This window comes from Neoarius graeffei, chromosome 1 (genome assembly GCF_027579695.1).
Source record: "Neoarius graeffei isolate fNeoGra1 chromosome 1, fNeoGra1.pri, whole genome shotgun sequence".
NCBI lineage: Eukaryota > Metazoa > Chordata > Actinopteri > Siluriformes > Ariidae > Neoarius > Neoarius graeffei.
This window is the reverse complement of record NC_083569.1, coordinates 128,946,113-129,018,201: the sequence shown is the minus strand read 5'-3', so window position 1 is coordinate 129,018,201 and position 72,089 is coordinate 128,946,113. Positions and strand designations below refer to the sequence as shown.

Below are 72,089 nucleotides of genomic sequence, written 5' to 3'. Positions count from 1 at the left end.
TGTTAGAGTGCAACACACAACATCAACGACATGTTCAAACCATCTTGGAGTACCACAAGGGTCCATACTAGGCCCACTATTGTTCAGCCTGTATATTAATGACCTGTCAAGTTGCTGTTCTGCATCAGTAACCTGCCAGTTATATGCAGATGACGCAGTGTTGTACGTCCATGCAAAAGACAAAATTGTAGCAGCACAACAGTTAACCTCAGTCATGAACAATGCGTGTACATGGTTGCAAAACTCACACCTTCATCTTAATGTGTCAAGGACCGTCTGTATGTATTTCTCAAAAAGAGTTAGCACTGACCTTGATCCCAGCGTCATGGCGCATGGTGAGAAACTGGACGTTCTTCAAGAATTTAAGTACCTTGGAGTAATAATTGACTCATAACTTGGGTTTAGGCAACATGTGAAGAAAACTATTGCCAAAATAAAATTTAATTGATCTAATTTTAGGTACATTAGGAACAATTTAACAATTGAGTCAGCTAAATTGTATTTTAATGCAATGATTATGTCACATATGTCTTACTGTTTAACCAGTTGGGCATCAGCTAATGTCACAACTTTAAAAGCCATTACAACATTACACAAACAAGCACCGAAAATTTTAGACAGAAAACCCAAAACATACCATCACTGTCATATACTGAAAAAAAAACAAACTATTGGACTGGAATAACTATGTTAAATACAATGACACTGTTTTAATTTACAAAATCCTTCATGGTTTGGCCCCTCCTCCCCTACAGACATTTATCACGAAAAGCACAAACAGGGCAACCAGAGCCAGTTCCAGGGGTGATTGCTCTGTTCCACTTAGGAAGAGCGCCTTTAGTCAGGCTGTATTCTCATACAGAGCTTCTCACACCTGGAACACCATTCCCAGCACAATCGGAGAACTACATACGTTCAACTCATTTAGTAAACAGGTAAAATTATGGCTATTGGATAATCAACACTGTCAACATAACTCTGCATAGTCTGTATTTGCGTTTTCTTTTTGTTTGTTTTTAACTAATTTTACATTATTTACTTAATGTGTGTAATATTTTTTTTTTTTAATTATTTTATTTTAACAATCTGTGCAATACTTGCTTTTACTTTCTTAGGGACCATCAACCTGTCTAGGGACAAAAGATGGAAATTCGCCTTTTGGCTACAATCTTGTATATTTTTTGCATTTTTTTTTTTAATGTTATTAATATATGCTGTCCCTTTTGTTAAATAAACTTTCAAACTTCACAATTCTGTGCTACTCTGTGTTGGTCTATCACATAAAATTTCAATAAAAAACTTTTAACTTCGTGGTTGTAAGGTAGAAAAATGTGAAATGTTCAAGGGGTATGAATACTTTTGCAAGGCACTGTATAATACTAATAATAAAACTACTACTAATAACATTTATATAGCGCCTTCTCAAACTCAAGGTCACTTTACATAGGTCAAAGAAAACACACACAAAAACAACCACCACGTGTTACGCATTTCGCCCCTCAGCACATGAGATTCCCCCCCCATGATAAGAGCTTGTTAAAATCAAGTACATTACATTTCTTGTCTTGTATCTTAAAAAAAAAACAAGCATTTTTCAATTCTTATTTTTAACATTTTAAAACATATATAGAAAATGAGCAAAGGAGAAAGAAAACAGTACAGAACAAACAAACATAAATACAGCAAATTAAATGGAATCAGTCCATGGTCACAGTTCGTCTGTATGTGTTATGTAAACATGTCAAACCCATTACATGTAATATGGTAGTGTCAGAGGTCCATAAGCGGTTCCCAAATCCTCCGAAAGGCATCCCCCTTATTCTTTAGGGCATATGTGCATTGTTCCAGTCTTAACGTTTCATTTAAGATTTGTTTAAACAAATTAAATGATGGGAGTCTCTGTTGATTCCAGTTGAGCAAGATGCATTTCTTAGCTATATAGGATATTATGGTAATCCTCTTCTTGCGCGTGGTGTCCAGGGTCTTGTCCAATTCCGTACCAAAAAGGTACCGTGTTGGTGTAATGCCCAGCGGAGTTTCCACAACCTTAACAGTTAGGTCATGTACTGCCTTCCAGAAATATTTTAGTTTCCTGCACTCCCAAAAAACATGCATAATTGACCCTTTACATGTTTTACAACGATGACATCTGGAGGATGAGTTAGGGAACATTTTACTTAGGCTGAGTGGAGTAAGATATGTTCTATGTATAAATGTATAATTTTGTTCGATTATTTTATTACAGGACAGTGAGGAAAAAACATTGACATATAGTATCCCACTGATCATCGTCAAAGGCACATCCCAAATCCTTCTGCCATATGCTCCTAAGAGGGGTTGAGGAAGAGCTACAGTGGTCCAACAAAGCATTATAGATTACAGAGATTTTTCCTTTTAATGTTGTAGATTTCACCAAAATTTCCTCGATCTGTCAGTCCCATAGTCAAGCGTTTTTCCCTTTTCAGCGTGTCTATTAGATGGCGAATTTGTAAGTATTTTATAAAAGTCCTGTTTTGGAATTTTATATTCTGACATTAATTCTGCAAAGGATTTAAGTGTATCCTTGACAAACAGATGTTGGAACTGATGTATCCCATGCTCTCTCCACTTTGCAAACAAAGAGCTACCGATTGATGGTGGCAGATCAGGGTTTAAGGATAGAGAGGAAAGCCTGGAGATCTTACCAAAGTTCCCACAAAACCTATTTATATCCTGCCAAGCCCGAAGAGTGTTATAAACTACGTATGTTTTTATTTGATGTAGAGCATTTATATTGTTAATGAATGGTAGTAAAGTTGTAGAAATAGGAGTACAAAGTTCTTCTGTGTCTATCCAATGTGCATTGTTGCGTCTTTACACCCAGCCAGTCAGGCCCTTTGTCTGGGCGGCCCAATAGTACATCTGGAAATCTGGTAATGCCAGTCCCCCCATCTTTCTAGATTTTGTTAAAGTTTTAAAAGCTATTCTTGGTAAGGAATTTTTCCAGATAAAAGAGGTTAACATTTTGTTTATAGATTTAAAGAATGTTTTATCCAAGTGACAGGGCAGTGACTGAAATGAGTAACTAAAACGGGGCAAAACATTCATTTTGATGACATTAATTCATCCGAGAAATGAGATGGGAAGCATTTTCCAGTGCTCCAATTCTTCCTTAACCTTTTTAAACAGTGGAATGTACGGTAGTTTATGAGGTAAAGATCTTTAAGTTTTGGAGCCACATTCACCCCAAGATATTTAAAGCTGTTCTGAGCCCAGGTAAACAGTGAGATGGCCCCGAGTCTAGAGACTGATGAATTTATTGATGAGGTCTAATACTAATGGGATTGATCGCTCAGGGCTGGTAAAATATAGGATTATGTCGTCAGCATAGAGTGAAATTTTATTCTTTGTTTTCCCAATATTGATACCAGCAATCTCTTCATTAGCCCGTATGGCTTCTGCAAGTGGTTCAATTGACAGGTTAAATAAAAATGGAGATAGTGGGCACCCCTGCCGGCAGCCTCTGAACAAACTAAATGTTTCAGTGAGGGTACCATTTATACATATTTGAGCTTTTGGATTGCTATACATAGTTCTGACCCACCCAATACATTTTTCACCAAAATTAAATTTCTTCAGAACGGCAGACAAATATGACCATTCGACCCTATCGAACGCTTTTTCAGCGTCAAGCGAAAGTAGTAGAGCTGTTCTGTTATATATGGTCAAGTGGTCGATTATATTTAATAGCCTCCGAATATCATCAGACGCATACCGTGCCTTCACAAAGCCGGACTGGTCGGGATTAATAATCTGGGGCAGCAGGTCTTCCAGCCTGCGTGCAATTAATTTTGATAATATCTTAAAATCAACTGGGAGTAGTGAAATTGGGCGAAATGATGCGCACTCAGCAGCATCTTTGTCCTTCTTGTGTATTAATGATATTATTGCTGTCTTTATAGTGTCGGGAAGAACTCCATTTTCAAAAAACATCTGCAACCATAGGCATAAAAATTGGTTCAATTTGCTCCCAGAAAGTCTTCTAAAATTCTACAGAGTATCCATTTAAACCGAGTTTTTCCGGAGGGCATTGACTTGATTGCTTGCAGCACCACATCTGGGGTGAATGGAGCACTCAATTGCTCTTTTTCATCCTCTGAGGCCCTATCCACACGGCAACGGATTCAGGTGAATCTGATAAAATTATTTATCGTTTCGGCCTGGCGTCCACACGGCACCGGCGTTTTGGGTGCCCCAAAACGAAATCTTTTGAGAACGGGTTCCAGAGTGGAAAGATCTGGCAACGGCGCCGTTGCAAAGTCGCCTGGATGAGTAGAACGGATTTGTTTACGATGACATCACAACCACATGACTGAGTGCTTCACGCCAGGCATAGACATATAAACATAGACGCCGCCTTCCGCGTAGAATCATACGTCATCCTCGCTGCCATATTGGATGGGTCAAAGCGGAGAATAAAGATGCCTCATTCATGTGCTGCGTTTAACTGTACCAACAGGTTTACCGTCCAAACGAGATCACATGGGATTACCTTTCACAGGCGAGTCTGGAAATATACTTTTCATTGTATTTGGTCATTATAACGTAATTTTACGAATAGATTTTTCTGACGGGGGCGGCACGGTGGTGTAGTGGTTAGCGCTGTCGCCTCACAGCAAGAAGGTCCTGGGTTCAAACCCCGGGGCCGGCGAGGGCCTTTCTGTGTGGAGTTTGCATGTTCTCCCCGTGTCCGCGTGGGTTTCCTCCGGGTGCTCCGGTTTCCCCCACAGTCCAAAGACATGCAGGTTAGGTTAACTGGTGACTCTAAATTGACCGTAGGTGTGAATGGTTGTCTGTGTCTGTGTCAGCCCTGTGATGACCTGGCGACTTGTCCAGGGTGAAGCCCGCCTTTCGCCCGTAGTCAGCTGGGATGGGCTCCGGCTTGCCTGCGACCCTGTAGAAGGATAAAGCAGCTAGAGATAATGAGATGAGATGAGATTTTTCTGACTTTGTGGCTAATATGAAGTCTCGCGCATAATAGCCGCTCGGTGAAACCTGTCTCCAAACAATTTATAATTTATAAATAAATTTATAATTTATTTCATAGCCCACCCAACCAATTTCACCACCAGCTGTCAGATGGTGATGGCACTCTCAAAAATAGAAGAGATTGGAAGCATGTCAGACTGTGAAGCAATCACATGGAGCAATCCCATTGTAATATGGTTTAATTGAATTTTTTTCCATATAGCACTGTATATTGCAAAAATTGTTTTTGGAGACATTTTATAGCCTATCTGCACGGCGTTTAATGAAAGTGATGCGGAGACGGCATGGCACGACTTCAGCAGCGTAAGCACAGCACATTATTCTACACGATCCCCGCTGAGCTCCAAAACATGCCTTGATGTGTAGATATCGTTAGTAGCCTACGAGAGTAGCAGCGGAATAAAAAAAAAAGTAAGTTTCCGATAGCTTGATTCCGGTATAGGCCTGCTGCATGTTAACCATCACATTAAAAGTTATATATGTTGTTTTGATGCCTGTTTGTTTCCCAAATATATACGTGTGTGTCTTAATGGGTGAATAAAAGGCATCGAGTTAAATATTATTGTAGAAAGGGGCTTTATGAAGTTCAGTCCATTTACTTGCATTGGTTTACGGGGAAGATTTGCCACATCCAATATGGCGGACACTCTGACGTATCCCAGCAACGGGCCACCAGCTCAATGCAGCGTCTATGTTTATATGTCTATGGCGCCGGGTAGAAGAAGGGGTTTATGCGCATGCGTCCTTACTACTTCTATTGTTCTGGTGTCTCTGATGGGACCGTCTTACAGCGCACGTACAGGTGTGGCATGTGTATTGCATCGTTTTCAGCAAGCGTTGCATTGCCATATGTACCTGATATTTTAATATCAGTGGCTGGCTGCTTTATGTCCCGGGGCTCCCTCATGCCTGTGTTACCTTCTGGCTCTCTCCTTTTAGTTATGCTGTCATAGTTAGTTGCCGGAGTCCCTGCTTGTACTCGGTGCAATATGTATACTGTTCCTACTTATTCAGGTGACATTGGGCATACCTAACCACCTGTGTTTTCTTTCTCTTCCCCCCCCCCCCACCCCAAATCTGTCCCTCTGAGTTACATGGAGTCAACAGGAAATCTTTTGGTGGAGACGGTGGGGACCTCAACTGGCTATCGTAGCCTGCAGGGAATCGGCCGTCAGACGTTCTGTCGCATGTCCCAGACCCGGTGAAATGTAACTGAATTGTCTTGGCCAGGCCTAAGGGTCCCATCTGCATCTCATCATTGCTGAGGAGTGTGCTCCCATCACCCAATCAAGCATCCAGCCAGAGCAGTCCTGGGATTGAGATGCTGGCCTCTTCTGCCCCTCGGACCTGCTTGATCCATCCTGGTGCCCTGTGTCTGGTCGGAGTTTTATCGCCCCACTCCTGTGAAGGATGGCCCCATGAGGACAGTTGAGGGTTATACCTGTTAAAACTGTTAATATTATAGTCAGGCTGTCTGTTGTTGCCCAAATGAGGATGGGTTCCCTTTTGAGTCTGGTTCCTCTCAAGGTTTCTTCCTCATGTCGTCTGAGGGAGTTTTTCCTTGCCACCGTCGCCACAGGCTTGCTCATTGGGGATAGATTAGGGATAAAATTAGCTCATGTTTTAAGTCGTTCAAATTCTGTAAAGCTGCTTTGCGACAATGTTTATTGTTAAAAGCGCTGTACAAATAAACTTGATTTGATTTGATTTTACTGATCCGTTGCCCATGTGGACGCGATATATATATATATTTTTTTAATCTCGTTGCCGTTGTGTGGATGTAGCCTGAGATAGATGGTAAGGGTACTATCAATGTCCATTTTGAAGGGGTTTTCTGATGCGTAAAGCTGTGTATAAAAATCAAGAAATGAGGACTGAGTTGATTGTGTATCGTATTTCAACTGGCCTGCCGCATTACGTGTACATTTTATTGTAACACAGGCATGAGGGAGCCCCGGGACATAAAGCAGCCAGCCACTACACCGTCAACAAACTCGAGTGAGCAAGCGAGTGGGGACTGACAGCATCCATACATCCCAGTTTACCAAAACACTCTGTCTGAGGATCCTCCAGATCTACACCTTTACCTCATAAACACCATTAACACAAGGCTTGACTAAACAGATATGTTTTCAGCCGAGACTTAAATGCTGAGACTGTGTCTGATTCCCGAACATTACTTGGAAGGCTGTTCCATAACTGTGGGGCTTTGTAAGAAAAGGCTCTGCCCCCTGATGTAGCCTTCACTATACGAGGTACCAGCAGATAGCCTGCACCTTTTGATCTAAGTAGGCGTGGTGGGTCATAGAGGAGCAGAAGTTCACTCAGGTACTGTGGTGCAAGACCATTTAGTGCTTTAAAGGTCAATAGTAGTATTTTATAATCAATACGAAATTTGATTGGGAGCCAATGCAGTGTGGATAAGACAGGCGTGATGTGGTCATATTTTCTAGTTCTAGTAAGGACTCTTGCTGCTGCATTTTGAACTAACTGGAGCTTGTTTATGCACTTATTGGAACATCCAGACAGTAAGGCATTACAATAATCCAACCTGGAGGTAACGAAAGCATGGAGTAGTTTTTCTGCATCATGCAATGACATTAAATTTCTTATCTTTGCAATATTTCTGAGATGAAAGAAAGCTATCCGGGTGATGTTATCAATGTGAGTTTCGAATGAAAGACTGGGGTCAATAATCACTCCGAGGTCTTTTACTGCTGCACGTGAAGAAACAGAAAGGCCATCCAGAGTTACTGTGGAATCAGAACACTTCTAGCTGTATGTGGTCCTAGCACAAGTACTTCAGTCTTGTCAGAGTTAAGCAGAAGGAAATTAATAAGCATCCAGTGTCTAATGTCCTTAACACATTCCTCAATTTTATTAAGCTGGTGTCTCTCATCAGGTTTTGCAGAGACATACAACTGTGTGTCATCAGCATAACAGTGGAAACTAATACAATGTTTACGAATAATATCACCCAGAGGTAACATATATAGAGAAAAAAGCAGTGGACCCAAGACAAAACCTTGTGGAACACCAAACTTTACCTCGGTACGTCTAGAAATATCACCATTTATATCAACATACTGATAACGATCAGTTAAATAAGAGCTGAGCCAGGAGAGGGCCATTCCCTTAACTCCCACAACATTTTCTAGTCTATCCAGAAGAATGGAATGATCAATGGTATCAAATGCTGCACTAAGGTCAAGCAACACAAGTAGCGAGACACAGCCCTGATCAGACGCCAACAGTAGGTCGTTTACTACTTTAACCAGTGCTGTCTCTGTGCTATGATGGGGTCTAAATCCTGACTGATACATTTCATGGATGTTATTCCTATGTAAATATGAGCATAACTGCTGTGCCACAGCTTTTTCAAGGATCTTGGAGATAAAGGGGAGGTTTGATATTGGCCGATAATTGGACAGCTGACAGGGATCAAGGTCAGGTTTTTTAATCAGGGGTTTGATAACTGCTAGTTTAAAGGATTTGGGTACATAGCCAATCATAAGAGAATAATTTATTATTTTTAGAAGCGGTTCAATTACTCCAGGCATTATCTGTTTGAATAGATGTGTCGGTAAGGGATCTAGTACACAAGTTGAGGCTTTTGATGTAGAGATTAATGAAAATAATTCAGTTTCTTTTAGGGGAGTAAAACATTCTAACTGATGATCTGATACAGTTATATTGTTAACTACAAGGTCACTTTCATTGCCTAACCTTAAATTAGTAGTTTGAATTTTTTGTCGGATATTCTCAATTTTGTCATTAAAAAAATTCATGAAGTCGTTGCTACTCCATACTGCAGGTGTGCATGTGTCGATAGTGGACTTATTCCTGGTTAATTTTGCTACAGTATTAAATAGGAATCTAGGATTATTTTTGTTATCTTCTATTAGGGAGGAGAAATATGTTGATCTCGAAGCACTAAGAGCTTTTCTATACTTCAGGAAGCTCTCCTTCCAAGCTAATTTGAACACTACCAATTTTGTTTGACGCCATTTACGTTCCAATTTTCGAGTGGTCTGTTTTAATGTGCGAGTGTCATCATTATACCAGGGTGCTAATTTTTTATCTCTGACCATTTTCCTTTTTAGAGGAGCTACATTATTTAAAGTATAGCGGAATGTTGACTCTAAGCATTCAGTTGCCTGATCAAGTTCTGCAGGGGCTGACAGTGACCCAATCAAAGTTGATAACTCTGGGAGATCATTTATAAAGCTCTGTGCAGTAGTTGACGTGAAAGTACGTTTAATACAGTAACGTGGTGAGGTGCATATATTATTACTCGGACATAGTTTGAATGAGATGAGATAATGATCTGAGAACTTCAGACTGTGGAAGTGTGACTATATTGTCTACGTTTAATCTGAATGTTAGTATTAGATCGAGGGTGTGACCACCATTATGGGTCGGTCCTATGACATTCTGCTTAATCCCGACTGAATCTAAAATGGACACAAACGCTGTTTTTAAAGGGTCTTCTGGGTTATCGAAGTGAATATTAAAATCTCCGACAACTAAAGCTTTGTCTAAGGAAATAACCAGATCTGAGATAAAATCTGCAAATTCAGAAAGAAACTCAGAATATGGCCCCGGGGGCCTGTAAATAATAAGCAATGGAATTAACTGGGTAGACTTATTTTTCGAGGCTACATACATTATATGAGTATGAAGAACTTCAAATGTATTAAATTTATAACCAGGTTTTTGTGTTACACCTAGATAATCGTTATAAATAACCGCGACGCCTCCTCCTCTGCCAGTTAGACGAGGCTGGTGTATATAACTGTATCCAGGAGGACTCGCTTCATTTAATGCTATATATTCATTTGGCTTAATCCATGTTTCTGTTAAACACAGTACATTAAACTCCTGATCAGTAATGAGTTCATTAACCATTAGCGCTTTAGACGTAAGAGATCTAATATTTAATAGCCCCACCTTTAGATCAAAGGTGCTGGCAGCAGCTGTACAGTCAGTCTGATCTAATTTTATATTGATTAGGTTACTGGAACAAACTCTCTGAAAATTTCTACCTTTTGTTGAGCTCGGGGAACAGACACAGTCTCGATGTAGTGGGCCCTGAGTGACGACTCTGTGCAGCTAGCAGACAGTCGGTTTAGCCTGTTCGTCTGCTCCCTGGCCTTGGCTCTGGATTGTCAGAAATTAACTAGGCCTGTTCTGAGACTATGTCCTATGCTGCAGGAAATGAGAGCAGCACCTTCCCGAGTGGGATGGATACCGTCCCGCCCTAACAGGCCAGCAGTGCCCTCAAAATTAGCCCAATTATCTATAAAGCCCACACTGTTTTCAGAGCACCACCTGGACAGCCAGCAGTTCAGCGACCATAACCTGCTGTAAGCTACATCGCCACGCCGCATTGGGATGGGGCCAGAGCATACTACAGCATCGGACGTCGCCTTCGCTAATTTAAACACCTCTACAAAGTTACTCTTAGTAACCTCAGACTGACGAAGGCGTACATCATTAGCTCCTGCATGGATAACTATCTTTGAGAACCTGTGCTTGCCTAGGACCCTAAGATTATCTGCTGTGTCCGGCGCCCTGGCTCACGGTATACACCTGACTGAAGCTGCTGGTGCCCCTAAAGGCTGAGCTAATTTTACGTGCCGTATGATAGAGTCCCCTATAACCAGAGCTCTTTCAGGTTTCTCAGTGGGTGCATCACTAAGGAGAGCAAACCTGTTCGGCACGTGACGCGGAGAGGAGTGGTGCTCCCGTGGGCGAGCCTCAGCGGAAGCTTTGGCTCTACGCTTATGCCGCCGAGCCGTCACCCATTCGCCCCGCTGTAAGGGCTCTAATGCCGGAGTTGGGGGATTGCTAACTCCACCTAGGGCGTCCAGACTTTCCCTAACAGAAACTACACTGTTCTCACGCTCACTAACCTGCTCTAAAGCCTGGACACGCGCTTCTAGCACTGTAATCTTCTCCGTCAGAGAGCTAACTAATCTGCACTTATCACAAGTAAAGCTAATAGAGCTATCGCTAGTGACGGAGGAAGAATGACTAAACATCCTGCACTCAGCACACTGAACAGGCTGAAGGTGTGCCATGATGAAAAGATTCACGTACGTTAAATGAAGATCTGATGATATTAAAGCAGATCAGATGGCCTCTGCTTGTGGGCTTTACACAGGAGGAGAGAAAAAGAAAGCTTCCGGTCTTGGCGTTCTTCCGAAAAAAGAGAGAAAAAAAAGAGAAAAAACCGGGAAAAAAAACGGAAAAAGGAAAGTGAAAGTGAAAAGTACAAAAATGAAAGCGACAGTACAATAAAAATGAAGAGGATACTGGAAATTTATTTGTAGAAAAAAAAGTTAAAAAAGGATTAGTAATTAACGCCGGCACTCGCGGGAAAAAGGACTCGGCGCGAACAACTCAGGAAGCAGGAAGTGCGTAAACCCCTACCTTCAACACTGACTGCGTAAATATGAAGGTCTTCCTTCTCCTCCGGATCTCGGACGATGTAAACTCCCCCATCAGTCGACTGGACTCCTCTCAGTGTGAGAACCGTGTTAGTGAGTGATGTTCTCGAGGTGTATTCAGCTGGACAGTGGAGTGAGCTTCTGTCCACACTGCAGATCTGTTTATCTGAATCTCTGTGGTAATAGATCACCTCCACTCGCTCTGATACGTGCAAATCCAGCAGCAGATCTTCACCAGGCTTCAGCTGAACTGATGAGCTCCGTGCTAAGAAGAATAAATTAATTGTATGTAAATGTGATCATTTCCATCAGCAGCAGTTGGTCTGTAGAGCAGGTAAAGACACTTACTGTCGATGCTGAGTCGCACATCATTAACGGCTTTTCCATCACACCGACACGTGTACAGTTTCCTCTGACTGAAATCAGCTGCAGGGATGGTGAGGGTGAGATTTCCCTTCAGGTACTCATCATGGGACATTTTAAATCCCTCCTCTGACCAGCAGGATGTCTGATCGCACTGAGCCACTACCTGATCGTTACTGAACAGAGTCCATGTGGCCTCACGAGAACAGGTCCGTTCACATGGCAGAGCAGCAGACTGATTAAACTTCACCCGTACTGTAGTAACAGCTGATACAGGTGCTGAAACAGAGAAAATACTTCACACTTAGTGTTTTTAACCCCCCAACACGTACAGGTGAGAGACAACAGTGTAATACAGGAAGCTCACATCCAAATATTACTGTGATACACCGGAGTAAAGTCACTTACTAGTGATGGACGTGATCGTGATGACGAAGAGGACACCGCAAAGGACACAGGAGGACGTCATGTCTGAGACGGCACCACCAGCACTTCTTAAGGTTTAGTCAGCAGGGCAGTACTCTGCATATATCACACTGTACGGGTCAGAAACCAACCAGACATTCAGACTCAGCTTCTGCCCAGTCCACACTGGCATTTTTAGCCGTATGGCTAACAAAAATCAGAATAATTGCGTTATAAGGGCATGTATGTCACTAGAGGCACTCTCAGGCTATCACAGTTTCACTGATTAATCAGTTTTACAATTTACTAAATATCAGCTGATTTACAGTGGTGCTTGAAAGTTTGTGAACCCTTTAGAATTTTCTATATTTCTGCATAAATATGACCGAAAACATCATCAGATTTTCACACAAGTCCTAAAAGTAGATAAAGAGAACCCAGTTAAACAAATGAGACAAAAATATTATACTTGGTCATTTATTTATTGAGGAAAATTATCCAATATTACATATCTGTGAGTGGCAAAAGTATGTGAACCTTTGCTTTCAGTATCTGGTGTGACCCCCTTGTGCAGCAATAACTGCAACTAAACGTTTGCGGTAACTGTTGATCAGTCCTGCACACCGGCTTGGAGGAATTTTAGCCCGTTCCTCCGTACAGAACAGCTTCAACTCTGGGATGTTGGTGGGTTTCCTCACATGAACTGCTCGCTTCAGGTCCTTCCACAACATTTCCATTGGATTAAGGTCAGGACTTTGACTTGGCCATTCCAAAACATTCACTTTATTCTTCTTTAACCATTCTTTGACAGAATGGTCATTTCTTTTTCAGCTAGCGATCTTTTTAAAGTTTTTTTTTCACATGACACAACCGTACCACAGTGGGTAAAAACATTGGATGATAACTCCGACTGGTTTTATTAAAGCGTTTTAGTAAGCAACAGCTTCACATGAGCTAATATCAACAGGCTAATCCAGCGGTCTAGCATCTTAGAATCTTAACATGTAGCTCTGCGCTTACCGGAGTCCAACAGAGGGCTTACGCGGTCGTAGCGGCTCCTCTCTCTTTTCCTCAACGTTCACAAACTCCCTCCTAATAAACGAAAGGTTTATCAACACACTATGTGAAGATTAATTGTGAATTTATGAGTTTTACGTCACGTTTCATACCCAAGGTCCGTCAGCTCACTCAACAGGTGTGCTGCTCTCAGATCGGTGTATCGGCAGTGAGTGTCGCTCGGTGTGTGGGCGTGAGCAGGACGTGCTCAGCGACAGTTAAAAGGAATACAGGGCCGATTCGCCACCAACTGGTGGGGCACGGGAACTACACTCAAATAACATATGGGTTTAGTAACCATATGGGTTACATTTATACTGAACGATGTTCATTATAAAAATCAGTCTGTGGTACTTTTTGGTGGAAAACGCAGCAGTATCTCGCTGGTATGATTATGTCCTCCATCAGTCTGTTTCCTGCTCTGTTCGGATGGAACTGATGAGGACTTGTACAGACAAACTCCTGCTGGAATCCTTTGTGTTGATGGAGAAAATCCTCGGCTGAACCCGTCCAGAGCTGGGATCATCTCGGAAGGCAGGGTGGTGATGGATGAACTGACCGACCTGCCGCAGGCCTTCCGTCTCCTTTATGGACTGATTTATTCCCTGCACCACCCCAAGGGTATGAAAAACACTTTGACCTTTGTTCAGCAGGTAATGCTCGACCTCGGTAAAGTGAGCTGGCACCCAAAAATTTACTTTTTTGGGGGAGGGGACCCCACAATCAGCTTGCAATGTAAAATGGGGTTCCAAAGTGTCACACAACTGCTCCAGATATCAAGTGCTTTTGTTTTATGTTGACAGGGCTCGACATTAACGGTTGTCTGCTTGTCCGGGACAAGTGATCCTTTATGTCGGACAAGTTCATCGTCTCAGTTACTTGTCCAATCGGACAAGTACAAAATCCATCGCTCTTTGGAAAGAGCGATGTGCGCATGCGCAATATTCCACTTGCGAAACCAGCCAATACCGCTTCGTGTATTTGAGCTGAAAAGTAAACGGTCGTTTACCAGACCCTCCAGGATGTCGCGATGTTGCGATTTGCAACTTCAATGCAAATTCAACCAATCCCCGCGAATTCAGGGCAGTGTTGCAATTATATCCAATCACCACAACTTTCCCGCAAATTTGACCAATCGTTGGCGCCGTCTTGAGGTGATGTCGACAAACTACCTTCCGCCTTACTTCTGTGTCTACGTTCAAGAGAAGCAGCATGTGCGCAGTGTTGCCAGATTGGGCGGTTTCAAGTGCATTTTGGCAGGTTTTGAACATATTTTGGGCTGGAAAACGTCAGCAGTATCTGGCAACACTGCATGTGTGAGTCAGTGTTTATATAGGCTTAAATTCTGTTACTGAAAGTGTGTTATGTTTACAGTGAAGGACTGTGTGCACTTTACATTATTTTTTACTTAATACAAGAAATTAATGGATGCCAACATTTTTGCCAAAATGGTATTTTATTTTCCATTGTTTAGGCAGCTTCAGCATCATACTGTGAGATTCTGTTCAAATTTTTTTTTTCTTCTATGAAGCCTGAGCCATTTATTTTATTAGTTTATAATTATTGTTTAATTTAGTCTTCAGGAGAGACTGCCTGCACACAGTACTAGTATTAATAGTTTTTTTTTTTCTTACATGAAAGCTGAGGCATTTATATTATATTTTAAGGTAACTTCATGTTGTGCTGTGAGGTTCTCTGCACTTTAACTTTTGAACCAACAGGTGCATTTGGATAAGTAAAGCCTATTTTTCTGCATTTTTGTAGTCCTGGTAATCTTTTATATTGGTAAAGTTGTTTATAGGACCATTTCTCAGTGTCTTTGCTCTTTTAATCAATAGTTTTTCAGTAATAACTTAATATTTAACATATCACTCAATTTTAATCGCAACCATTTCTCGCAACTTTCACTTCCTCCCACAATGTAATCGCAACAAAAACCTAAAAAACACTGCGACTTTCATCGCAACCATTAAATACCATACAGGAGCCACAATGAATAATTAAACAACATGTAATCAGTGGAGGATATATATTCAAAGTTCATAATTTAAAAATGAAAATGTACTGTATAATTTAAATTTTCTGGTTTTCAATTTCTCATAAATAAATTGATTGATGGAGTCCAATTTTTTTCTGCAGTGAATAGATTGTGTTAAAGTAATTCTGGTGAAATTAGTTTATTACAAATAGTTTTTGTGGGTTTTTTTCTCAAATTTTTCTTCGGACAAGTCAACTTCACATTCGGACAAGTAAATTTTGTTTCAACTTGCCCGACAGGACAAGTTGTGAGCCCTGATATATAAAAACACATACATTTTATATATAAACAAACTGGACTCGAACCCAGAACCTTCTTGCTGTAGGGGACAGTGTTGACCACTACACCTATTTTCTTGTCTTCACAGTAGAGCCCTGCACTCCTGCGGGAACCGACGCAAAGCGGTGCGGGACAAATTTTGAAAGCTCATTGAGGGCACAGGCGGGAGGGGGAGTGCACAACGCGGGCGTGGGCGGGAGAGGTGATAAGCTGCAGTCCCGCTAACTAAAAACGTGTTTAAAATAAAATTTATAAATTATTAATTTATGTCTATCATATATAATTTGTGCTGGATGTTTTATTTGGCATTAATAAAAACATTTTAAGATGCCTAAATTTGCGGATGTGGTCTAATCTCGCGTACGTTTCCGATTCCTTTCCGCTCTTCCATGTTTGAGATCTCCGATCATGGCAGAAGAGCAGAGCTCCTCTAGTGAAGCTCACAGTGCTTCAGAAGTAAGTGCTGCTTTAAAAAGAGGTACATTTACCATTAAAAAGTCAAGAGTATTAGTCCCAAGTATTAAAAAGTATTTAAAAAAGTATTAAAAAGGACTGTATTGCACAGATTGTTCAATTTAAAGCGAGAAATAGACAGTGTATAATCTGAGGAGCTGGTTTTGGTTGCGCAGCACTTCATATGAGAGGAGAATGAAATCGCGGTTGGAATCATAACTCCACAGACTCGGAAGTGGGAGTGCGAGTGCGCAAAGCGAGAGCTGTCAATCATGAGCGCATGCAGCGCTCAACTTGTAATGTGTCAGCAGAATGTCAGAGTCTAAACAAACTTACAATAAATGAAGGATCGGTCAGTGGAGAGCTCAGCTAAGCTCAGCATGTTTAATTCCCCAAGCCAATGACAGGAACTTTCGTGAGAAATAACGCGAACGTCTGCATCATGCGGGATTTGCGGGCGGGAGCGGGACTGAAAATCAATTCTTTGCGGGAGCGGGACTGAAAATTCTGTCCCGCGCAGACCTCTACTTCACAGTTAAAACTCTTCGAGCGACTCTCTACCCTTTTCCACCAAATCAGTTCCAGGGCTGGTTCGGGGCCAGTGCTGGTGCTGGTTCACAACTCGTTCAACTTGCGAGCCAGCTGAGAACCAGTTTGCTTTTCCATACCTCGCGGTGCTAAGGGAAGCCACGTCATTACATCGCTGTATACGTCAGTTATGTCGCTACGTTTGCATAAACCTTGGCGCGAATATCGAAGCAAAAACAACACGGAAGAAGCAGCAGCAGCAACAACAATAATAATAAATGACTTAGCGTTTGTACAGCTGCTGCTTCTCCTCGCTTAAAAATGGCGATCTTTCGCAGTCTTGTTATTGTTGTTGGTCTTAACAACTCCGCCCCCCCGCTGACGTAAGCGGTTCTTTCCTCTGGCCCAGCAGAGAGTTGGTGCTAGCCTGGAACCGGTTTTTTTGGCCCCAGAGCCAGTTCCTTGTCAGTGTAAACAGAAAACCCGGTTCCAAACTAAGCACTGGCCCCGAACCAGTCCTGGAACTGCTTTGGTGGAAAAGGGGCAAGAGTAACACTGGAAGCTCACAAACAAATATTACTGTGATACACTCGTACCTGAATAAAAATCACTGCCTAGTTATGGAGATGATCATGAAGATGACACCACGAAGAACACAGGAGAAGGTCATGTCAAACACCACCATCAGCCCTGTACAGGTGAGAAATCAACCAGACATTCAGACTCAGATTCTCACCGTGTTTTCATCACTGACTTCTAGAAGAGGAAGTAAAGCTGAAGCTAAAGAAAGCGGCCGCCATTTTGTTTTCAGTCCCGAGTCCACAGGATCACAACACAAACAACCAAACCCCACCTGAGTAAAAAGTATTCTTGATATTTAACAGTAATTAACACCCGGGTGTGGTGTTTCTGCACCGCTTTCAGGCTTCAGGTGATTGTTCTTCTGGAGTTTGTGTAGAAAGTTCTGCTGAAGTTAGTTTCCGGTTCAGCTCTGTTTCAACACAAAGCCGAAAATCTCAATCTAAAACCGACTTAAAACCCACCATCAGTTCCTGCTTAAAACCAATAACATTACGGTATTACTAAAATAATAAGATAATGTTTTAAAATAACTCTTCACACAGCTTCCTAAGGCAGAGATTCATCTCCACAGGACCATTTAGGGTGACCAGACGTCCCGGTTTGACCGGGACAGTCCCGGTTTGGGGTTGTGTGTCCCGAGTCCCGACAAAAGTCTGTCAGGACACGGATATGTCCCGGTTTTCGCCACTCGTGACGTTAGCGACTGAGCAGCGTGGGAATCATTAGCGGAGAAATGTCTGCATTTACTATTTTGATGAATTGACAGGAATCGCAAACTTTCCTGGTTACTGCCCCCTGGCCCTGTGGCATGGGTGTTTATTTAGCCACATTATTCCAGACAACAGAACGTGTTGCCATGCAACAATAAAATAAACATTAACTGGCGCGAATGTTCTTTGTGTAGCAGCTAGCAGCAGTAATGCCGCAGCAATTAGGCCGAAAAGAAAATGTACTTTTTCCAAAGATTTACAGGGCACCTACCCCTTCCTCCGAGAGGCGCAGAACAATGCGCACGAAGCCGACTGCACACACTGTAAGTGTTTTGTTCTTGTACGGAGTTGGGTAGCCTATGCTGCAAATGCTGTGCGCTCCTGTGGGGGCTTTCCTCGGGCCGTCGCCCCTCTCCTCCCTTCATATGATTTTTTTATTCATCTTGTTATCCCGAGATAACGACATAATTAATTCAGGATCTCGAGAAAACAACACGACTAATTCGAGATCTCGAGAAAACAAAGCCGTTATTTCATGATCTCCGCTGGATCACTGTATCTCCGTCGGTAGAGACGAAGCCGGGCCAGTCTTCTGCGGAGGTGCCGCGGACTTATTTTGAAATTATCCCTTATTAAAAGACTTAATGCAATCTCTCCCTGTGTCAACCCCTGATCAGAATATTGCCTTATTAGGTGATCGATTATTCCAGACATTCTAATGACCAAAGTTGCGTCTCATAGGGTTGCCAACTGTCCCGTATTGGGCGGGACATCCCGTATTGGGCGGGACATCCCGTTTTTCGGGTAATTTTAATTTGTCCTGTCAGGGACAGATCCTGCCCCTCACTCCAATGCTGTGGTGTAAATCACGTTATTGCCGTGAGAAGCGCTATTACAGCGAGTCGCGGTCATCTGCGATTTAAAATCATTCACTGTCAAATAGGCTTGGCACGGTTATGGGAAAAAAACCGAACCGTACGATACGCCTGTTGCGGTGCAATACGCGTATAAACCGCGGTACCCCTATTTAAGACGTTCGCCAAAAAAAAAAGCCGAATGCCCGTATGAAACCACGTGGTTCTCTTTCGCGCGAACAGGGGTGATAGCGTTCCGGAGCCGCGCCGGATTTCCGGCGTACCGCGGCGCCGGAAAAAAAAAAAATCTAGTTCGCCCATTATCCTGTGTCATTCTGAGATGCGCAGATAGACAGTAAAGGGAATTCGGAATTCCCTTTACTGTCTATCTGCGCATCTCAGAATGACACAGGATAATGGGCGAACTAGATTTTTTTTTTTTCCGGCGAGGGGAGGGGAGGTTTGTTTTAAACAGTGCAGTGATTGGTTTTATTGCAATATTTTATATTGGCTGTGTGTATTTTGTTATAAATCGTTCTAAGAATACAGTGGCACTTTAAGATTAGATAAGAAATCCAGCCATACGTTTCAAAACACTGCACTTTAATTTCAAGTGAAAAAATCCATCCTCACTCTCAGGGATTAGAAGAGTTTTTGATTCGGTTTTTGTATATAGGTGGTTGGTTGGTCGCCACATAAAAGTTTAAGTTTTAACACACACATCTGTTCAAAAGTAAGCTTTAAGAACTCATTTTTATTTCTTCCAATTATGAAAACTCTGTATGTGACAAAAGACACCTGGTTCCTCTAGATGCCACAACATGGCAGCAAACACTCCTGACACTTTGTATAAATACTGTAGTAAATAAAAAAGCTGTTGAAATCATCCATGTCTTCCCTCTTGCTGTTTCAAAATACTACCTGGCTTTTCATCAGAGATTGTTCATAAAATGTGCTTATGTCAACTCAAACTCAGTTTGTGCATGATTATTTCATTGTAACTATAATTTTAACCTCTCTTAAATGCTGTATCCTAAACTATGTTTACTTAAGGTAAATAGTAGGCTATATGCCCAAATACAGAGTACTTAAGATTTAAAAAAAAAAAAAACCGCAATACTTACCGAACCGCAGACCTCAAACCGCAATACGTACCGAACCGCGACTTTTGTGAACCGTGCCACCCCTACTGTCAAAGGCTGCCATATCCTGAATTTTTAAGCTATACTGACAAAATAGGCATCAAATTAAACTAGAGCAGATGGTGCAGCCAGTGGCTACAGCCTAACTGTTCGATAAGGATAGCAGATAGCTTAAAAAAACCTTCCGAAACAGGATAGACCTCAGCCTATAGTAGGGGAGCTTTTCTGCCTCACTCCTGCCTTTGTGATGTCTCTCTCTCTTCTTCTTCTGCTATGAAGCATTGCAGAAGGTTCTTAGGGTTTTCAATGGACAATTAAGCAAATATCAGGGTTTTACAGCTACAGCAAATACTTTTTCAGGTTATGACATTGCCTTCATAAATATGGCCTTCATAAATATTTGGCCAAAGTTTAAAAGAGAAAATGAGACAATAATATTAGAATTGTTTGTTATTTTACATTAAGTTACTTAAAAATATCCATTAATTGGTCTGTTAATTTTTAAAAGCTCTATTTTAGAAATGAATTTGTAGTGGCCTACATTTGAAACCCTCACCTAAAGGCGATTCGGTAACTATTTCGGGGCGCTGGGGTGTATGTACAGGGCCTGTACCGGTACTTGTCCACACCCGGAACAAAGTGTCCCTCATTTGGATATGAGAAAGTTGGCAACCCTAATACAGAATGAGAAATAGCCCCAAAGTCAGCATATCACAAGTCTCTTGGCGTTCCTGAATGAACCATTTCTCAGCTGTTTACTCGAGATCATGAAATAATTTTGTTTTCTCAAGATCACAGAATAATTTTGTTTTCTCAAGATCACAGAATAATTGTTTTGTTTTCTCGAGATCTCGGAATAACGGTTTTGTTTTCTTGAGATCTCGAATTAGTTGTGTTGTTTTCTCGAGATCCTGAATTAATTATGCCGTTGTCGTGCGCCTCAATAACACTCGTGACGACTTGATGCATTTCAGATCTTTTACTGAACTCAACTCAACTCCGCGCATCTCATACATACACAATATATGTGTAGGGCCTAGAGTGCCCCTAGTGACATGGACAGGTACTGCACATTATGCATGTTATCTGGTCTTACTATTATAACCATATTACATTACACCACAGCCGTTATCTCGGGATAACAAGGTGAATAAAAAAAGGATTATATGAAGGGCCTCTCTCGGCTTCCGTAGGTATTTATTCTCAAATCACTTGTCTCTTTTTTTGTTTCTGTTTAACATACCATTCTGACAGTTTGGCCATATTGCTGTGTTGAACAGCTTGTTGCAGCTTCCATTAAAGTGTTCACTTTTGTCCACATCATCTTGCTTTATTCATTCAGTTGTGGGGAATGGTTAGTCAGGTTGATTCTGACCTAGGCTATGTTGAGGTCACATATCTACTTTTTAAGTTCATGCTATAGTGCATACAATTTTAGAGATATAGCCTGCATGTGCATATGCATTCTTCTTGGTGTCTCACAAACAGGTGGAATAAATCAGTGTAAATGTGGCCTATGGACATAGCCTGGCCTATTCTCAGCCATTACAACATCTGCTGTCTGACCATAATTTAACTGATCTGTACACCACTATGCTACTAGATAACAACATGCCTGTTTGTTTTATTTCATGTGAGATGTTGATAAATGTGAGCTTCAACACAATGATAAGAGCCCCTCTCTGAGTGTCACGTTTACGTAAAAAAAAAAAGGTGTGCGTGCACGAGCATGGTCGCGCGCAAAAGTGTCCCGGTTTCAGACTCGGGAAATCTGGTCACCCTAATTTTACACAAACTCTTCCTGAGGAGTTTATTAAAAGTGCAGCTCTGTATTAACACAAACTCACCTCAGTCCTTTAATCTGCGCTGGAACATCTGTACAACATCTGCCTTATTATTATAATCACACTCAGCGGGGGAAGAAGTTTAATCTGCGCCGCCACTCGCTGCTGCAAAAACTTCCCAACATTCAGTTTCCTCCCTGAACAGGGCGGGGCTTCAGCGCACTTCAGTCTCCCAGCTCGCTACCTGTAATGGCGTCACAGGTGTTTAAGGTTGGGTTTTTCCCCCAGTCAGTTTAACTCTTGTTCCTCTCAGCTGTTCATATTTTATTCAGCTAAACACAAACTACATGAATTACAAATAGAGCGAACACATTTATTCACTTCCTGTTGTGCATAAATATTGGCACCCTTTAGAAATGCTGCTGCTGAGACATGATAAGCAATCTGTAATATGAAACAGAGGCGGCCAGTAAAACAGGGCAGTTTAACATTTTAAGCTTTTGACCCAAAGGAGATTGTCAGTATTTCAGCATGAAGAGAGTTTGAGTTCCTGTTGGAGTTCATGATCTTATTTGTGTTGTTGTGGCTTCTGGAGGCTGCAGGACTCATGGTCTGGCTTAAATAGAAAAGGGGTCAAGATTAAAGTTATAAAACAGGAGTTACTATTAGAACTGCAAACAACAAAGAATAAAAGGTATCACTCATAATAATAATAATAATAATAATAATGCTATTCTTTTGTCATGCATTCACAAACCAAATTCTAAAACTGTGTTCTGGATGCTTTTCTGCTCACTACAGTTGTAAACATTATTTTATTAGAGATATTACACAATGGCGGCACGGTGGTGTAGTGGTTAGCGCTGTCGCCTCACAGCAAGAAGGTCCTGGGTTCGAGCCCCGGGGCCGGCGAGGGCCTTTCTGTGTGGAGTTTGCATGTTCTCCCCGTGTCCGTGTGGGTTTCCTCCGGGTGCTCCGGTTTCCCCCACAGTCCAAAGACATGCAGGTTAGGTTAACTGGTGACTCTAAATTGACCGTAGGTGTGAATGTGAGTGAATGTGATTGTCTGTGTCTATGTGTCAGCCCTGTGATGACCTGGCGACTTGTCCAGGGTGTACCCCGCCTTTCGCCCGTAGTCAGCTGGGATAGGCTCCAGCTTGCCTGCGACCCTGTAGAAGGATAAAGCGGCAAGAGATAATGAGATGAGATGAGATATTACACAATTCTTATTGCCATAATTTTACTACTTCTGTGCAACAGTTGTACAGCATCTTGTGGTGTGTTCCCAGTATGCAGTGGGTAGTACCTACCAGAAGTGGACCAAGGAAGGACAGCCAGTGAACTGGTGACAGGGTCATGGGTGTCGAAGGCTCACTGACTGACACAGGGCACGAAGGCTAGCCCATATGGTCCAATCCCACAGAAGAACTACTGAAGCACAAACTGCTGAAAAAGTTAATGTTGGCTACAACCCCGATTCCAAAAAAGTTGGGACAACGTCCAAATTGTAAATAAAAACGGAATGCAATGATGTGGAAGTTTCAAAATTCCATATTTTATTCAGAATAGAACATAGATGACATACCAAATGTTTAAACTGAGAAAATGTATCATTTAAAGAGAAAAATTAGGTGATTTTAAATTTCATGACAACAACACATCTCAAAAAAGTTGGGACAAGGCCATGTTTCCCACTGTGAGACATCCCCTTTTCTCTTTACAACAGTCTGTAAACGTCTGGGGACTGAGGAGACAAGTTGCTCAAGTTTAGGGATAGGAATGTTAACCCAGACGGCACGGTGGTGTAGTGGTTAGCGCTGTCGCCTCACAGCAAGAAGGTCCGGGTTCGAGCCCCGTGGCCGGCGAGGGCCTTTCTGTGTGGAGTTTGCATGTTCTCCCCGTATCTGCGTGGGTTTCCTCCGGGTGCTCCGGTTTCCCCCACAGTCCAAAGACATGCAGGTTAGGTTAACTGGTGACTCTAAATTGACCGTAGGTGTGAATGTGAGTGTGAATGGTTGTCTGTGTCTATGTGTCAGCCCTGTGATGACCTGGCGACTTGTCCAGGGTGTACCCTGCCTTTCGCCCGTAGTCAGCTGGGATAGGCTCCAGCTTGCCTGCGACCCTGTAGAACAGGATAAAGCGGCTAGAGATAATGAGATGAGATGTTAACCCATTCTTGTCTAATGTAGGATTCTAGTTGCTCAACTGTCTTAGGTCTTTTTTGTCGTATCTTCCGTTTTATGATGCACGAAATGTTTTCTATGGGTGAAAGATCTGGACTGCAGGCTGGCCAGTTCAGTACCCGGACCCTTCTTCTATGCAGCCATGATGCTGTAATTGATGCAGTATGTGGTTTGGCATTGTCTCATTATCTCTAGCCGTTTTATCCTTCTACAGGGTCACAGGCAAGCTGGAGCCTATCCCAGCTGACTACGGGCGAAAGGCAGGGTACACCCTGGACAAGTCGCCAGGTCATCACAGGGCTGACACATAGATACAGACAACCATTCACACTCACATTCATACCTACGGTCAATTTAGAGTCACCAGTTAACCTAACCTGCATGTCTTTGGACTGTGGGGGAAACCGGAGCACCCGGAGGAAACCCACGCGGACACGGGGAGAACATGCAAACTCCCCACAGAAAGGCCCTCGCCAGCCCCGGGGCTCGAACCCAGGACCTTCTTGCTGTGAGGCGACAGCGCTAACCACTACACCACCATGCCGCCCGGTTTGGCATTGTCATGTTGGAAAATGCAAGGTCTTCCCTGAAAGAGACGTTGTCTGGATGGGAGTATATATTGCTCTAGAACCTGGATATACCTTTCAGCATTGATGGTGTCTTTCCAGATGTGTAAGCTGCCCATGCCACACGCACTAATGCAACCCCATACCATCAGAGATGCAGGCTTCTGAACCAAGCGCTGATAGCAACTTGGGTCGTCCGTCTCCTCTTTAGTCCGAATGACACGGCATCCCTGATTTCCATAACAAACTTCAAATTTTGATTCGTCTGACCACAGAACAGTTTTCCACTTTGCCACAGTCCATTTTAAATGAGCCTTGGCCCAGAGAAGACGTCTGTGCTTCTGGATCATGTTTAGATACGGCTTCTTCTTTGAACTATAGAGGTTTAGCTGGCAACGGCGGATGGCACAGTGAATTGTGTTCACAGATAATGTTCTCTGGAAATATTCCTGAGCCCATTTTGTGATTTCCAATACAGAAGCATGCCTGTATGTGATGCAGTGCCGTCTAAGGGCCCGAAGATCACGGGCACCCAGTATGGTTTTCCGGCCTTGACCCTTACGCACAGAGATTCTTCCAGATTCTCTGAATCTTTTGATGATATTATGCACTGTAGATGGTGATATGTTCAAACTCTTTGCAATTTTACACTGTCGAACTCCTTTCTGATATTGCTCCACTATTTGTCGGCGCAGAATTAGGGGGATTGGTGATCCTCTTCCCATCTTTACTTCTGAGAGCCGCTGCCACTCCAAGATGCTCTTTTTATACCCAGTCATGTTAATGACCTATTGCCAATTGACCTAATGAGTTGCAATTTGGTCCTCCAGCTGTTCCTTTTTTGTACCTTTAACTTTTCCAGCCTCTTATTGCCCCTGTCCCAACTTTTTTGAGATGTGTTGCTATCATGAAATTTGTTTTTGTGGATCTGGAGAAGGCATTGTGAAAAATGTGTTTTGTGGATCTGGAGAAGGCATTCGACCATGTCCCTCATAGTATTCTGTGGGGGGTGCTTCGGGAGTATGGAGTTCAGGGCTCTTTGCTAAGGGCTGTCCGGTCCCTGTACGAACGGAGTCTGGTTTGCATTGCCGGCAGTAAGTCAGACCTGTTCCCAGTGCATGTTGGACTCTGGCAGGGCTGCCCTTTGTCACTGGTTCTGTTCATAATTTTTATGGACAGAATTTCTAGGCTCAGCCAGGGCCCGGAGAGAATCCTGTTTGGGAACCACAGGATTTCATCTCTGCTTTTTGCGGATGATCTTGTCCTGTTGGCTTCTTCAAACCAGGATCTTCAGCATGCACTGGGGCGGTTTGCAGTCGAGTGTGAAGCGGCTGGGATGAGAATCAGCACCTCCAAGTCCGAGGCCATGGTTCTCGACCGGAAAAGGGTGGCTTGCCCTCTCCAGGTTGGTGGAGAAGTCCTGCCTCAAGTGGAGGAGTTTTAAGTATCTCGGGATCTTGTTCACGAGTGAGGGAAGGATGGAGCATGAGATCGACAGGCGGATCGGTGCAGCCTCCGCAGTGATGCGGTCGCTTTACTGATCTGTCGTGGTGAAGAAGGAGCTGAGCCAAAAGGCGAAGCTCTCGATTTACCGGTCGATCTACGTTCCGACTCTCACCTACGGTCATGAGCTTTGGGTAATGACCAAAAGAACAAGATCGCGGATACAAGCGGCCGAAAAGTCACTCGGGAGGAGCTCGGAGTAGAGCCGCTGCTCCTCCACATCGAGAGGAATCAGCTGAGGTGGCTCGGGCATCTTTTTCGGATGCCTCCTGGATGCCTCCCTGGGGAGGTGTTCCAGGCATGTCCCCCGGGAGGAGGCCCCGGGGAAGAACCAGGATACGCTGGAGGGACTATGTCTCTCGGCTGGCCTGGGAACGCCTCGGTGTTCTTCCCGAGGAGCTGGCCGAGGTGTCTGGGGAGAGGGAAGTTTGGGCTTCCGTGCTCAGACTGCTGCCTCCGCGACCCGGCCCCGGATAAGTGGATGAAGACGAGACGAGCCGGGTATTTAATTTATTTGTTGCAACCTCCATGATGTAGCGGTAACGTGGTGGACTTCAAAGCAGAAGGTCCTGTGTTTGATTCCCAGCAAGGGCAGTAAAAAGAGGAGGAAGAAAAAAAAGCAAATTAAATTAGAAAGACAGGTGTAATGCTGGGTAGAGAGTTATAAGAGGATAGAAGATATAAAAGGGGGTGAGTGAGAAATGAGGGGGGGAAGGTGAATAGAGTAGTTGTCAAAGTGTTCTCATTCTTTTATGAACCCCCTAAAAAATCCAAGCGCACCCCCAGGAAAAAAAAATCCCTTTTTAGAATGTCGACCCAGATCTCATCTCATTATCTCTAGCCGCTTTATCCTGTTCTACAGGGTCGCAGGCAAGCTAGAGCCTATCCCAGCTGACTACGGGTGAGAGGCGGGGTACACCCTGGACAAGTCACCAGGTGGGGGAAACCGGAGCACCCGGAGGAAACCATGCAAACTCTGCACTGAAAGGCCCTCGCCGGCCACAGGGCTCGAACCCGGATCTTCTTGCTGTGAGGTGACAGTGCTAACCACTATACACCACCGTGCTGCCCTCGACCCAGATCACCTAGGTAAATCTAGAATCACCTGATTTTGAAAATCACCTGTAACATATTTCTTCTTTTCATAAGATTATGATCCTCACAGGTGATGTAATGGTACATAATGTCTCTTGTCTTTCATATAGTATTGTAGTGTAAACCAGTGATGTAATGCTTCATCACCCATTTAAGGTACCCTGTCATACATAGATAACTTCATCAATTAAGTCGTTGTCATCATCCAATCACAGAGCTACAACACACTGTTGAATGTGAATATATACTCATGTTTGTCCTACAACAAACTGAGAAGCATCCCTGAGCAGCTGTGTCAGTGACCGTTTGCTACTGGATTGATCCATGAGGTGGAATCTCCTAGGCAGCAGAGGGTCTACATTCCTAGATCATACTTTGTCAATTCACCCTTCTTTGCTACAGACGGATCAAAACCTAACAGTCACCCTCCTAAATAGCACATTAAGCATCATTGGAAAGCACCCTACCAGATTATGTCAGGAGCGTTAATTACCAAAACAGTCCAGCATGAGCTTCATGGGAGTAGCCATGGGCCCAAAGGTCGCCAGTACGGTTCTTGGGTCCAGCAGGAAAAAAGTGAGGGGAGCTGAGTGAATGAACAGCACTTTCCCCTCCCTCTGTATCATGGCTGAAGTGCCCTTGAGCAAGGCTCGTAACCCCCAACTGCTCCCCGGGTGCTGTAGCATAGCTGCCCACTGCTGTGGGTGTTCACTGCTTCAGATATGTTAAAAGCAGAGGAGGAATTTTGCTGTGCTTGAGTGTGCATGTGACAAATAAAGGGTTCTTCTATCATGCAGGAGGTATGTGCAAGAAAGTAGAGCGATGGATTCAGAAATAAAGGAGATTGGTGTGACAGAAGTATCAGTTAAATCTCATCTCATCATCTCTAGCCGCTTTATCCTTCTACAGGGTCACAGGCAAGCTGGATCCTATCCCAGCTGACTATGGGCGAAAGGTGGGGTACACCCTGGACAAGTCGCCAGGTCATCACAGGGCTGACACATAGACACAGACAACCATTCACACTCACACCTACGGTCAATTTAGAGTCACCAGTTAACCTAACCTGCATGTCTTTGGACTGTGGGGGAAACCGGAGTACCCGGAGGAAACCCACGGGGAGAACATGCAAACTCCGCACAGAAAGGCCTTCGCCGGCTACGGGGCTTGAACCCAGATCTTCTTGCTGAGGCAACAGCGCTAACCACTACACCACCGTGCTGCCTGGAGGGAAATTTTGTTTATTTTATTTTTGAAAAACAGAATAAAATAGAATATACTACAGGGTGTTTAAAAAAATTGATATGATTTCACAATCTAATAACTTTGCCAATTCTCATTCAATTGATCTCAAATTTTAACAGCATATGTGGAAATAGGTCAAAAGTTTGTTTAATGTTTTAATTTTTTTTAGGTATAGAACTGGAGGACGGCACGGTGGTGTAGTGGTGAGCACTGTCGCCTCACAGCAAGAAGGTTCTGGGTTCGAGCCCCGTGGCTGGCGAGGGCCTTCCTGTGTGGAGTTTGCATGTTCTCCCCATGTTGATCCAGAAGGTGGCAGTAATGCCGTTAAACAGAGAAGAAGGTTTCCACCCACACACAGGTAGATACAGGTGCACACCTAACTCATCAAGCGGAAGAAGAGAGTGAAAATGTGAACTTCACACGGTGAGTTTATTATTATAAATAACTTAATACACCCTCGAGAGTGCGGTATAAATAACCGGAAATGTGTTTTTGTGTTCAAACAGAGAAGAGTTTGTGTGAAATGGTCCTGTGGTAAAAACACTGAGAGGAAATAGTTGTGTAAAATGGCCCTGTGGAGATGAATCTCTGCCTGAGGAAGCTGTGTGAAGAGTTATTTTAAAACATTATTATTTTAGTAATACCGTAATGTTATTGGTTTTAAGCAGGAACTGATGGTGGGTTTTAAGTCGGTTTTAGATTGAGATTTTCGGCTTTGTGTTGAAACAGAGCTGAACCGGAAACTAACTTCAGCAGAACTTTCTACACAAACTCCAGAAGAACAATCACCTGAAGCCTGAAAGCGGTGCAGAAACACCACACCCGGGTGTTAATTACTGTTAAATATCAAGAATACTTTTTACTCGGGTGGATTTTTGTTTGTGTGTGTAAGAGTGTGAGAGAGTGTGTGTGTTGTAATGGCGGCCGCCTTCTTCGGCTGTCAGTCTTGGGCTTCACTTCCGCTTCTTCTAAAAAAAAGTTCAGCCCACCTTGAGTTTGGCGTGACGTCACCAAATGGTCACGTGATGTTTTGGTTGGCAAGAGGCTATTTATAAATGGCTGATTGGAGTTATCGGGTCATTAATTAATGATGGTTGTGTCGTGTTGTGTTATCGGCTGTACATACAGATTTGACAAGAATGATCCCAAGAGCTTTTAAAAATAATAAAATAAATTTGTTGTGCTCTGACATTGCTTAGATATCAACAAGAAGAGGAGTAAAAACGCACTCGCAGCAAATTTATGTACTTTTTGCAGTATAAATATTTGACATTTGAAGATTGGTCGAACTTTTCATGATCTGTATTTGAAGATAAATGGCATCGCCTGGATTTAAAACACTGCTTGTGCATTCTAAAGCAGAACTTGCTTAAGTTCAATACTGTATATCTTTGGTGTGTGCGTGTGAAGCAACAACATTAACTTCTGTTTCAAAGATTATATTGTGACAATTTAATCTGCCTTTTTATTATTATGCACAAAAAGCAAATATAAATGAGCATTTCAATAAAACAACTGAATAATTAAGACTTGTATGCATTAAGAGACTTGTAGGCTTTCATTGATTCTGTTGTGTATCTTGAAGGCATATCAGTCACAGACAGGTAGATATCGCTGAAGGTCCGGTTGGGTCTGGGGCTTGGATTTGGGTCCCATTTGTCCGTTACTGCGTAAGGATCAGGCAAAACTTTGGTGCCACTGTTATACAGAAGCTTTGCTGCATATCTCTGCTTAGCATCAGTTGGCAACGAACTTGCATACTGCAATAAATCGCCACGAAAACTAGGTGGTGATGCAACTTTGTCGGCTATTGTGAATGGTTCTTGCCAAAATTTTTATGCGCATGCGCAATATTACGTCACGTTCGAGTTTGGCGAATGCTCCTATTAGCTTGACCCGTTGACTGAATAAAACACCGTGTTGTTTTCGGTCATCTCACGGGGCCTCCCAGCATGCAACAGTTATCCAGCCAGGGATCCGCTGAATGGGGAAAAGACAACAACACGGTGCTCCATAGGTGTAGAATTGGGTATGGACGGGTCCATACCAATATTTCTGTTTGAAGAAAAATAAAAATCCCGCTCCGTGCACGGTACACAAATGGTTACTGTAGGTTTCCACTGGGTGAAACCACGCAAAATTGACTCATGAATATTCGCTCTGGGGGTGTGGTCGTGAAAACAGTAAGCAAGTTTGGCTACCATGTCAATTAGCAAGTGTGGTTGCAGTGACTGGCTGCTAGCTAGTAAGCTAGCAAACTGTCCTCGACGAATATACCGTTAGATTTGCTCGTAAAATGAATCAGTTAACAACAGTTCGTATTCAGTGTGTAAAAACGACAACATACGAATATGACTGATTTCTAAGTTTGTGTGGCGTGTAAATAACAATCCGACTTGATACAACAACTGGTGTTCATTAAGGTCACAAAGACGTTATTAAATCATATCAGATGTGCTGATGCTGGCTAATATTGCACAGAGTCTTGCTTGTGAAGTGCGTGCAAACTTTAGCAGCCCGCTAACCCTTAATCTGAAGCGCTTCAGTTAAGACCTGCAGAGCCCTGACCGAGTTCGGGTAACATGACACATGTCAACAACAACAACCCGATGGTGATGTGGACATTGTTCGAGGCCAAGACACCTTTTAATCAAATCAAACACTTTCACATAATAAGCAGAACAGCCTCTGTCTTCTGGATCAGAAGTGTTTAGTGACTCCGCCTCTCTTTTGAAAACGTCACATACCGAGTCCACACACGCTGAACTGATTGGATTTCGAGGTGGTTCATTTGAAAGCGGTGGCTAAAAACTTCTCTGTAGAACCACCACCTCTCCCTCTCCACTCTGGGCTCAAGAAAACAACAAAAGGGCAGTAATATAACAACAACCAATCAGAATTCAGATACATTCTTTTGCCAAGTAAAATTGTAACCTTTCAAAGTCTCAAAGTTCTCGAGCCCTCGTGCTGTTTTACTGTTAGATCGATCACATATCAGCTTAAACTGGCATTCTAAAACTAGTTAAAGATCAGAAGAGAGCCAACTCCCCCTGCCAGCCTCATGGAACGCAGTGTTTAAGGCTCCGGATGGGTTTTACTTCCATTTATGAGGGAAAGGAACATACACCCTCCCGACAGTCAGTGCGGTATTCGCTTGTAAACACGTTTGCAAATTGGTAGAAACAGTTAATCATCACATGCAAGATTTGCAATTAATCAAATGAATTGCATATTATTAATAATATCATTCATGAATTACTACAGTTCTGAACTTCAAATGTTAAAAGTCTGGCCTTTGGAGAGATGGATCTCTTTTGGTGGAACACAACGGAGCAAAATATTGTGACCCTCTAATGTTGACCTGAAGTTGGCGCCACTGGGGGTCGGCACTGGGTTTATGTCCCCACCAGTGTTAATACCAAACCTACGCCCTTGCCTACATGTTATCTCGTTCTAATTGTTGTTACTTTTATCCAAATGACAGCTGGCAGTACGTTGTTACTTTGCACTTTGTTTATCTGGGTGCTAATCTTTGAGAAACTGGATTGGCAGAATGTTGCCTGTGAAGAAAATAATTGTCTTTATTACCCTGTGCCAAGTTAATATTTACTTAAAGGAATAATCTGGAGTGAAATGCTTTTTAGGGCTATTTTCGCATGATTGGGAGTTCATACGTTGAGTTGGTAGCACAATCATGTCAATCGGTTGTGTTTTGAGAGTTCGTTTTTTGTGATTTAAACCGAAAGCGCTAACACGGCAGTGCAAGGGGCATGTCATTTCACCAGTACAAAACGCTGTTTTTAAAACCATTGCCAAGGTTCAAACAACATTACAGTTCAGTGGAAGTGAGTACAGGGTTCCTACACACAAACTGAAATGTCCCTGGCTCTGTAAGTGTACGGACAGATCGTCGAGAAGACTGAATACAAAACATACCTTCCCGAAAGTAGTTGTTCTCCAGACGCCATCTTCAGGGGACAGTCCGTAAAAGTCGAGTGCAGAGCTAAATCCTCTGGAAATGCACAATGACCTCCCATTGAAAATTCCAACCCGCTTGGACTATAATGTTGTTGCATGCAGTTTCCTTTTAATTTCGAGCTCAACACTAGACTGCGTTTCCATAAAATGCTACGAAATTGTAGAAGCAGCAACATTAGGCCATCCTTAAAAAAAATCCGTTTCCTGTCCACCGGGTGAGCAAAAAAATTTTCAGTCGGGAGGGAGGGATTTTTTTTTTTTTTATTATATATGGATGGATAAGAAATCGCAATGCTGTGTTTGCTTTTTCTTTCAGTACTTTTTTAATACAAAAGCAGACACATTTAATAAAATATGACAGTTTAATCAACTGAAACTTGTACAAAAACTTTGTTAGCATTTTAAATGCTGACTGCAACATTTGCAAAACTTTTACAAAGGTACTTAAAATGTCCGACACACAGACTTTTTGTAGTTCTAAATCGAGCGTTAGGCCGAGTTCGGATGAAATTACACTATTAAAATGATCACTGAATGATTTGTTTTTCTGAATCTTTACTATTTCGTTGTTCGCTAGAATACCATTTTGCGATTTCACACTTAAGCAAATGTTTGAAGACTCCGGATCTCCTTCCTTCATGGTGGCTGCCATTTTTTTTTGTGCCGCACGGCGCATGCGCAGAGCTGATTCGACAGGGCTTTCCACAAGCGCCGGCTGCCGGCCATACAGCCGACTACACAATTAAGTCCAGCCGGCTACTTTAATGACTATTATTTTTGTAGCCCACAGGCTCTAAATATTAATTTTCGATTTTAATAAAATTAAATGTTTATCTAACGGACTGACAATGTCAAACTGAACCGCACTCATTTAAGTTGTGATTTGCGCTGTTTGTACCGATAACCACAAATTCCCCGCAGACTTCGTTGATCAAGGGAGAGTAACTCATCCGCGGCCCCGACATGCGGTGTGTGTGCGCATTCAGCGGAGGCAGTAGTGTGTCGGAGGGAACAGAAGCAGAGAGAACGCTTATTTTGTCTCCGGTAAACCAGTCTTCTCTCGTTCAATTACGTGCTGGCATCAAAAGACACCGTTGGTTGTAAATGAAACCAAACTGAGTGGTTGGAGTGTATTTTCATACACAAATGGAGAAATGTTCGCCGAGTGTGTAATTGTGTAGCCCCACTGCAGACCGTTGTCGTTGTTAATTCATAGCATGCTCAGCTGCGTGAATGTGTCATGCACCGAAAATAAGAGATTTACAAGCCAGGAACGCCTCATGATGCAATACGCAAGAAAAGAAAGATGATTTACTGCCATTTTACTTTGTATTTGAGTAAAGTGAATAAATAAATGGTCTGTGGAAAATCCATTTAATCCTGGGAACTGCGTGCACAGGAGTTGTTGTGTTTACTCCCCCTGGCTGGCTACTTATTTGTCATGGCTGGCTAGTATGAGCCTTAGTGGAAAGCCCTGGGAATGCGTAAATGTCAAGTTCGATTTTAGATTTACGAACCCGAAAAAAATGTCGAAAAAACGGCGTTAAAAAAAAATTTCACCCGCACATACGGCACTCACCCGGCCGGTGGACCAGAAACAGAACATTTTTTAATAATGGCCTTATGGATAATTTTCAATAGTAGGCAGATATTTGTGTGCATGATCAAATTTTCAACATATTTGGTGAGTATATGACAGTGGTGGTATTGACATGGTTTTTTTGTTGTGGATCTTGAAGGAGATACTCAGAACCTTTATTTTTAAATAAATTTCTGAGTGGATAGTGTCTCCATCCTTGACTCTTGTATGCTGCATAAATGGGAATAAAAAAATTCCCACTGGAGCTGCCCCGCTGAGCCAGCCAGCCCTGAGCGCGTGACGTCACAGCGGGAACCGGTTTTAAGGCCGAAGCCTTTTACAGCAATAGACCAAAGTCATATAAATAAATTTCTGGTGAAAGTAAGAAATAGCGTTACCGACTCGCTCAACTAAGACTGATTTGACTTCACTGATTGTGGGTTGACCCTCATTAAAACAGGATGGGTGTTATAACTTATGCAACATACATGTACATGCATGCATTTTCACTGATAAAATGTAAAAGGCTCATTAAATAATCAGATGAACTGAGACAATCACATTCTGAAGCAAATTAAATAATCTTATACCGCTAACGTAAACGCACAATACAAGTGACCTGTATTAATCTAAATGCAGGTAAACAACGTGGTGATGTTTTTTATCCAAATGAGAGTCGGAGCTTACCCGTCTGTGTTCTCGCTTCTTGAAGGCCGATCGTTTTTGAAACAGTCTGACTTTCAGTTGTTCGTTCAGTTCTCCGTTCATTCACTTCTTCCACGTAAGGGCGAGACGGCAGCGATATCCAGTTTAGAAATCAGACGGCTGCTCCACTCATTCACTTGTCTTCACATTGTGTATTCCGCCATTACTGCTGGGCTCAAGCAATTACTAAAACCTGGGACGGAATGGGATGTCACCGGTTGTAGCAACAACCGCGGGGAGGTCACTGCCCGAGCGATATGTCCCGTTCCATTCCGTCCCGGGTTTTACCAACAACCCTCGGCTCACTCTTTGGGAGAATTGGTACAACTGAACTCCCTTTCCTTTTTATAAATAAATACTTTCCTTTTCTTGTAGTTTTCTTTTCCTTTAATTGTTGGTACTGCACCCTCTTTCAATCCGGGCTTATATCCAACGCTCCTCAACAGATCAGAGGTCTCATACGAGTCTTCAGTAAAATGTGCAGAGCAGAGGAGAGACCACTTCATAGGTGCCCAATGTGCCTGTGAACTTCTCGCAAAAAGTCTTTGCAGTTTGAACCTTCTGGGGCCATGAATGCAATGTAAATCCACCTTCTGTCGTGTTGCTGCACCGGCCAGCAACACATCTACGTGGCATGGTGATAAATTAGCTCTAAATGGAAGATCGGAGTTGCAGTCAGCTCTGTGTTTTAGTATAGCGGAAATGGCGATGAGACCGATAGACTTCCTGCTGGGACATTACGGACGTCAAGGTCATTCACTCAGACCGCTACCTATATAAATCACTTTAATTGTAAAAATTACTATATTAGATTTACCGTTAACACTTAACTATTCCTGTGCCATTCTTGAGGTCTCACAGCATTTATTCATGGCTCTGCGTATATGCTTTTAAGGGCGCTTTTATATAATGGTTCAAGTGGTCTTAAGGTTGTTTTACATGCCTGAAACGAACTAGTCATGCAATACAAAAGATGTAGGATAATCATTGCATTTAAGTATGTATGTGAGTGTCAGTAACAGCGTTGAGAGCACAAGCTTGAAACAGCCTCCAAACAGCCACCATGAACTACACTTCCCAAGAACCACAGCGCCCTCTGTCTCCAGCTTATTAATTACACCTGTCACTCATTTTCCCCCTTAATCAGCTTCCCTATTCATGGTTTTCCCCAAAGCGTTTTAGCGTGTCGGGCCCAATACGCTCGCTCTGCCTGCCGATACGCTTAGTCGCTTTAGTTAAAATCCGATACGCTTAGATTTATACCGATACATTAAATTTCCTACCCACAAGTAACTCGATACACAGGAGAGCAAATAACAGATCCATTAACATACTGATTATTTGTGTTAAACAAGCGGCCTTTTCCCCCCCCAATGTTTGTGTTGATTCTGTCAAAGTAATATGTCCGCGTGGTATGATGTAAACAAACTAATCTGTTGGCTGTGTCAAGTCAACGTGTCACGTGTTCAAACCGTCCAATAAAAACATCGAAAGAAAACGTCAGACATCCCGGAAGTTTCCGATTCATTATAAGCGATCTCATTGGCTGCCGATGTTGTTCCCCACCAGACGGACAAAGCCGACGGATTTTAATAAGCTAGGTGAAGACTCGCTGGACAAATTAATCCACATCGGCATGGATGACGGCGAGATGGACTATGAGAGGGCTGCCCAACATTGGGCCAAGCAAAAGCCAAGGAGAATTAATCTGCTTTAAAGGAGGAGAAAACTTAATTAGTTTGGGTTTGCAGAAAGATTATGTACTTAAACATTCTCTCACAAAGTGAAGTTGTCCAAATGTGTCAAGTACAGCATCATTTCAAATAATCATAAGCAGTTTTGGCAGTGTGATGTCACTGGGATCCATTTAACAAAAGGCGGCTCCGGATTATTCTTTTGTTAAAGGCTCACAGTGACATCACACTGCCAAATACGCTCATCGTTATTATTCACAATTATGCTACATTTGACACTTATTAACAAATTCTCTTCATGAATGTGTTTATAAATACATAATCTTTCTGCAAACTTAAATGTATGAATTAAGCTTTCTTTTCCTTTAAATATCTTGTAATCTTAATCTAGTCCATTTAATAAAGTGCCAAAATGTAAACTATAATATGCAGCTGCCTTACTTTTCTTTTCAGTGCATCTTAGTTCTACATATATTACGGTAATTGCATCCGAAACATTCTAAATCATTACAGTTATAGTAATGCAGCAACTTATTTTAAGGTGGCAGGTCTTCGGTTCAGATCCCTTTGTGATCAACAGGAGGTCATGATGATCGATTCTCTTCATTGGATTGCATAAGATGGAGCAAACCACTGTTCATATTTTCATGCACATTTTTGTTACAACACGACTTGATTAGAGGTAATTAAGTGCAAGGGATCGCCGTAGATTTTCAGATCTATCGTATACTTAAGTAATCGATAACAAAACAGTTTAACTTGCATGTTGAACTTTAAGGTGAAATTTCAAATGTGTTTACATTAATACTATTTAGGTCAGAAATCATTGAAGCACTGTTAAAATCTAAATCATGGATCTAAAACCTCTGAGACCCTGAAAATGCACCTGAGAGCATCTATTTTCAATACATTTTCCAGGGGGGCATGCCCCCGGACCCCCCTAGTTTCACTTCGCGCCGTTGGCGCTCAATTGTCTGTGTTTTATGCCACAATTTAGGGCTTTAATTTTTTTCTGTGGAAAAGACTGCTATTTAAACACCACTGTCATGCCTAGTCAGCGTAAAGTATTGTTCAGTGTTTACTTTCTGCCTGCCTTTTCGCTATTTGACCTTTTATGTTTCCTCGACCTTGTCTCCTCGTCTCGCCTTTATCCTTTTTGCTGATCAACCGACCTCTGCCCGTTTCTCTGACCACAGGTCTTGTCTACTGATTTGGCTTCATCTACAGTTTGCTTCTCCCACTCTCCCCTGCACCTGCATCCGTAAGTGCCTGCACCCTGACAGTGATGCTTCAGCAGTAAGAGTTTGTCTAAAGTTTGTGAGGTTAAATTTCAGTGTGTTACCCAGCTTTTTAACATTATTTTTAAACTAGAAGTTTGATCAAGGGTATTGTTGGCTCCTTCGATCTCGAAAGATCATGGCGATCTGCGCCAGGGGTCATCCATCAGTTGTTGAGTTGCAGCGCCTGGTATGACTGTATAGGCCGATGTGTGAGCCGCACGGTCTGCTGCAGGTGAAGTTGCTTGGTCGGGTGTCTGTTGGTGCCGACTACATTCTCCGCTGTCGTCGGAGCCTCCTCTCCCCCCACCAGGTCTCTCTCCTTTCCTCGGCTTCCCCAACGACGGCCTTGGTGGTGGACCGCCAGCCAGCGTGGTCTGAGACCGCCGTCTCCAGGTCTGCGGGGTTGAAGCCGCCTGCCCTTGGGTCGTGCTTGCACACGTCCTTGTAGAGTAGTGCAGGTCGTCCTGTGGGTCTGGAGCCTGTGGCCAGCTCACCATACAACAAGTCCTTTGGGATGTGGCCGTCGTCCATGCGGCTGACGTGGCCTAGCTGGCGCAGGCGTCTCTGGGTCAGCATGGCAAACATGCTGGGCATCCCTGCCTTGGCCAGGACACCTTGACAAAATATAGCACTCTAACCTTGACAGAAATTTGAAGGTTGACTTGTTCAGATCGGTCATTCCATTCTTTTTTTATGGAGCTGAGACCTGGACGTAGAGTCAAACAGCACTGACAAGGTGGAACTTAGACCAACCTTCTATGTCACGTCCAAAACATCCATTGATCTGCTCACATCACCCTAGAAGAAGTCTCTCGGGATCTTCAGCCTGTTTCCTTAAGACACAGGCAAAGAAAAGTTTGCTGGGCGCTGCTTTTGAGCTAAGGGGGAAACAGTATTACACCTATTACTTTGGAGCCTGACCAAGTGCCCGGTTAGGTCAAGGAAGATCACTTTCCCAGCGATTCTGTCAAAGGACTCCAGGATTCATGTGCAGGATCTCAGCACAGCAGTGGCAGACAGAGAGGCCTGGCGAGGGGTCGTTAGAAGAATCTTGGCCAAGGCCGGATGATAAGCCATTAGATGTTTTCATCAAATTGCTCATGTTAAATGATGTGTTCTCCCTTCCTCCTCCTCTTGTCACTTTAGCAGAACAAAGCTTGCAGTCTGCCTTACGTCTGTTGTCCCTTATTTTAAAATATGACCACATTGCTGACGACATCTCTGTGTACAATTGCTAATTTGCCTATACTAGTGTTCTCAATTTCTCATTTCTCTTTTCAGTTGACAAATCTCTCACTAGATACAAAAATCTGATGGGGCAGTAAAAACTGACGGAACACCCTCTGACTGTGGCCTTGAGTTTAATGTAATGTTATTAAGTGATATTGGTGTGTGGCATTAAATAATTTTTATATGAGCGCAGTACCAGCCCAATACTAGTATCGGTGCATCGCTTCGCCTAAGAGTGCCTCTAGTGAAATACGTGCCCTTATAAGAAAAAACAGAATAACTGAGTTAGCCATACAGCTAAAAATGCCAGTGTGAGCTGGGCAGAATCTGAGTCTGAATGTCTGGTTGATTTCTCACCTCTACAGGGCTGATGGTGGTGTTTGACATGACCTCCTCCTGTGTTCTTCGTGGTGTCATCTTCATGATCATCTCCATAACTAGTAAGTGATTTTATTCAGGTACGAGTGTATCACAGTAATATTTGTTTGTGAGCTTCCAGCGTTACACTGTTGTCTATCACCTGTACACACTGTGTGTGTGTGTGTGTATATATGTGTGCGCGCGTGCATGTGTACACATACACACGAGGGTAAGTCAAAAAGTTCTAAGACAGATGTTATAATTTCAAAAGGTGTGAAAGACATCCCCCAGAATTCTACAGAGAAGGAATTCTCCGATGGAAACGCCGCTTGCAGAAGTGTTTAGACTTAAATGGAGGATATGTAGAGAAATAGTTTTATTTTCATAAACAGAGATTTTTTTCAATTTGTCTTAGAACTTTGACTTAGCCGTGTGTGTGTGTGTGGGGTTTTTTTTTCCCCCTTTACCTAAAAGTATTTTCTCTCTGTTTCAGCACCTGTATCAGCTGTTACTACAGTACGGGTGAAGTTTAATCAGTCTGCTGCTCTGCCATGTGAACGGACCTGTTCTCGTGAGGCCAAATGGAGATTGTCCAGTAACGATCATGTAGTGGCTCAGTGTGATCAGATATCCTGCTGGTCAGAGGAGGGATTTAAAATGTCCCATGATGAGTACCTGAAGGGAAATCTCACCCTCACCATCCCTGCAGCTGATTTCAGTCAGAGGAAACTGTACACGTGTCAGTGTGATGGCAGAGACATTAAAGATGTGCAGCTCGTAGTCGACAGTAAGTGTCTTTACCTGCTCTACAGACCAACTGCTGCTGATTAAAAAATATATATTCACATTTACATACAATTAATTCTTCTTCTTAGAACTGATCTCATTAGTTCAGCTGAAGCCTGGTGAAGATCTGCTGCTGGATTTGCACGTATCAGAGCGAGTGGAGGTGATCTATAACCACAGAGATTCAGATAAACAGATCTGCAGTGTGGACAGAAGCTCACTCCACTGTACAGCTGAATACACCTCGAGAACATCACTCACTAACACGGTTCTCACACTGAGAGGAGTCCGGTCGACTGATGGGGGAGTTTACATCGTCCGAGATCCGGAGGAGAAGGAAGACCTTCATATTTACACAGTCAGTGTTGAAGGTAGGGGGATTACTGTCCTGTCTATAATATATAGTTAATATACTGTCTTCCTTTAAATGATATTTTTATTACCATCAGTCTCTCTCACTGAGCACAGAGCAGAGGCAAGCTGCCCGAGAGCGGAGATCTTCTAAGGGAGGAGATATGCCACTTTAAGGTTCCTGAATAGAAATTTATGAAAAGTCTAACACCTAAGATGTTAGTTGTATGCACATGTCCTGCCTTCTCTCCATAAAGCCAATCGTCTGCTGAACTGGAAAACACTAAGCTGATGGTGGTGTTGTACTCAGGAAAGCCTGTAGTTGCACTTGCGTCGTAGAAGTATAGTGACCACGTAGTAACCTTGCACATGCATAGTAGAACCTGTGGGAGAGGGAAGCTTTTTAAACCTCATTTTGAGGGCAAAGTCACCAAACTTTTAGGCGTTTTTTAAAAATCATATTTGATTGATTTTCTGCACATGCAGTTTTTACGTTCCGGTGGCCATTGAAATCGCAGTCATTTTTCTCTCCCTTTTCTCTTAGATAGGAGCCTGGTCTTGTTAGACTGATATAATTTTAATTTCCCTGAGGGAACCCTCCCAAAGGGATCAATAAAGTTCTATCTAATCTCTAATCTATAACTGTGTGTGTGTTACCAAGATGGCTGCCAAGTGGCAGGACTTGCCTATAAGGATGCATGGTTTTCCCCAAAATGTTTTAGCGTGTCGGGCCCGATCCGCTCGCTCTGCCTGCCGATACGCTTAGTCGCTTTAGTTAAAATCCGATACGCTTAGATTTATACCGATACGTTAAATTTCCTCCCCACAAGTAACTCGATACACAGGAGAGCAAATAACAGATCCATTTACATACTGATTGATATTTGTCTTAAACAAGCGGCCTTTTTTTTCCAATGTTTGTGTTGATTGTCAAAGTAATATGTCCGCGTGGTATGATGTACGGGTGTGCAAAAATATCGATACGGCGATATATCGCGATACTTTGTCTTCTGATTCAATATCGATACTCAATTTGAATATCGATATTTTTTTCAAATAATAAATCATGTTTCAGACTGGTTGTAAATCCAGTACGACTTCCGCACCTCCGATCCGCGAGGTGTCGCTGTGCCGCTCCCTCACTGCAAGGCACTCTTCGTCTTCTCTTTTTTCCCCGGCGGTTGCAGTGAGGAATAAAAACAAGCAAGCATGGCTGTTAACGTCAACCTAGAGACGCCGCCGCCGCACTTTAAGGCAGATGTTTGATTAGGGATAAAATTAGCTCATGTTTTAAGTCGTTCAAATTCTGTAAAGCTGCTTTGCGACAATGTTTGTTAAAAGCGCTGTACAAATAAACTTGATTTGATTTGATTTGATGTTTGGAGGCACTTTGGATTCCAAAGGAAAGGAGAAAAAAAAAAAAAAAGTGAGCCGGTGTTCTGTAAAGTTATCCTACCTCTTGGATTTGTCCTACCGAGCCTACTGCGCATGCGCGAAATCCAGGAGGGTAGGAAAATTCAACAGTAGTTTTGTCCTACCGATCAGCTGGGCTGATAGAAAATCAGTGAGTATTTCACGCATTTGCCGATTTTTGTTTTGTGCGTATTGGTCGAGTCTTTGGCCGAGTCAAATAATTTGTAATGCCTTGTTTTGAATAATAAACCGGTCTGTATGAGAACTTGCTAATTCATGTGTTCTGCGCATGCGCAGTAGGAGACTAAGATGCCCACTGCACTTTTCAATGCGTTTCAGACAGTGTGCTGTTCCTGCAAAATAAGCACAAGTTAAATGTTCTCAGGTATACGTTCTCAAGTTTACAAAGAACAAATTGATATTAGTGTTAGCACTGAAATGTATGTGCAGTCTGCAGTGCAAGTTTTAAGTTTTCATAAAACAATTTGATTCTGCTTGTTAAGCAGCACTGATGTGTCCATGCTTACAGAAATGGGAATTTTCTGTATGTTGTAGTGAAGCAACTCTTGGTTTTGCCAGCAGTGGAATAGAGACGAATATATGTCTGGCAAGAGTGTGTAGTTATGTATGTGAAATGTAATTTTACAGTGGTCAATAAATTCTGATTTTCTTCAGTGACAGATATCGTGATGTGGTTGAAATTTCTTGCAATATATCGATTATCGCAGAATCGCTGTACCGTGATATTATCGTTATCGTGGGCAAAATATCGCCATAGTATCGTATCGTGAAGTATCTGGTGATACCCAGCCCTAGTATGATGTAAACAAACTAATCTGTTGGCTACGTCAAGATCACGTGTCAAACCGTCCAATAAAAATATCGAAAGAAAACGTTAGACATCCCGGAAGTTTCCGATTCATTATAAGTGATCTCATTGGCTGCCGATGTTGTCCCGCACCAGACGGACAAAGCCGACTGATTTTAATAAGCTAGGAGACTCGCTGGACAAATTAATCCACATCAGCATGGATGACGGCGAGATGGACTATGAGAGGGCTGCCCAACATTGGGCCAAGCAAAAGCCAAGGAGAATTAATCTGCTTTAAAGGAGTAGAAAACTTAAATCCATTAGTTTGGGTTTGCAGAAAGATTCTGTACTTATAAACACTCTCACCAAGTGAAGCTGTCCAAATGTGTCAAATACAGCATCATTTCAAATAATAATCATAAGCAGTTTTGGCAGTGTGATGTCACTGGGATCCATTTAACAAAAGGCGGCTCCGGATTATTCTTTTGTTAAAGGCTCACAGTGACATCACACTGCCAAATATGCTCATTATTATTCACAATTATGCTACATTTGACACTTATTAAGAAATTCTCTTCATGAATGTGTTTATAAATACATAATCTTTCTGCAAACTTAAATGTATGAATTAAGTTTTCTTTTCCTTTAAATATGTTTTAATCTTAATCTAGTCCATTTAATAAAGTGCCAAAATTTAAACTTTATAATATGCAGTTGCCTGACTTTTCTTTTCAGTGCACCTTAGTTCTACATATATTACGGTAATTGCATCCGAAACATTCTAAATCATTAGTTATAGTAATACAGCAACTTATTTTAAGGTGGCAGGTCTTAGGTTCAGATCCCTTTGTGATCAACAGGAGGTCATGATGATCGATTCTCTTCATTGGATTGCATAAGATGGAGCAAACCACTGTTCATATTTTCATGCACATTTTTGTTACAACACGACTTGATCAGAGATAATTAAGGGATCCCTGTAGATTTTCAGTCGATCATAGACCTCAGTAATCGATAACAAAACAATTTAACTTGCATGTTGAACTTTAAGGTGAAATTTCAAATGTGTTTACATTAATACTATTTAGGTCAGAAATCATTGAAACACTGGTAAACTCTATCCTATAAATCATGGATCTAAAACCTCTCAGAGACCCTGAAAATGCACCTGAGAGCATCTATTTTCAATAAATTTGCCGGGGGAGCATGCCCCCGGACCCCTCCTAGTTTCACTTCGCGCCGTTGGCGCTTGCTTTCACACCATTGGCGCTCAATTGTTTGTGTATTATCATGCCAGAATTTACTGTGTGTGTGTGTGTGTGTGTACAACCCAGATTCCAAAAAAGTTGGGACAAAGTACAAATTGTAAATAAAAACGGAATGCAATAATTTACAAATCTCAAAAACTGATATTGTATTCACAATAGAACATAGACAACACATCAGATGTCGAAAGTGAGACATTTTGAAATTTCATGCCAAATATTGGCTCATTTGAAATTTCATGACAGCAACACATCTCAAAGTTGGGACAGGGGCAATAAGAGGCTGGAAAAGTTAAAGGGACAAAAAAGGAACAGCTGGAGGACCAAACTGCAACTCATTAGGTCAATTGGCAATAGGTCATTAACATGACTGGGTATAAAAAGAGCATCTTGGAGTGGCAGCGGCTCTCAGAAGTAAAGATGGGAAGAGGATCACCAATCCCCCTAATTCTGCACCGACAAATAGTGGAGTAATATCAGAAAGGAGTTCGACAGTGTAAAATTGCAAAGAGTTTGAACATATCATCATCTACAGTGCATAATATCATCAAAAGATTCAGAGAATCTGGAAGAATCTCTGTGCGTAAGGGTCAAGGCCGGAAAACCATACTGGGTGCCCGTGATCTTCGGGCCCTTAGACGGCACTGCATCACATACAGGCATGCTTCTGTATTGGAAATCACAAAATGGGCTCAGGAATATTTCCAGAGAACATTATCTGTGAACACAATTCACCGTGCCATCCGCCGTTGCCAGCTAAAACTCTATAGTTCAAAGAAGAAGCCGTATCTAAACACGATCCAGAAGCGCAGACGTCTTCTCTGGGCCAAGGCTCATTTAAAATGGACTGTGGCAAAGTGGAAAACTGTTCTGTGGTCAGACGAATCAAAATTTGAAGTTTTTTATGGAAATCAGGGACGCCGTGTCATTCGGACTAAAGAGGAGAAGGACGACCCGAGTTGTTCTCAGCGCTCAGTTCAGAAGCCTGCATCTCTGATGGTATGGGGTTGCATTAGTGCGTGTGGCATGGGCAGCTTACACATCTGGAAAGACACCATCAATGCTGAAAGGTATATCCAGGTTCTAGAGCAACATATGCTCCCATACAGACGACGTCTCTTTCAGGGAAGACCTTGCATTTTCCAACATGACAATGCCAAACTACACACTGCATCAATTACAGCATCATGGCTGCGTAGAAGAAGGGTCTGGGTACTGAACTGGCCAGCCTGCAGTCCAGATCTTTCACCCGTAGAAAACATTTGGCGCATCATAAAACGGAAAATACGACAAAAAAGACCTAAGCCAGTTGAGCAACTAGAATCCTACATTAGACAAGAATGGGTTAACATTCCTATCCCTAAACTTGAGCAACTTGTCTCCTCAGTCCCCAGACGTTTACAGACTGTTGTAAAGAGAAAAGGGGATGTCTCACAGTGGGAAACATGGCCTTGTCCCAACTTTTTTGAGATGTGTTGTCATGAAATTTAAAATCACCAAATTTTTCTCTTTAAATTATACATTTTCTCAGTTTAAACATTTGATATGTCATCTATGTTCTATTCTGAATAAAATATGGAATTTTGAAACTTCCACATCATTGCATTCCGTTTTTATTTACAATTTGTACTTTGTCCCAACTTTTTTGGAATCGGGGTTGTGTGTGTGTATATATATATATATATATATATATATATATATATATAGATATATATATAGCTGGATAGTACAGTGGTAATGCTCACTGACTACGACGCAGGAGATCGGGGTTCGAATCCCGGTCGGGGCAAAACATCATCCAGTAAGGGTCCTTAGGCAAAAACCCCTCATGATATATCAGCCTACCTCAGGAATGAGTGAAAACATAACTGAAAGAGTCATACCGGCTCAGACGTCGCCCGGGTCAACAAGGTCTGCGTCAGTTGCTAGGGAACCAGGGCAAACTGATGAGAAATGGGCTACTGGAACAAGACATCGATGGACGAGGACAGAAAATATGGATTTGCTGGAATGCTACTATACAAGCAATCCCAGAGAGAGGGGATACATGCAGAGAATGTGGGACCATTGGATACTTCGAAACCCACAATCAAGGCTAACAAAGAAACAGCTATTAGCCCAGTGTTCCAACATCCATAATCGAAATCTGCTATCACAACTAGAGATTAATGAAATACAACAACGATGCTACGGCAAGGGGGAGCCAGGAAGACAGGTCAGCGGGGAGATGTCATCATCCCCACAACCAGAGATTGGGTACCAAGCCCCAACAGCTAACAGCCTCAACACAAGAGCTGCTGACCTGAGAAGGAAGATCGTGACCCAACTGGAAACCTGGAGCCCCCGACGAATACCGAAGCTGAGTTGCCAAGTACCTTCAGAAGATCTACTAGTAGATGTGAATGCTGCTCTGAAGACAATCTCCACAAGAACCATCACTGAGACCAACAAGCTGATACACAGTACAGCAACAGTAATCATGGAGATGCTTGGACACAAGGTGGGCTCGGGACATAACAAACAGTATCCACCATGGAAGAGACTATTAGAGGCCAAGATAAAGGCAGCAAGGAGAGAAGTTAGCCAGCTAGCTGAACTACAGAAAGGGAACATGGTGAATAAAGGGGCGCCCAGGAAGTACAACTCACTCTCCATACCAGAGGCACTCGAAACTGCCAAACAGCGACTAACAGCTCTGGCCACCCGGTTGAGGAGATACACCAAGGAAGGAGAGGCCAGGAGAATAAACAAGCTGTTCTCCACTGAACCAGCCAAGGTGTACTCTCAATGGCAGGGGAACAACAACCGGTCAGACCCACCAAGAGCTGAGGTGGAAAAATACTGGAAAGACATATGGGAAAGAAAGGCATCACACAACACCGATGCCCAATGGTTAGTGGACCTAAGAGCTGACCACAGCAACCTCCCAGAACAAGAACCAGTAACCATCTCAATGGCAGACGTCCAAGAAAGAGTGTCAAAGATGAAGAGCTGGACAGCACCAGGCCCTGATATGATCCATACGTACTGGCTGAAGAAGCTAACTGCACTCCATGAACGCCTAGCAGCACAGATGAACCAGCTGCTGAGGGATGGAACCCACCCAGAATGGCTAACCCAAGGCAGGACAGTCCTAATCATGAAGGACCCCCAGAAGGGACCCATCCCATCCAACTACCGGCCAATTACCTGTCTCTGCACAACATGGAAGGCCCTGTCAGGCATCATTGCGGCAAAAATGAGTAAGCATGTGGCTCAATACATGAGCGAGGCACAGAAAGGAATTGGCAGTAACACCAGAGGAGCCAAGCACCAGCTACTGGCCGATAGAACAGTCGCCCGAGACTGTAAGAAGAGACAGACCAACCTGTGCACTGCCTGGATTGACTACAAGAAAGCCTACGACTCAATGCCACACACATGGATACTGGAATGTCTGGAACTGTATAAGATCAACAGGAACCTAAGGACCTTCATACAGAACTCAATGGAAATGTGGAAGACAACCCTAGAGGCCAACTCAAAACCCATTGCCCAAGTCAACATCAAGTGCGGCATATACCAAGGAGATACGCTATCACCACTGCTGTTCTGCATAGGCCTGAACCCCCTCAGTCAGATCATCACGAAGAGCGGCTACGGGTACCGATTCCGTAGTGGGGCAACAATCAGCCACCTGCTCTACATGGATGACATCAAGCTGTATGCCAGGAACGAGCGAGAAATAGACTCGCTGATCCACACCACCCGGCTCTACAGCGATGACATAGGGATGTCATTCGGATTGGACAAGTGTGGCCGGATGGTCTCAAAGAGAGGCAAGATGATCCAGACTGAAGGGATTGACCTACCAGAGGGCAACATAGGTGATATCCAAGACAGCTACAAGTACCTTGGCATCCCACAGGCTAATGGAAACCATGAAGAGGCCACAAGGAAGTCAACCACAGCCAAATACCTCCAGAGAGTAAGGCAGGTCCTGAAAAGTCAGCTGAATGGTAAAAACAAGGTCCGAGCCATCAACATGTACGCACTACCAGTCATCAGATACCCTGCTGGTATCATAAACTGGCCAAAGGAGGAGATAGAAGCCACAGATATCAAGACTAGAAAGCTCCTCACCATGCATGGAGGGTTCCACCCCAAGTCCAGCACCCTGAGACTATACACTAAGCGGAAAGAGGGAGGCCGAGGGCTAGTGAGCGTCAAGACCACGGTCCAGGATGAAACATCGAAAATCCGAGAATACATCAGAAAGATGGCCCCAAAGGATAAACTGCTAAGTGAATGTCTCAGGCAGCAGAACCCTGATGAGAGTGCAGAGGAGGAGGAGGAACAGACAACCTGGAGAGACAAACCCCTACATGGCATGTACCACCGTCAGATAGAGGAAGTGGCTGATATCAAGAAATCCTACCAGTGGCTGGATAATGCAGGACTGACAGACAGCACAGAGGCACTAATCATGGCAGCGCAAGAACAGGCCATAAGCACAAGAGCCATAGAGGCCAGGATCTACCAGAGTAGATCAGACCCAAGATGCAGACTGTGCAAAGAAGCCCCTGAAACAGTCCAGCACATAGTAGCAGGGTGTAAGATGCTAGCTGGATCAGCGTACATGGAGAGGCACAACCAAGTGGCTGGGATAGTATACAGGAACATCTGCAACCAGTATGGAATAGAAGTACCCAAGTCCCAATGGGCCATACCACAGAAGGTGGCTGAGAACAACAGGGCCAAGATTCTGTGGGACTTCAGCTTCCAGACTGACAAACAGATCCTGGCTAACCAACCGGACATAGTGGTGGTGGACAAAGAGCAGAAGAGGGTGGTGGTGATAGATGTGGCGATCCCAGCTGACGCCAACATCAGGAAGAAGGAACATGAGAAACTTGAGAAGTATCAAGGGTTGAAAGAGCAGCTGGAACGGATGTGGAAGGTCAAGGGTTGCGTGGTCCCCGTGGTAGTGGGGGCACTTGGGGCAGTAACCCCCAAACTGGGAGAGTGGCTCCAGCAAATCCCAGGAACAACATCTGAAGCCTCAGTCCAGAAGAGCGCAGTCCTAGGAACATCGAAGATACTGCGCAGAACCCTCAAACTCCCAGGCCTCTGGTAGAGGACCCGAGCTTGAGGATGACATGGATACCACCCCCCCGCCGGGGGTGAGAAGGAGATTTTTTTTTATCTCGACACCGTTCTAACTCTGACACGTCTGTCCTGAAACGGAGTACTGCGCTTGGATACGGTTTTTGGAGCGACGCACCTGTTGTCGTCATTTTACTGTCTTTTTTTTTTAAACCCTATAGAGAATAAATGGGGCTCACGAATTGAGTCGTCCTGCTCAGACACTCATCGGAGACCCACCAGACTTCGTGGCACCTCAGGCCAAATCCCCAACACATGCATGCAATCGGTTCTGACCCGCACTTGTTTTCCTTTCTTTTCGCTGATCCCTTCCCCCCATTCACTTCCATTCATTCCCCCCCCCCCCCCCCCCCCCAATTCAAATGAATGGAGTTTTGGGAGAAAACCTTAGTGTTGCGTCACGTTCTAAAATCTGTTTTAAATCATGCCACTCTCCCTGTTAATCTACCCAACACCATGTAGATCATATGTAGTAAAAAAAAAAATTGGAGTGTGAAGTGTCGTGTCACGCTGCGAGTTGAGCCATTTTTAAACCGAGATTTTAGAGTACGCAGCTACACACACTTTCTGTAGATTATGTGAAAGATTCTGCAGTGCGGTGTCTCATGTCTGATCCCGTTTCCGTCAGTGACCCTCTGTTCCAGCTGATCAAGCACACTTCGCATTTTCTCTGTGGAAATGCAGTCTCGTTCCAGCTTGTGCTTTTTTTTTTTAAGCATCATTGTGGTATTTATATGCTACATGAGGCATACTTATTTAAAAACTGATAAATTCAGTAAAAATACTTTGTAAAACTAGCAAAACTATGATGCAAAAAGGGAATGTAAACAGCGGAGTTGCTCCAAGGGACATTACCTGATGTCAGTGCATACATCACCACCGCAGGAAGCCCATCTGACATTTTGAAAAATTCATATTTTTGGAGACCAAAGTTTGATTTTTGAAATCTACAGTTACTTTTATTTAAAATAAGTTTGAGAATAAATCCACTGTAGGATCCCTTTAATAATTGCATTAAAGGGATCCTGACAACTTTTTTTTTTTGGAAAAATGTATCCTCATTTTGAATTTGATGTCAGTAATAATGAAAGACTGAAAGTTGTGTCATGCAAAAAAAGAACTAATTAGATTAATTGGTGGCAGGTCAATAACATGATTTGGGTATTTAAAAAAGCATCCCAGAGAGGCGGAGTCTCTCAGAAGTAAAAATGGGGTGGGGTTCACCGCTCTGTGAAAGACTGGGTGGGCAAACAGTGCAACAATTTTAAGAATAACATTCCTCAACGTAAAACTGCACAGAATTCTGGTTTCACATCATCTATGGTCCATAATATCATCAAAAGATTCCGAGAAGCTGGAGAAATCTCTGTATGCAAGAGACAAGGCTGACAACTGACATTGGATGCCTGTGATCTTCAGGCCCTCAGGAGACACTGCATTAAAAGCAGACACGTGTCTGTAGTGGAAATCACTGTATGGGCTCAGGAACACTTCAGAAAACCATCGTCTGTGAAAACACTTCATTACTGCATCCACAAACGCAAGTTAAAACCAGATATAAAAATATCCAGAAACCCCGCCCCCTTCTCTGGGCCCGAGCTCTTTTACGATGGACTGAGGCAATGTTTCAGACCAATATGCTGCCATCCAGACAATCTTTTTCAGGGAAGACCTTCCTTCTTTCAGCAAGATAAACCACTTTCTGCACAAATTGAAACTGCATGGCTCCGTATTAAGAGTCCAGGTGCTAAACTGGCCTGCCTGCAGTCCAGACCTGTCTCCCATTTAAAACATTTGGTGCATTATGAAGTGCAAAATATGACAAAGAAGACCCCAAACTGCCGAGCAACTGAAATTGTATATCAGGCAAGAATGGGACAACATTTTCTCTTTTGAAACTACAGCAGTTGGTCTCCTCAGTTCCCAAATGTTTAGAGAGGGTTGTTAAAAGTAGAGGTGATGCAGCACAATGGTAAGTACGCCTGTGGCAGCGGGGGCGTGGTCAAGCGCCGGTCTGTGACCGGAGGGCAGAGTCACTACACCTGATGTCAATTAACCTGTGTTTGTGTGTCTTCCCAGTGACCGTGCCCTATATAAAAAGAAAGAGAGAGAGAGCAGAGGAAGTGAGCTCTCTCTCCCCAGCCAGACGACTTGTGTACGCATGTGCATGCATGGCTGAGAGTGAATTTTGCATCTGAAAAGAGCAAAATAAACAAGTTATTGAACTTTATTCTGGCCTGCCGTCTTTCTGTGCTCCTCCACCTCCTACGAACTGCTACAACGCCCCGTCCCAACTTTTCTGAAATGAGTTGCTGACATAAAATTCAAAATAAGCATACGTGTTTCAAAAAACAAATTCCTCAGTCTCAGCATTTATGTTGTCTTTGTATTATTTTCAATGAAATATCAGGTTTCCATGAATTTGCAAATTATCACAGTTTTTATTTACAGTCTATACAGTGTTCCAAATTTTTTGGAATTGGGGTTGTAACTTTTGTGACCTGATTTCTGTATTTTGCAGCTCCAGGACCAGAGTGTGGTGTACCAGTGTGGGCGATTGTACTGGTGGTGCTGCTGCTGCTGGTGGTGATTGTTGGCACACTGTATGTGAAGCGTGTAATCCTGAGGAAGCAAAGACAACAGCAAAGAGCAGTAAGTAGTGTGTGTGTAACTGAGACATTCGGCCCCATGAGGTGGTCACTCAGATGAGTGTGGGTGTGTGTGGGTGTGTGTGTGTGGTAACCAGTAGATGTTTGTCAGTCTGAGTGTGTAATAATCTGCTGCTGTTCTTGCCATTTTCTCACTCTGTTAGTGTTGAACAGTTTATTTGTCGATGCAGATCAGTGAGACTGTCACGGTTACTGATTTGGGGAAAAGACAAACCTTTCTCTCCTTCAAAAATAACTTTTCTTTTCGCTAGCATTAGCTGGTGAGCTCCCTCTGTTAGCGGTGTGACCTCTGTTCTTAACCTGCAGGAATGTGTGTGTATATTTGACCTTATCGCCTGTTCCTGAATAACGTGGACATTACTGCAGCGTTGAACGTGGCACAGAGCCAGTCAAGCATGTTTTCCAGCTAATGCTAGCCTGCTGGTTAAAGCACAAGCTCTGGCTGGAGGGAAAGGAGTTTGGGGTTTTGATTTCTCAGTATGCAGAGCAGTTATCCCCTCTCCCCGAGCTTTCTGTGCTTCTGAAAGAGATGGGAGTGGCCTAGATATTTTTTTTTTATTTATTTTAAAGTGAAACAATCTATCATGCCTGTTTGCTTCTTGTGTTGTGCAAATGTATTTCCTGATCTGTGTTCTCTGTGTATTTGGTTATCTGATAGGACTTGAACAGCCTGCCAGAGACAGAACGGCTAAACACGGGGACTTCAGAAGATCATTTCATACAGCAGGCTAATAATGGAGGAGAAAGAAGGCAGATGGCTACAGCTGTAAACGGACCCATAGGGCGGTTCCGCATAGGACTGGCAGAGTTGCCTGATGTCCTACAAATGGACAGTAGAGCAGAGAGTGGGCAGAGATCAAACAGCTCCACAGCAGTTCACAACTGGGTGAAAGTGCCACATAAGTGCAAACGGTCCAACTCTAGGAAAGATGAAGTACGTAATACAGTTTAGAGATTCTACAGCTAATGACTTGTATGAAAGAGCTGAACAACTCTGCACAGCAACATCAGTATTTTAGTGGTGGAACAGGTGTGTGTATCATGTGTTTATTTTATAGTGTGTATAATGTGAAGTGTTTATACACGCACCAAAATCTCATCTCATTATCTCTAGCCGCTTTATCCTGTTCTACAGGGTCGCAGGCGAGCTGGATCCTATCCCAGCTGACTACGGGCGAAAGGCGGGGTTCACCCTGGACAAGTCGCCAGGTCATCACAGGGCTGACACATAGACACAGACAACCATTCACACTCACATTCACACCTACGCTCAATTTAGAGTCACCAGTTAACCTAACCTGCATGTCTTTGGACTGTGGGGGAAACCGGAGCACCCGGAGGAAACCCACGCGGACACGGGGAGAACATGCAAACTCCACACAGAAAGGCCCTCGCCGGCCCCGGGGCTCGAACCCGGACCTTCTTGCTGTGAGGCGACAGCGCTAACCACTACACCACCGACGTACTAAAATATACAATGTGAAGTGTTTTTATATTTTATAGTGCATATAATGTAGTGTTTATATTTTAGTGTGTATAATGTGAAGTGTTTGTACACACACACACACACACTAAAATGAATGAATGAATTTTTATTTCGAACATGTTTAAAAAAAAGTATGTAACTATTTGTACATACTGTAGCAACCCTTGGATCCCAAAGAGAGTCTCGACTGATGCTCAAGGTGTATTTTATTTTACTTACAGCAAAGTCAGTCCAACATCACTCATAGCACCGTGAAAACTGTATCATGGTATACAAAACAGCAAATCACCATACCGTTCTCACAGGTACATTTCTTAATTGAGACATCAATATTAAAACAAAGGCATTCACATTTGGTTCCAACACTTGATACAAAGTTACAAAAACTTCAAACAAAACATACCTCACTGCGCTCACTAAGGATGCAACATATAATCATTTCTCTTCTGTTGTAAAACAGGCATCAAAATATCCTTTTCTTTTGCAGCAAAGCTTGAGTGGTGGAGCATGGACATCAAGCCTTCTTAGCTCAAACAAAGCAGCTTCTTAATTGATCACACCTGGTTGCTACCTTTACAAATCTCCCTCTTGTGGAGCTACGGTGTCACTTAAAGGACAAACAGCACCCCACGTCCATACAAATCCACACACATACAATACTCACTCAACCTCATAGCCCAACCATTCTAAAGCACAAACAGAAATTTAATTAAATCTTATATTCGTAAATAACATAAAATACAAATGAAAACACATTTATGTAAGTTTTACTCAAGAGAATAACAAAACACCTACAAAGACTAGTGTGGTCCGTTACACATACAAAGAAAGAAAACGAGAAATTGAGAAAAAATAATAAAATGACACAGAGCTAAGACATTACAAAACACCGCACATTGTTCGAAAAAGGAGTGGGAAGAAGTACAATACTTTATACAATATAAAAATATACAATATAAAGTGTTTTTATATTTTATAGTGTGTATAATGTAGTGTTTATACACACACTAAAATATACAATGTAAAGTGTTTATATTTTATAGTGTGTGTATAATGTGAAGTGTTTATATTTTATAATGGATATAATGTAAAGTGTTTATACACACACACTAAAATATACAATGTAAAGTGTTTATCTTTTAGTGTGTGTATAATGTGAAGTGTTTATATTTTATAATGGATATAATGTAAAGTGTTTATACACACACACTAAAATATACAATGTAAAGTGTTTATCTTTTAGTGTGTGTATAATGTGAAGTGTTTATATTTTATAATGGATATAATGTAAAGTGTTTATACACACACTAAAATATACAATGTAAAGTGTTTATCTTTTAGTGTGTGTATAATGTGAAGTGTTTATACACACACACTAAAATATACAATGTAAAGTGTTTATCTTTTAGTGTGTGTATAATGTGAAGTGTTTATATTTTATAATGGATATAATGTAAAGTGTTTATACACACACACTAAAATATACAATGTCAAGTGTGTTTATAATTTATAGTGTGTATAATGTAGTGTTTATACACACGCACTAAAATATACAATGTAAAGCGTTTTTATATTTTCGTGTGAGTATAATGTAAAGATCCAAGATGGCGCCGCGGACGCCTGCCTCGGGACTTCACCCTCTCGTACTTTGTGTTTTGTGTAATTGTTGTGTTAATTCTTCTCCGTGCTTTCACGGAAAGCCGTTGCGCTGAGGTTTTTTAAAAATGTTTCCGCATTGTGCTCCTGATAGGAGCATAATGCGGGGGGTGTTTTTTTTTTCCTCTCATCTCGCATTTCTCTACCTCTCCCTCCTCTGAGCTTTCCTGCTTCTGCTGACTCGTCTTGTCTGAGAGGCCCTTTCTGCAGCGCTCTTTGAATCAAAATTCATGGATTTGATAAACTGGTCTCTTCACGCAATTGACACAATCTTCTCGACTAGAAGCCTTGGTTTGGGGGAACCAGCCTGTTGGGGTTCACCCCAGTCAGAGACCCCGATTCCTTCGTGGGCCCCCTCGGATCCAAGGACAAATGAAACAGGTCGATAGAAACAGACGGGGAAAACCAGAGAGTTCACATGCCAGTTTATTCGCACAGTCACTTCGTCAAAATGGAAACATTCTTGGAAACATCTTATAGTATCTCTGTGTTTATGTTTTGTCTTCGTGTGTGTGTGATGGGTGTGCGTCTATGTAGAAGTGGGTAATGATCTTGAATCAATCATAATATAAAAACATATTTCTGATGACAGTAAGGTACAGATAGATATCAGAGTTACGGCTTATGGTCAATATTATGGTTAATATTCATTACATAGAGCATGGAATGTCTAAACACAGATAATGTCTAGTCTACGGAGTCTATTCAGAGAAGGTCAAAGACATTAGTTTGCACAGAAAGGATCTAATAATTAATTTCTTAACACATGAATGTGTAAGTCAGTAAATTACATCTTGATTTCATCAACATAAGCAAAATAACAAATATGTCTTTAATAATGCTAAAACAATGTTATAAGAAAATAAACAAAAAATAAGAACAACTTAAACATAAGAACAATGAGAATATGTCTGAAAGAGAGAGAACAATTAAACAACTAACAGGATTAAACTCATAACTAAATTAGGTTAATGCTTTTAAACTAAAAACCCTTAGAATCATAAGATCTTAACTATAATTATAATGTCATTATGAAACTAATCTAAAACTATAAAACTAACATTAATCACGGAATGCATTCATTAATTACGGGATCCAAATCACTACCATAGTATATTTCAAGCTTTTAAGAAGCTATAAACCTAAGTTTCAACTAAACATGAATTAACATAAACATGAACCTTAATTCTACCATTTCAGAGTGTGTGGGGGTCGATCTGACACCAAAACAGACCTTGGTGAATCTTTCAGACACCTCTCTGAATGAATACACATTCATATCAAAAAATAAACAAAATGTTCCCAAACAATGTCCAGCCAAGACAGAAGGTCATTTTTAACTGAACCTTAAGTTAATCTTTAATTTTGTCACCATTTTAATAAATTACTGCCTTCTTGGTCAAGAATAATACTTATATAAACCTAACAATCCCCCCCTTTGATAATAGTATCACTATTATCAAATCCTAGGATCATATTTGATCATTATCACCTCATGATCATATATGTGATTACATCGAGAATTAATCTTTGCCCTTCTTGACGTATATTGGTGCTCAGAGGGCGGGCATGCCCGATCAGCCCTCGTCCCACCTCACCGGAGCTTAGAGAAACTCAAAACCTCTTAATTCCCAGATACACATTACTCTGAAGGAAGTAATTTGTTCTAAAACAGTGAGGGAAAATGAAATTAGAAGGCATATCGACCTATAGTGAGAACAGAGTCCTGTAAGAATACAGAGTTTCAGAGCATAGAGATGTGTAATAATAGTAGAAAACGGCATCAGATGAAAGACATAACACATTCGTGTGGTGTGCGCTTGTGCAGTCCAGTTAGCGAAGTTAGTCCAGAAGATGATGTCTCGAAGTCCAGCTCGAGCGGGTAACCCTGCCCCGAGCAATGAAGTGGTCCAGAAGGCTCGGGCGGGTAACCCTGCCCCGAGCAACAATGAAGTCACGAAACCTGTGATGAGGACTGTCATGGTTGTAGTGAGGATGATTGGTTCCAAATGGGGCGCAAGATCTCTTCCCCTCTTTGTTCACAACGTCTTGAGGATTCTCAGTCGAATCTGTGTAGAGCTCAGAAATAGAGAGAGAGAGAGAGAGAGAGAGAGAGAGAAAACTGGCCAGAGGGAGACTAGATAGGGACACAAAAAGTGTTAATAGCAGCAAACTTGTTATTGTAACACAGCTTTGTTATGGAGCCTTCTTCAATCACGTGGCATGGATCCACTGTGGAAAAAGATCAGTTAAAACAGCAGCAAAAGTAATGGTGACTATGTCTGCAGGCCCATTATATTGTTTTCCCAATTGTCCAAATCATTACTTTAAAAAAATCACACCAGCACCTGTCTCCCACGTGAAAGGGGTGTGTGGTGGAGATAATATTGTATTATTGACCTTGGTACAAATTTTATGCAACTTATCTATAAGGGCTGCAGAATACTCATCCATATGCATTTTCAAATCAGAGGTGCCCGGAGCCGGAGTTCCCTTCTTCCAGGGGAGAATAATTTCTTGGTGTCACACGAATTTCAGCCAGAATGAATTATGGATTACAGAACCAAACCTGTGTCCTGCATGACCTTAATTAATTTGTCTTTCAATGTTCGATTAGTACGTTCTACGATCCCAGAGGATTTAGGAATGTGAAAACACCAGTTTAGTTTAGAGATACTTACAAAGGTTTTGTGTGACTTTTGAGGTGAAAGGGGTACCCTTGTCTGAGTTTATGGCATTTGAAACCCCATAACTATAACAATAATTATTATTGATTTCTTATTATTTTAATTGTTGTTATTTTATTGTTCTGCTTTTATTGTTTGTTTTTCTTTTTTACTGTCCAGTGTTCTTAGGTAGCTTGAAAGGCACTTATAAATAAAATGTATCATTATTATTATTATTATAACTAGGTCTTATTTCTTTTGCCAGAGTACGAGTGAACTACCTTCGTGTTCCCTCGAGAACAGGGAAAAACTTCTACCCATTTAGAGAATTTGTCCACAATCAAGATGACAAAAATCAAATGAGAAAGAAAGAGCATATGTCTCATGCAGAATATCAGGCTGATATTGATTGAACACACAGAATAACCACAGAGGTGTGATAATATTATAAATTATAAAACAAGAACCGTCAACAAAGATCCCTAGAGGGCTGGAGGGAAGAGATCAGACCTGATACTAGTAGTATGTACGATTTTTAGACAGACAATATCAATGTCATCCCAAGTATCATCCCGAGAATTAAGGAGGCGTGCGAGAGCGCGACCTACATTATCAAAAGAGGATGTGACACGAATTTCGAGATTGTTAGTAGAACAGAGAATAAATAGTCATATGTTAATTTAATTATCTATTAAATTACTGATTAATTAATTTAATGGGTCTGTAAATTTTACCATCAAACCACATGCGGAGACAGCCCCCAGACGCACAGGTAAGCCTTGAGCAACAATGTCTAATGTTTTGGATAAAAACGCACAATGATGCATTTCCCCCCCCTCACGTTCCCCAGAGGCCGTGCCCCGGTGTCCACAGGCATAGAGGTGGAAGGGCTTGAAGTGAGCAGGTGACCCAGGGGCGGAACAAAGGGTGCTTCTGAGGGAGTGATAAGCGACCACCATAGCGTCAGTCCAGGTCAAAGGATGTTGCAGTGGATCGTGATGAGAGATTGCGGAACGGAGAAGCTTGTCATATAAAGAGCAGTCAGGGATCCATTTTCTGACCCAGCAGGGCGTTTTGTGTCTAGAATGACAGCCTTGAGAAAGTTCAAAACTTCAAAAGTTCAAATACTTAAGTGTCCATGCAATATTGCAGCTTGGTTCTGGAAACCTTAAAGCCCTTGTGCGCCAGATGTTGGAGCAGGTGCAAGTGTCAGTGTCTTGGCAGATTTCTGGTGACTCAGCAGACACCAGAACACCCAGACCACAGAGTCCTGAGGGAGGGAGAAGGTCACAGAGTGCGTTATGAATTACAGCTGAAAAAAAAAAACAGCAGGAGAGTCAAATGAAACCTCGAGTCCAAACGCTATCTCCTCATGTGCGTGGAAAAAGGCAGAACAGAGATCATTAATTTTCATTAATGGAAAAACAGCAATGATGAGCAGGAACCTGTGACATTACAGAAGAAACAATCAATTCATTAATCTTACGTAAATCTTGTGTAAAGTGTCTCGCCACGCCTTGCTCGAGAAGAGACTGTAGGATGACATGGATCCAGAGAGAGAGGTACTGCTTAACATAAACAACTTAACTCTGTTAACTCTGTTTCTTGCTGAAAAAAATTATGGTTAACTAAATACATTAAAAGCCTATCCATTCCATATCCTCTGTGGTTTTTAAAGGCAAAAGTATGGAGGTTTAAAACTTCAGCAAACAGTTAATCAGAGCATTTCATATCAATAGTTCGAAATTAGGAGGAACATGGTTAAGCTTAGCCTCATAAGTAGCAATAAGTTTAAAGAAAGATAAGGAGATAAAAAACAGGGCAAATTGAAATGACAAACAATTTCACTGAATGTAATTTGAATAAAATTGAATAGCTGATAAGCACTCTTTATTGGATTCGATATGTGACAGAGACTCAAAATACATTTTTAATTCAATTAACAGTATTAATGAGAACTGGTTGTCTGTCTTGGACATTTTGACTTTATGTATATGGAATTTACCTAGTAATATAAAGAGATTACTTATTAAATTTATTATTGTGAGAAAGTGCCAAAAATAATGATTTTCTCTGCCCATTGCAGATTTCTGTGTGTCCTTGCCTGCTGTTCTTGCATGAGTTGTTTATATTATAGCTCTCTGTAACAGTCTGGGAGCTCTTATCTCAATGCTGACTGAGAAAGAGACAGAGACTATAGAGACGGAACATCACACATCTCATTATCTGTAGCCGCTTTATCCTTCTACAGGGTCGCAGGCAAGCTGGATCCTATCCCAGCTGACTACGGGCGAAAGGCGGGGTACACCCTGGACAAGTCGCCAGGTCATCACAGGGCAGAGACGGAACAATTATTCAAAATATTATATATTATTAAATATTATGACGACAATTATTCAAAAAATGTAAAAAATGAAGTAAAGAGCGGGTTAGCTCGCTGTTGAACTAATTTCATGCTTCCCAGACAAGACAAGTCCACATTTCGCTAAAACGCGTCAGAAACAGGAGTATATAGGATATTTAAAGGTTAGAATTACATATGATTAATAAAAATCCCACTACACCAGCGGCGGTGAGAGCGCCGAATCCTAACCACTAGACCACCACACGATCAGTTTAAAATGCTTTAGATCATCATTAAACATTAGGTTAAACATTAAACTTTTCCGCATTTCCATTCACACGTAGGGTAAATATATTTGATGCCTTTTATTATGCTTTTAAACAGGAAGTGGTATAATACTCAATATTTTAAAAATGATTCCTGATAAATATCTTCAAATCTGAAAGTGATATTTGATTTGGCTGAATTAATCAAACTCTAAGCCTTAAATATATTTCTTCTGTTTTTACCATGTCTGTTTAATTTAAGTGAATGTTTTAAAATGGTTTTTGTGTTGTATTTGCTTGTACAGTTATTTCATTATTTAAGGTCTGAACGCATAGAATTACTGCCCAAATCTGAGGAGACGAGAGTTTTGCCCTAAAGAGCCGCTTTTTCTTTTATCCAGTGCGCATGCCCAGTTCACAAGCATCATGGGAACTGGAGTTCTCATAATTTTGAAAACTTCGTATTCATCATTTATAAGATCTAGACATGAAACTGCATTAATAGCTGCACTATTAATTATTAAAACACATTAATAGTCTGTAGAGTGCTCGCGGACCTGTTCAGAGATCACCTCGCAGACCACTCGGGACTTTCCTGATAACTTTCCAGTTACAAGTTTCGGACTATCAACACACAATGAATATAAAATAAAATACAGATGATCTACTCACCAAACGCTGAAACTAATTGATTAAGAAGCAGATTTTTCCTCTGATGATGTTAAGGGAAGAGGATCTCTTCTCTTGGGTTTCTAACAGTGATGAGATTCACAAACGATTCGGATCTTCTTCGGGACGAAACATAAATGACTCGATCGAGCGAATCGATACAGACGCATGGACTGCATTTGTTGAGTTCATGCACACGTAATGGTTTGAGGAAAGTTCATACTTTAATTTCATGCAACATGCGAGTGTGATTATTGTTTACAATTTGAAAACAGGAATACAAATAAGGTTTCCATAGATTCTGAGTCAAGAATCAAGAGTGAATCAATTAAATTGATTTACACGCATGCGAGTTTGTTCTAAAGAATCGATTCAGTGAAGCTTTCGTTGAGATTAAAATGCACAATATACAGAATGTCTGTATTTTATACGGATTTGATTCAATAAACATAGTATACGGGCGTACAAATAAAGTTATACGGATTCTTTTTAACAAAAAACACTTCAATATTTATTTAGAGCTATAATCAATTCCCACGATGATAAAAGAGCACAGAACATTTACACTTTGTGTTTTTTGTCAAACATTGAAGCTTTGTATTCATTCTTAAAGTTTATTATTAATATTGAATAAAAAGTACCTGGGATATATTATTGTTAATTATCATTCAAATTTTTAGGTAAATCATTTTAATTTGCATCTTATAAGGATTTTATAAAGGAAATGTACATGTGTATAGTGACAATAAAGGCATTCTATTCTATTATTTCTTCTGCCTACCTTGCACTGCGGAATAATAATTCTAATGAATGAACGTTCAGACGTTTGTCTCTTCAGCCATCAAACTCGACATAGTTTACTGAACTGTGCACGACATGCTGCTCTCCGTGAGAGTCAAATACCGAGAGAGAGAGAGAGAGAGAGAGAGAGAGAGGATGGTAACGTCCCCTTTTTATAAACTAATCACACTTAATTCCATGCCATATTTGGTGCAACAGCGCCTCCTCCTGGACAAATACAGTTACATGCATTCAATACACTTATCCACTCTCAACAAAAACCTTCGTCACCTAAACTAGATGGAGGCCTTCAACTCCCAAACTTAATATTATTTCTGGGCCACACAAATGAAGCCTTTGATGGCGTGGATTCAGAATGGCGCACACACGCTCAAATATTGAGAAAAAGACGCGCCCAGAGCCTTTACGAATCTTACCTTTTCTGGAGGTCACTGTGAAAGAAATGGCAGTCTGGACAAAAACCACTCTAAAAATCTGGAAGAAAATACAGTCAGCTTTTGGGTTCCTGACGTGAATCTCATCACTAACAAGCACTGGATTTATGAAGACCTTCACACCTAACAACTTAGATATTGGGTTTAGAAAGTGGTCGGATCATAGACAAGCCCATCTGCACCAGTTAGTGAAGGAGGACAATCTTAAGACATTTGAACAGATGAAAAATGAGTTTGATCTCCCTAAGACAGATTTTTTTTTTCAAGATATTTACAGTTAAGAACCTTTCTGACAACACACAAGGAGTGGGGAAAACTTCTCAGACCAACCCCCATAGAAAGGTTTTTAATAGAAATACAAATGGGCAATGGAGATAAGAAAATAATGAGTAAATTATATATTTTATCTCTGAACGTGCATAATTCCCTGCAGATAAAGCGGAGATGGGAGGCGGAAATAAACAAGGATATACCAAAGGATACCTGGAAGGTGATGTGCACTGAAGCACACCTTGTCACAAACTCAAACACTTGGAGGGAATTCAAATGGAAAATAAAATCACCAGATTTTTCAGAACACCAGAAATAACAGCCAAGATGAGCCCAACCAGCGTTGTAGTCGAGTCACTAAACCTCGACTCCGAGTCCAGTCTCGAGTCCCCAGTGTTCAAGTCCAAGTCATTAAAGAAAAGTTCGAGTGGAGTCCACTGTTGATCTGAGTCGAGTCCGAGAACAAGACTCCAACCATTCTATTTGACAGTGGCTGTTGCTACCTTCATGTAGGTATATCAGGTGAAAATTCTAATTCAATCCAAATCACTTGAAACGTCTCACTAAATTCAGAAATTATTGCAGAACAGACTTTTTACAGAATTAAAATGTTTATGTTCTTGAGATATTACAAATCAAAGAATGAAAAAACGGCTTAATCTTTAGAAAACTGCCGTAATATTCTGTTTGAGGATCACATGGTCCAAAATGGGCCTCATTAACCAATCAGATCAAATATTTTTTCTTAATAACTTATTTTCCAAGATAATTACATGGAAATTGGCAGGGACACAGATGGTTGTACACGGAATACAAAATTTAAACAATTACTAAAAACAAATCATGCAAATTAGTATTTAATAAGTATTATTTATGCTAATTAGATAAAAACATTAAATTGGTCCACTCAAAGTTTCACCAAATGGCTTTATTTGTGAAATATAAAGCTGATCTTAACTCACTGATTTTTCCTTCTTTGTAAAGTATAAAATGTTAATTACAAATACAATTATAAAATATGCATAAAAACCACGTCATTCACATCTATCATTCTCTATAAAAATAAAGTAATAAAAGATTTCTAATCCCCTCTTTGTGCTCTGTAGGCCTTTGTATTTCTCAGTAGGGCCGACTAGTGTTTATATGAAAGCATATAATAATAATAATAATAATAATAATAATCTTTATTATTTATACTGCACATATATCATGTATATATATGACCAAATGCGCCTTACAAATTCCAAATAAATTACAATAAATTGCTAACTTTAAAATATTTACAAATTTAAAATTCAAAAATACAACTATATATGAGGCGGCACGGTGGTGTAGTGGTTAGCGCTGTCGCCTCACAGCAAGAAGGTCCTGGGTTCGAGCCCCGGGGCTGGCGAGGGCCTTTCTGTGCGGAGTTTGCATGTTCTCCCCGTGTCCGCGTGGGTTTCCTCCGGGTGCTCCGGTTTCCCCCACAGTCCAAAGACATGCAGGTTAGGTTAACTGGTGACTCTAAATTGAGCGTAGGTGTGAATGTGAGTGTGAATGGTTGTCTGTGTCTATGTGCAGCCCTGTGATGACCTGGTGACTTGTCCAGGGTGTACCCCGCCTTTCGCCCGTAGTCAGCTGGGATAGGCTCCAGCTTGCCTGCGACCCTGTAGAAGGATAAAGCGGCTAGAGATAATGAGATGAGATGAACTATATATGAATATGTGAATGAAAATAATTCAAAGATTGATAATGGATTATAGAAAATATAATTACTTAGTGTTCATAAGCAATTCTGAATAAAATGTCTTTACTAAAATCTAAAATCTGTTATGATTATTCTCTTCTCTAATATAGCAATTGTATACATAAAATATACTCAATGTTCATAAGCAATTCTGAATAAAATGTCTTTACTAAAGTCTTAAATCTGTTGTAATTGTTCTCTTCTCTAATATGGCGAGGCAGTGCGTTGAAGAGAGACGGGGAGGCTGCAGCAAAGCATATAAATGATTACTGGCGATGATAAAAACAGTGCCGGCATGAGCCGTCTCTAACACGCTGATGTGATCATGGAGTTGGCTCGCGGGGGGATGTAAACAGCAGCCAAAAACACAGCAGTGAATTCCCTTGGTAGATAATAGGGGTGGCATTTCAGCAGTAACAGCTCCACATCTGGTGAACAGTGCTTATAAACAGTCTGTATACCTCCACACCAAGAGCTGTTAATAAACACACGCACACCTCCCCCTTTAGCCTTACCGGAGGCTGCGGCCCGGTCTCCCCGGTGTACAGAGTGAGTCTGTAGCTGAATGGTGCATTCTGGGATTTTGTCTGAGAGCCAGGTCTCGGTGAAAATTAGAGCGCAGCACTCTCTTATTTCCCGCTGAGCTGTGATTCTGGCTCTTAATTCGTCCAGCTTGTTTTCCAGAGACCGCACGTTGGCTAGCAGGAGGCTGGGTAGTGGTTGTCGGCTAGCGCGAGCTTTTAGCCTAGCATGGAACCCCCCCCCTTGCCTCGCCGTCTCCGGAGCACTCTCCTGGGGTCAGCATGCTCACTCAGGCCCGGTGCTTCAGGGCCTTCCTGAGGCTGGTGGTGGTTGCAGGAGCGAACAATGAGTTGGAGCTCCGGTGGTATAAAGCCAGTAAATTCCAAATGGCTGCATGTGTTAGCGATCACCAGCAGTGCCTGTCTGTTATATGTTAGCAGGGCATGACATTTGTGCACGTCAGTAAAAACAGAAAATACACAAAAAAGAAGAAAAAGCCAGCATTCAAGAGCAGAGAGAGCAAACATGTCTGCCTCGAGGGGCGCCTTGACGTTTCTTTCTTACTGTTAAACTGTTGTGTGAGCTTGTGTGACATGTCCTCCGTTGAACTGCCCTGTGATTCCTTTTACACCTTCTGACACCATGTATAGACATTCTGCCGCTGGTGGGCTGTTCGAATCCTATCAGATAACCAAATACACAGAACACAGATCAGGAAATATATTTACACAAAACAAGAAGCAAACAGGCATGATAGATTTTTTTTTTCAGTGAAACAGAGGAAAACCAATGTTGGCCACTCCCATCTCTTTCAGAAGCACAGAAAGCTCGGGGAGAGGGGATAACTGCTCTGCATACTGAGAAATCAAAACCCAAAGGGTTTTATTCCTTAATGGCATCAATTCTTTACATCATCGTAAGATGTAACAGAGTGTAGAATTGAAACCTTGCTTTCAATTTAAAACTACAGGTCGCAGATGCAAACACTGTGAATGAAGTACATTTTGGGTAACAATCTATTGTTCAAGCTAGAAACTTAATCTTGACAAAATGTAACATGAAAATGAATGTTTTTTTCTTGAAGATCAGTTGTGTTCTATTTTTTATTGTGGTGATACCTTTATTAGTATGTTGTGTGGAAGGATGATGTGTGGGTGTGATAACTAGTACATTTATGAATTAGTTGGTATACTTCAAGTTGTTGTAGCCTGTAGTGTCAGGGTGAGGGGGATGAAAGACCTGTGGAGGGATCATGGAATGATGACTTTGCTGCAGAGAAGGATCTGTGAAGACTGAAATTAAAAATAGAGTGAGAGAATAAAGAATTACAGTAATGCTATGAGTTGTAAAGCTAGATATGATGTAAATATAGGCATTATTAGGTTGAGAAGGGTGTAGTATGGAGGCTTGTGTATTTGCAGAAAATATTTCCAAATTGCAGAACAAAATTGACATTCTGCAATATTGCAGAACACTGTAAAAAAGTATTTCGACCACTGCTGTATGAATTTTACTTCTGTCAAAAATAACACAAAAGAGAGTAGTTACCATTGTTCATGACTAATGTGCATTTATTTCAAGACCCGAGCATTTTGATACTGTTGTTAAATACATAAATGAGAACAAAACACAGAGCACCATAATATAATCCAAAAAAATGCCAGATGACTGACCCCTTACTAGTTCTTTTAGGAACCAATTTGTCTGCTTCCATTTTTAATTTGTCGCTGAAGTTGACAGAGCTTACACGGTAGCCTATGCAGCACCAGATTGCACGAACTGAGTCAGCGCTGTAAACCGAAACTAGAAAATCTTCCCGCAAATTCCTTTCAGCACCGAGATGTCGCCCGGGATTGGTTGGCGAGTGCGTGACGTTATTGTTTTTTTCCCCTGAGGCAGCCTCTCACATTACTGCCTGAGGGACAGGGAGAAAACCACCGGAAAAGGTTTTCAACAAACACAACACAAACGCAAGTCTGCAGATGACCATAAAATACTCGACAGTTACCATATAATAATTTTATGTATCTCACACAGAATTTTCAGAGATATATCGAGTATATTCGATATATCGCACAGCCCTAGTCCGAATCTTCGCTTCGTATACATTTTTTTATTTTCAACTAGCCAGCTGGGCTGCCTAGTGACAGGAATTACCCGCCAAATGACAAATTAAGTCTCCTCGGGCGACTGGACCACCGCGAATTTCCAGCCCTGAATCCCATTGAGCATCTATGGCAAGTCTTGAAAATTGCTGTTCACAGACGCTCTCCATCCAATCTGGCTGAGCTTGAGCTATTTTGCAAAGAAGAATGGGCAAAAATGTCAGTGTCTAGATGTGCAAAGCTGCTAGAGACATACCACAAAAGACTTGCAGCTGTAATTGCAGCAAAAGGTGGCTCTACAAAGTATTGACGCAGGGGGGCTGAATACTAATGCACATCACATTTTTATTTGTTTAAAACTTTGAAGACCATTTATCATTTTCGTTTCACTTCACAATTCTGTGCTACTCTGTATTGGTCTATCACATAAAATCTAAATAAAAAAACTTTTAAGTTCATGGTTGTAAGGTGGAAAAATGTGAAAAGGTTCAAGGGGTATGAATACTTTTGCAAGGCACTGTAGGTACGACACCGGACACAAATCTCCACCATTACAAAACAAACAGCATTTATTTATTTATTTATTTAGAATAAAAAGTTTCTATCTAAGAAATAAAGGAGAATTCTGTGTGAAAGCTCGCCGGTAAAACACACAACAGCATGGCCAGTCATCCTATCCGGGTTCATTCAGTCCAGCAAACACACAACAACATGGCCAGTCATCCTATCCGGGTTCATTCAGTCCAGCAAACACACAACAGCGTGCCCGATCCGGGTCATTCAGTCCAGCAAACACACAACAGCATGCCCGATCCGGGTCATTCAGTCCAGCAAACACACACAACAGCATGCCCAGTCATCCTATCCGGGTCATTCAGTCCAGCAAACACACAACAGCATGTCCAGTCATCCTATCCGGGTCATTCAGTCCAGCAAACACACAACAGCATGTCCAGTCATCCTATCCGGGTCATTCAGTCCAGCAAACACATAGCAGCATGCCCAGTCATCCTATCTGGGTCATTCAGTCCAGCAAACACACAACAGCATGTCCAGTCATCCTATCCGGGTCATTCAGTCCAGCAAACACACAACAGCATGCCCAGTCATCCTATCCGGGTCATTCAGTCCAGCAAACACACAACAGCATGCCCAGTCATCCTATCCGGGTCATTCAGTCCAGCAAACACACAACAGCATGCCCAGTCATCCTATCCGGGTCATTCAGTCCAGCAAACACACAACAGCATGCCCAGTCATCCTATCCGGGTCATTCAGTCCAGCAAACACACAGCAGCATGCCCAGTCATCCTATCCGGGTCATTCAGTCCAGCAAACACACAGCAGCATGCCCAGTCATCCGATCCGGGTTCATTCAGTCCAGCAAACACACAATAGCATGGCCAGTCATCCTATCCGGGTTCATTCAGTCCAGCAAACACACAACAGCATGGCCAGTCATCCTATCCGGGTTCAATCAGTCCAGCAAACACACAACAGCGTGCCCGATCCGGGTCATTCAGTCCAGCAAACACACAACAGCATGCCCGATCCGGGTCATTCAGTCCAGCAAACACACAACAGCATGCCCAGTCATCCTATCCGGGTCATTCAGTCCAGCAAACACACAACAGCATGCCCAGTCATCCTATCCGGGTCATTCAGTCCAGCAAACACACAACAGCATGTCCAGTCATCCTATCCGGGTCATTCAGTCCAGCAAACACACAACAGCATGTCCAGTCATCCTATCCGGGTCATTCAGTCCAGCAAACACACAGCAGCATGCCCAGTCATCCTATCTGGGTCATTCAGTCCAGCAAACACACAACAGCATGTCCAGTCATCCTATCCGGGTCATTCAGTCCAGCAAACACACAACAGCATGCCCAGTCATCCTATCCGGGTCATTCAGTCCAGCAAAAACACAACAGCATGCCCAGTCATCCTATCCGGGTCATTCAGTCCAGCAAACACACAACAGCATGCCCAGTCATCCTATCCGGGTCATTCAGTCCAGCAAACACACAACAGCATGCCCAGTCATCCTATCCGGGTCATTCAGTCCAGCAAACACACAGCAGCATGCCCAGTCATCCTATCCGGGTTCATTCAGTCCAGCAAACACACAACAGCATGGCCAGTCATCCTATCCGGGTTCATTCAGTCCAGCAAACACACAACAGCATGGCCAGTCATCCTATCCGGGTTCATTCAGTCCAGCAAACACACAACAGCATGGCCAGTCATCCTATCCGGGTCATTCAGTCCAGCAAACACACAACAGCATGCCCAGTCATCCTATCCGGGTTCATTCAGTCCAGCAAACACACAACAGCATGGCCAGTCATCCTATCCGGGTTCATTCAGTCCAGCAAACACACAACAGCATGGCCAGTCATCCTATCCGGGTTCATTCAGTCCAGCAAACACACAACAGCATGGCCAGTCATCCTATCCGGGTTCATTCAGTCCAGCAAACACACAACAGCATGTCCAGTCATCCTATCCGGGTCATTCAGTCCAGCAAACACACAACAGCATGTCCAGTCATCCTATCCGGGTCATTCAGTCCAGCAAACACACAACAGCATGCCCAGTCATCCTATCCGGGTCATTCAGTCCAGCAAACACACAACAGCATGCCCGATCCGGGTCATTCAGTCCAGCAAGCACACTACAGCATGCCCGATCCGGGTCATTCAGTTCAGCAAACACACAGCAGCATGCCCAGTCATCCTATCCGGGTCATTCAGTCCAGCAAACACACAACAGCATGCCCAGTCATCCTATCCGGGTCATTCAGTCCAGCAAACACACAACAGCATGTCCAGTCATCCTATCCGGGTCATTCAGTCCAGCAAACACACAACAGCATGTCCAGTCATCCTATCCGGGTCATTCAGTCCAGCAAACACACAACAGCATGCCCAGTCATCCTATCCGGGTCATTCAGTCCAGCAAACACACAACAGCATGCCCGATCCGGGTCATTCAGTCCAGCAAGCACACAACAGCATGCCCGATCCGGGTCATTCAGTCCAGCAAACACACAGCAGCATGCCCAGTCATCCTATCCGGGTCATTCAGTCCAGCAAACACACAACAGCATGGCCAGTCATCCTATCCGGGTCATTCAGTCCAGCAAACACACAACAGCATGGCCAGTCATCCTATCCGGGTTCATTCAGTCCAGCAAACACACAACAGCATGGCCAGTCATCCTATCCGGGTTCATTCAGTCCAGCAAACACACAACAGCATGTCCAGTCATCCTATCCGGGTCATTCAGTCCAGCAAACACACAACAGCATGTCCAGTCATCCTATCCGGGTCATTCAGTCCAGCAAACACACAACAGCATGCCCAGTCATCCTATCCGGGTCATTCAGTCCAGCAAACACACAACAGCATGCCCGATCCGGGTCATTCAGTCCAGCAAGCACACAACAGCATGCCCGATCCGGGTCATTCAGTCCAGCAAACACACAGCAGCATGCCCAGTCATCCTATCCGGGTCATTCAGTCCAGCAAACACACAACAGCATGCCCAGTCATCCTATCCGGGTCATTCAGTCCAGCAAACACACAACAGCATGTCCAGTCATCCTATCCGGGTCATTCAGTCCAGCAAACACACAACAGCATGTCCAGTCATCCTATCCGGGTCATTCAGTCCAGCAAACACACAACAGCATGCCCGATCCGGGTCATTCAGTCCAGCAAGCACACAACAGCATGTCCAGTCATCCTATCCGGGTCATTCAGTCCAGCAAACACAGAACAGCATGGCCAGTCATCCTATCCGGGTCATTCAGTCCAGCAAACACACAACAGCATGCCCGATCCGGGTCATTCAGTCCAGCAAACACACAACAGCATGGCCAGTCATCCTATCCGGGTTCATTCAGTCCAGCAAACACACAACAGCATGGCCAGTCATCCGATCCGGGTTCATTCAGTCCAGCAAACACACAATAGCATGTCCAGTCATCCTATCCGGGTCATTCAGTCCAGCAAACACACAACAGCATGTCCAGTCATCCTATCCGGGTCATTCAGTCCAGCAAACACACAACAGCATGCCCAGTCATCCTATCCGGGTCATTCAGTCCAGCAAACACACAACAGCATGCCCGATCCGGGTCATTCAGTCCAGCAAGCACACAACAGCATGCCCGATCCGGGTCATTCAGTCCAGCAAACACACAGCAGCATGCCCAGTCATCCTATCTGGGTCATTCAGTCCAGCAAACACACAACAGCATGCCCAGTCATCCTATCCGGGTCATTCAGTCCAGCAAACACACAACAGCATGGCCAGTCATCCTATCCGGGTTCATTCAGTCCAGCAAACACACAACAGCATGGCCAGTCATCCTATCCGGGTTCATTCAGTCCAGCAAACACACAACAGCATGTCCAGTCATCCTATCCGGGTCATTCAGTCCAGCAAACACACAACAGCATGTCCAGTCATCCTATCCGGGTCATTCAGTCCAGCAAACACACAACAGCATGCCCAGTCATCCTATCCGGGTCATTCAGTCCAGCAAACACACAACAGCATGCCCGATCCGGGTCATTCAGTCCAGCAAGCACACAACAGCATGCCCGATCCGGGTCATTCAGTCCAGCAAACACACAGCAGCATGCCCAGTCATCCTATCCGGGTCATTCAGTCCAGCAAACACACAACAGCATGTCCAGTCATCCTATCCGGGTCATTCAGTCCAGCAAACACACAACAGCATGCCCGATCCGGGTCATTCAGTCCAGCAAGCACACAACAGCATGCCCGATCCGGGTCATTCAGTCCAGCAAACACACAGCAGCATGCCCAGTCATCCTATCCGGGTCATTCAGTCCAGCAAACACACAACAGCATGCCCAGTCATCCTATCCGGGTCATTCAGTCCAGCAAACACACAACAGCATGGCCAGTCATCCTATCCGGGTCATTCAGTCCAGCAAACACACAACAGCATGGCCAGTCATCCTATCCGGGTTCATTCAGTCCAGCAAACACACAACAGCATGGCCAGTCATCCTATCCGGGTTCATTCAGTCCAGCAAACACACAACAGCATGGCCAGTCATCCTATCCGGGTTCATTCAGTCCAGCAAACACACAACAGCATGTCCAGTCATCCTATCCGGGTCATTCAGTCCAGCAAACACACAACAGCATGTCCAGTCATCCGATCCGGGTCATTCAGTCCAGCAAACACACAACAGCATGTCCAGTCATCCTATCCGGGTCATTCAGTCCAGCAAACACACAACAGCATGCCCAGTCATCCTATCCGGGTCATTCAGTCCAGCAAACACACAACAGCATGCCCGATCCGGGTCATTCAGTCCAGCAAGCACACAACAGCATGCCCGATCCGGGTCATTCAGTCCAGCAAACACACAGCAGCATGCCCAGTCATCCTATCTGGGTCATTCAGTCCAGCAAACACACAACAGCATGCCCAGTCATCCTATCCGGGTCATTCAGTCCAGCAAACACACAACAGCATGGCCAGTCATCCTATCCGGGTTCATTCAGTCCAGCAAACACACAACAGCATGGCCAGTCATCCTATCCGGGTTCATTCAGTCCA

At 42.7% G+C, this 72,089-nt stretch overlaps 1 protein-coding gene across 1 annotated transcript; it reads left to right on the top strand.

The window, feature by feature from the left end:
- Nucleotides 1-28,607: 28,607 nt before the first annotated feature.
- Nucleotides 28,608-54,094, top strand: LOC132889862 (uncharacterized). The gene is made up of 8 exons (XM_060926691.1): nucleotides 28,608-28,689; nucleotides 37,419-37,483; nucleotides 39,098-39,172; nucleotides 39,586-39,879; nucleotides 39,968-40,249; nucleotides 51,385-51,515; nucleotides 52,191-52,466; nucleotides 53,506-54,094. Exons 3-8 carry the CDS (start codon nucleotides 39,103-39,105, stop codon nucleotides 53,566-53,568), a joined length of 1,116 nt encoding a protein of 371 aa, XP_060782674.1. The 5' UTR covers nucleotides 28,608-28,689; nucleotides 37,419-37,483; nucleotides 39,098-39,102; the 3' UTR covers nucleotides 53,569-54,094.
- The last annotated feature ends 17,995 nt before the right edge of the window (nucleotides 54,095-72,089 follow it).

What these genes read in the sequence shown, in the direction of transcription:
- LOC132889862 (XM_060926691.1), top strand. Translation starts at nt 39,103, where the DNA reads ATGGTGGTGTTTGACATGACCTCCTCCTGTGTTCTTCGTGGTGTCATC. An exon ending in AAAGACAACAGCAAAGAGCA is followed by an intron (nt 51,516 to 52,190) that starts GTAAGTAGTGTG and finishes GTTATCTGATAG; the next exon opens with GACTTGAACAGCCTGCCAGA. An exon ending in CCAACTCTAGGAAAGATGAA is followed by an intron (nt 52,467 to 53,505) that starts GTACGTAATACA and finishes TTTCTTTTGCAG; the next exon opens with CAAAGCTTGAGTGGTGGAGC.